At 42.9% G+C, this 63,969-nt stretch overlaps 1 protein-coding gene across 2 annotated transcripts; it reads left to right on the forward strand.

Annotated features, from left to right (window-relative positions):
* The first annotated feature begins 20,606 nt into the window (after window positions 1-20,606).
* LOC142151527 (melanin-concentrating hormone receptor 1-like) lies at window positions 20,607-53,513 on the forward strand. 2 transcript variants are annotated; one of them, XM_075207258.1, is made up of 5 exons: window positions 20,607-20,956; window positions 21,460-22,145; window positions 35,115-35,666; window positions 37,426-37,674; window positions 52,588-53,513. In XM_075207258.1, the coding sequence occupies exons 2-4, from the start codon at window positions 21,787-21,789 to the stop codon at window positions 37,640-37,642; spliced, it is 1,128 nt and encodes a 375-aa protein (XP_075063359.1). In that variant the 5' UTR covers window positions 20,607-20,956; window positions 21,460-21,786; the 3' UTR covers window positions 37,643-37,674; window positions 52,588-53,513. The 2 variants fall into 2 exon arrangements, with proteins under 2 accessions (XP_075063359.1, XP_075063360.1); XM_075207259.1 differs by having other exon boundaries at window positions 37,426-37,657.
* The last annotated feature ends 10,456 nt before the right edge of the window (window positions 53,514-63,969 follow it).

Raw genomic sequence — 63,969 nt, forward strand, 5'->3', positions numbered from 1 at the left:
AAACTAGCTACCAATGGGCTTAAGGCAGGTAAGCTAACAGTGCTGTTAATGAACTCTACAGTGGCAAGATGTTGTTGTCATCATCTTAAGCCTCATGCTCACTCTCATCAGTGTGTACATCATCCTCACACAATATTAATTCATCTCCGGTGGAATGCACCATTACAGAAGTCTGTACTTTAATGTAATTGCCGTAAAGGCCTTCCTCGTGGAATTTGTAGTTCATTTTGATAAACATCATCTTTTCCACAAATTTAGGAAGTAGCCTCCTCCGCCAATCACTGACAAAGTTCCTGGATGTGCTGAAATTTTTTTCCGAGTACACACTGGAGGGTGGGCAGCTAAGGTATTGCAAAGTGAGTTTGTACATGAGTCTCCAAATTCCATTTTTTTTACTCCCAGTATGTAAAAGGACTGTCTGATGTGTCTATTTCTATGCTGTCATTAAAATAATCCCTCACCATTCTTTGGATGTTGATAGTAGGATCAGGTGGAGTTACAGCAGAGGTGCTACGATTTTTCGGCAATTCTTTTAGACCAGATGTCAAAATGTTGTGCTGACTCATCTGCATCATCCCTGGGTCTCTTGGAAAAACCTAGTTTTTTCCTAGCAGCAGTAGCCTGAGAAACTGAAGGAGACGCCATTGTGTCACGTACCACTTGAGCTGTCAACTTGCTCACCAGGGGGTAAATGTATTAACATGCGGGTTCTTCAACACCCGCGAGTTCAGCGTCTTCGGCGATTAAATTTAAAGCGGTGCTGCATTGTAAAGGGAAGTTTCCCTTTACAATGCAGCGCCGCTTTAAATTTAATCGCCGAAGACGCTGAACTCGCGGGTGTTGAAGAACCTGCATGTTAATACATTTACCCCCAGGAGTTCATTGCATCTCTTGTGATCTGGGTCAGTTGGAAATAAAGAGAAGACATAGCTCTTAAACCTAGGATCAAGCACAGTCGCCAAAATGTAGTGATCCGATTTCAAGTTGTTGATTACTTTTGGATCCTGGTGAATAAAGTACATGATCTACAAGTCCGACATACCTAGCGTAATTGCTTTGTTTCATCTCCTCCTTCAAATTTCTAAAGTTGCTTTTCCAAATATCTAATTAAGGGAATCACTTGGCTCAAGCTAGCAGTGTCTGAACTCACTTCACAGGTGACTACTTTGAATCGTTTCAGGACCTCAATATGATTGATATGAATGAGTTCTTTGTACAGCGCTGCGTAATTAGTGGCACTATATAAATAAATGATGATGATGACCTTGTACAAGACGGAAAGTATTCTCCACTGCGCTGTACTAAAATACATTACCCCTCCTTTCCCAATGTCATGGCTTATGGAGTAAGTGTGGATGGCTTTTTGCTGTTTCTCCATCCTCACAAGCATATACAAGGTGGAATTCCACCTTGTTACCACCGCTTGCTTCAGTTGGTGGCAGCCAAATTCAATTGTTCTTGTAGCTGCTGCAATCTCCTACATGCTGTTGCAAAATGTCGGCAATGTCTAGAAATTTTTCGGCCCACAGACAGTATCTCCTGCACATCCCTGTCATTTTTCAAAAAGCTCTGTACCACCAAGATGATTGCGTGAGCAAAACAGGGAATGTGATGGAATTCACCCAGCTGTAATGCTCTCACATTATTGGTGGCGTTATCAGAAATGACATAGAAGAGCCCAAACGGGATAAGCCATGTTGCAATAAAATCCCTTAGTTTTTCTAACAGGTTGTCATTGGTATGCCTCTTAGTGAAGGAGGTGATACACAGAATAGCCTGCCTCTGAAAAATATGGCGTTGTTGGGTACATGCTGCTGAAGGCGATTCACCAACCCAGTGGGCTGTCACAGTCATATAATCTTTAGTTTGCCCAGTTCCGCTTGTCCACATATCTGTGGTTAAGTGTACAGTGGGTAGAATGGCATTTTGTATCCCAATAATTACATTTTTTCGAACCTTCTGGTAGAGGGGAGGAATTGCTTTTCTAGTAAAATGGTGTCATCATGGAATTTGGTTAGCAGGGACACAGGACCTCAATTAAGAGTCTAAAACCAGCTGCATTGATTGTAGATATTGGACGCAGATCTAATACTAGCATAGTCACCATGGCATCTATGATCCACTTTGCAACTGAGTGACAGCTTTTATACTTGCTACCTCTGGCAAAGGATTGTTTAACAGTCAATTGTTGTAAACTACTAGTAGTCTTCTCTTGGTCTGCTTCTGGGGTGAAGATCCTCCCCCAGTAGCAGCAGCAGCAGCAGCAGCGTGGCTAATGGTCAAGAATTCTTCAGAGGAATCCTGGATAGGGGAAGAAACCTCTAGCCTTAGCAACTTGGATGCAAGATTAACTACGCTCACTAGTGAGGATATTGATTAGGAAGGTGTTGTTGATGTACAGTCATGGCCAAAAGTTATGAGAATTACACAAATACTGGTTTTCACAAAGTTTGCTGCTTCAGTGTTTTTAGACCTTTTTGTAAGATGTTGCTATGTATACTGTAAGTAAAATTACAAGCATTTGATAAGTGTCAAAGGCTTTTATTGACAATTATTTGCAGTGTTGGCCCTTCTTTTTGAAGACCTCTGCAATTCGCCCAGGCATGCTGTCAATCAACTTCTGGGCTACATACTGACTGATGGCCTCCTATTCTTTCCTAATAAATGCTTTTTGTAGATACATAAAGCTTGGCTAAATCAGCAAGACAGCCACGCTAACACCGCACTAGAACAAGAATCGATACCAGACATTAATCTAATACATGTTCTACATACATAATTCTTGCTGTTTCTTAAAAAGAATGTGTTACGATTTATAGGAAAAGGACCTGTGTCAATCCCAATTGGCGCTAGCAGACCAGGGGCGCGAAGTCTAACGAGTTCCCCAGTATTCACCAAGAACCACTGCAAGGCGGGATGGACTCTGCTGCCGAGAACTCGCAGGTCGCAGCCCTCTGGGCTGCCTCAGGATGTAACACTAGGCCCTAAGAGGAGTGAGGAAGGTACCCCGGCAGTATAGCTCAGACAGCTACTAGGACTGGAATCAGGAACACTGTAGCCAACGCAGAATGGTCAAACAGGCTTGGATCTGGTACATGGGTGGTCAGGCAGAGAATAGTAGACAGGCTTGGATCTGGTACATGGGTGGTCAAGCAGAGAATAGTCAGACAAGCTAGGATCTGGTACATGGGTGGTCAGGCAGAGAATGGTCAGACAGGCTAAACACAGCATAATCCAGACACCTTTGATAGTGATCTTACATGCACAACATTACACATCTAGTTATATCAAACCATTATACAATGGATTGAGATAATTCCCTTGTAGGCACCCTAATAAACAAAAAACTTGACCTCTAAATCAATCTCCAACTTCAACAAAACCCTATGAATTCTGCATCATAACTCAAAAAAATCAACCAGCATGAATCAATGGCTCACACATTTAACCCATCTCCAAATAGAAACTGTAATAAAGGCTCTAATGTTTGCAAACCTCAGATTAAATGCATGTATGTAACAAGAGATGTACTTCAAAATATTCTATAGAGGTAACCTCTCATCCTCTGGGCCTCGATAGCGTAGGGATAAGCACATGGATGAAATGCCCCAACTGTATCCCTACTCCAACACTATACCATTGTCTGTGGGATTTCCCATAAATAAAAACTGTTTGGATCCAATCAGAAACTATATGATAACAGAATTAATTAATTTCAAATCACTAATCCCAGAATGGGCAATTTGGGGAATTTTAAGCCTGATTACAGAATATTTCACCCACCCTTAAACTCTTCAGAGAAAAAATAACCTTTCTGTTCAAAATGGACTGGTTGACTTGAACTGTGCATTGCTTATGTGCTTAACATTTTATACGCTTTTTATTGTAGGCTTGTATCCTCAAAAGAACTGTGTACTAAGCTACTTTTGTTATGTTTTAATTGTATTGTTTGAAAACTTAAATAAAAATATTTAATTAAAAAAATGGCCTGGTTGGAAACTAGAGAGAGAAGTGTGAGATTGTTCTTGGTGGTGTGGGGAATTTATATCCATACTCTTCCTAATAGGATTAAAATACAAATTAAAAACTCCTTCCAAGTAATCTCTTGGTAAGAACTCAAGAATTTATGTGAAGATCCACCTATTATAAGGAATATAGGCCAACCAACCAACGTCCCATGCAGTGAGCTAATAAAGAAAGACTCTGAGACAAGTATTTGACAAAATTAATTTGGTCACAGCTTTATTAAACACTTCCAAACTTGTATTTGGCATATTTTAAATTTTATTTTTATTTATTTATTGTTATACAAATATCTGCATGTACTGTAGGGGTGGGTGGGAGACTGAAAAACTATTTATAATAAACTTCCTTGCCCCTCTCCTTTAACTACCCTCACCTTGTCCTGCCTCCTCTCTCGCCTCCCCTTCCTTTCCCTGAGTGACTACCTGCACTGCTCAGGTGTAACAAAATTGGACGGACTTTTTTGTCTGCCCCCCCACCCCCCACTTTCTTCATGCCACTTGCATCGAGCCGCCTAGCGACCATTCTTCCTTATCCCTCTTTGGCGCCGTTGCTGCACCTGCAATTCCTTAACTCCAGACACAAAAAGTTCACCACCACTATTTAGGATGTGATTACTGAAGCTCCGCAGGAGCTCCCCAAGCAACAGATATCTGTAGCTACCTTTACGTGCAAGAACAACATAAGTTATCTAATTTGTTTAGTATTGTTTTTCTCCCACTGGTTAGTCTTATATTTCTCTCATCCCCTCTTTGGAAGAGAGGGGATGAAAGGAATTCGAGTGAATGGCATATAGGGAATAACTTGAGAAAAAGAGAAGGAATGAGACACAGAGGGATCAAAAAGAAGAAGTAAATAAATATATTGGGTGAGAAAGATAGTAATAGTAAAGACGGACAATGACCATCAAGAATAATATATTTAGAATAAAGTATACGTACACAATAAGATCTCTGTCACACGCCGGGTTCCCGCTGTGTCCCCTCGGGACCCGGCGTGCGCTTCCAATGCTCTCCTGCCCTGTTCCCCGCCAACCTGTCTTACCTGATCAGCGGCGGCAGTCCTGTCTCCTTCCAGCGCTGTCTTCCTCTGTCTTCCGGCGGTCGGCAGTTCTGCGCATGCGCAGAAACTCCAAGACTTTTTCATGCCTTCTGCTGCCCTCTATTGGCTGTCCTAGTTAGGACAGCCCTATGTCTTGTCCTCCTACTCTAGGTTCAGGGCTGGTTCTTTCAGTCAGTCCCTGACCTTAGTACTGGAAACAGCTCCTGCGTTTCTCCTATTCTCCTGAGAAGTCCTTACCCTGCATTTAGGTATTCCGGCTCCTCCTAGCTCCTACGCAGCTATCTCTCCCGGAAAATCTCCTCTAAGTGGCTACGTCGCAGAAGTTACCTGTAAACCACTTCCAAGTGGCGACGCTACTCTATCCCTGAAAACCGCCTCCCAAGTGGCAACGCTGCAGAACATCCTTGCTAAATACCGCTTCCAAGATGCAACGCTACTGTATCCCTGCAAACCGCCTCCTAAGTGGCAACGTTGCAGAACATCCCTGCTATTACCACTCCCAAGTGGCAACGCTGCAGGACATCCCTTCTGTTGTGGTTCGCTGGGAACTTCCTTAAGGGGCCGCGACCTGCAAGTGAAAGCCGCAAAGCCTTATGCCCTTGTGGAAATCACTGGTGAACACCTTTCGCTTGTTAGATTCCGCGCCCCTAGCTGAAGTCACGCCAATCCTGGCTGAACTATAAGGATCCAGTTGTCCCTCCTTGGTATTGTGACAATCTCATTTTAACTAATATCAGTTACAACTGGTCAGAAACATTGCATACATTGCAAAATGATATACCCAGCATAACAGATGCAGACATGCTATTAGAACATTTTGACAACATGATGAAAGATCAGCCTTGATACAGGAAAGACACCTCAAAGTTATCAGTAAAGCAAGTGATGAAAGTGGGCTGGTTTACGCTGATATGCCATAGAGTCACTTCTCTACAATCATTGTAAATCTATCAAATTCCATTTACTTACATTTTCCATACAGTCACTTTTAAATTTCCACTTCGATCACTGAGTAGGTGTTAGAACTCTGTCCTTATTTTGCATCAGGCCTGCAGTGCCTCTGTGCTAACAGAAGTGTTGATATTATACTCAGACATTTTCTCCTCACCTGCAGAAGTTAACCTCATTCCCCTGTTTAATCACCTGTGTCTGGCCTTTTTAAGACTGTCTGTTCCAGTAAACTGTGTCAGTTCAATTGTCTCTGCTGCTACTATCGCTCTGATACTTCTGTGATCTGGTCCTGCTTGTCCCCTGGTATCTGACTCCTGTTTGTTCCATCGTTTTACACTTTTTCCTGTGACATGGACCCTGGTTTTGTTTGACTTTGCACCTGTCTACTCCCTGGTATTGTTGTGGAACGTCCAGCTTCTGACCCTGGCTTGCCTGACCTTTCTCCTGTCTGATTCTCCAATAGATTAAGCCTGGTGATCCTGGTTTCCTGTGCTTTCACTTTACTCTGGGAACCTGGTATATCCTGATATTAGTATTTGCAGTTTACCCTTTGTATCCGGTATCCAGTGTCTCCAGCTTCCAAGCTAAACCTGGTAATACTGCTGTACAGTGCCTGCACTCCACCCTTTGTACCTGCTACTCCTCCTCCTGTACTTTTGTTTTTGTTTTGTTAAATAAAGACTCTGTTAATTTCACAAATACTCTCCATGGAATTCATACTGAGAATCAAAGCAGAAGGGTATATGTGTTACAAAGCCGATGCAAACATATGGTTGAAGGAAAAATAGGTTTATGCCCAAAATATAAACATCATGAACCTATTTTTCATCACAATTTATGGAGGCTGTCACGAACACGCTCCCAGCTGCCGTGACTTTGGGGTGTTCGCTGTATGAGGTCACACACGATTTCAGCCCACAGTCTCTCTCTACCTATCACACAGGTTATGGACCTACGGAATTGCCCCCAAACACAGCGCTCTCACACCCCCAGACACTTCAGGTTTGCCACCACCTATTGAATACGGGCAATAGGACCCCAATATACTGTCCCACACTGGCACACAGGCTTCTAGCTATTCACAGACTAGCAAGACCCACACCAGCACACAAAGGGTTACCTCTTCACACCTCCAGACTGTTACACAAATGTAAATGCAAGCACACACAGCTTGTTAATCAAATGTATCAACAAATCACACATTGGCATTCCAAGGGTTAACTTGGTCGAGCTCTCTTCTAACAGGCTAATGGAGTCGTTAAAGTATCAAGGCCGCAACATATTAAATTATAGATTTAATATACAAAAGTACATGGCATTCAGATATAAAGAAAAATAATGAATAAACAATTAATAGATTAATTAATAGCAAAACAGTTTAAAATAAAAGAGATAAAAGTACAGAGCATTACTTACTTATCATAGTCTGTATGCCTGGGGGTAGGCATAAAAGATGGACAGTCCTTGAATTAAATTGATTTCCCATGAAGATGACCCTTGCCCCTTCCCAACACAGGTTTTTTAAGCAAAATGAAATGGGATGGTCTTCACAGGGGCAGTGTTTAATGCTAATAGGGGGCAGGGATATCCCCTGGGTGTCACTATACTTTGCTCACAAATATTCCCAAAGTTTTGACCTGTGGGAAATTTTCACAGATATATCCCAGAGAAATAACTCCCCCTTCAATAAACCGGTCATAATCTCTCGCACATTTAAATGCCAGACATGATGGAATTATGACAATGTGACACACCTTTGCCAAAGATATGTGATTTTAGCTGTTCACGGATACCACCCGTACATGTCATTCACAACCTTGGTGTGATTTCTGCTCCTCAGTATGGAGTCCCACCCAGATTTCCCAAAATATGAACTATAACGACATTTTCCTTTGAAGGTCATATTTCTATATACCTGTATAGGCTTTCACATGCTGCCTACAAGGATCTCCAGCTGTGATCGGCCCCACACAGTCTATTCAAGTGTCCAAAACTCCCTCCCAGGTCAGACTGCCTCACAGTAGGAGCCCTTTGAAGCTGTCACAGGTGACACACTTATCTTTTCACACTGGAATGTGCAAAGCCAGCAAATACATTTACATCAGACTCTGTCTTTGTATTTTACACTTTAACTAACTTATCAATGGATTCATTTGATATAACATATTGTCACGGGCACTAGGAGTCTTTACCCAGGGATCACCAGGTGATAGGCTTACCAGAGCAGTATAGGTGGTAATATGGTACTCTGGTAGCAGGGTGATCACGGAACAGGAAATAGCAGATGATGAGATGCTCAGGAAAGTCTATGACTAGCAGCACTGGCAATATGGAGGTAGTAATACACGAGGAACTGTATGGACAAAGGACACGTGAAGGTAGTCAGTGGTCTGCGGTAGCAAGTTGTACCACTGCTATAGTGAGGAGGAATGTCCAACAGAAACGAGGAGGTGATGAGAGTCAGCGGTCTGCGGATAGCAAGTTGTACCGCTGTCTGAGTGAAGGAATGGAATCCAAGTGGAGGTATCCGGGGAGTCAGTGGTCTGCGTTAGCAAGTTGTACCACTGCTATGTGAGAGGATACTGGAACAGGTGAAACTGTAAACAGGAGTCAGTGGTCTGCCACTAGCAAGTTGTACTACTGAATATATATGTGAGGAGGTGCACGGGGAGAGACTGCAACACAATATATACACGGACACCTCGACTTTGATCCACAGTAATATGCACAATATAAATGTATAAACGACTGAACAACACTGCCAATACAGAAAGTCTCCTGAAGTAATCCGGCACGAGACAACACAGTCAATGATGGCAGTAGAGTCAGCAGATAGTACACTCCAGAGGAGAACCAACACAGTCAATGATGGCAATAGACTCAGCGGATAGTACACTCCAGAGGAGAACCAACACAGTCCAGCAAGGTATGCAATACACAGCACAGTCAATGGGAAGTATGCATACCGTGGTTCAGGAGAAGGCAGTCAGACAGGAGTGCAGAGATACCTGAAGGGCAGGAGGCCAGCAGGATACAAGTCCCTGGATGGGTGAAGCAGGGGTCTAGCAGGTGCAGCGCACAGGTAGGTAGACCAGCAGGGAACACAGGAAGGCGTGGAGAGCGGATCAGCAGTAGATGGATGAGTAGCGCTGAGAAGTAACAGCAGCGGGTCTCTGCGGGAACACGGAGGTAACCAATAGCAACCAGCAGGTGCAGTAACGATGGGACACCGGAGCAGAGTTGAACTGGAACAGATGATCACGGAGAGTAGCGGGTAGCAATAGTGGCAGCAGACTCAAGGAAACACGGTAGAGTAGACAAGGACTGAAGACTGAAGCGCACAGAGGCAGCGGATAGGAATCAGCTAAACAGTCACGATGAAACACAGACGGGTTGCAGGTTGAAGGCTGTAGTGCACGGAGGCAGCGGATAGGAATCAGCTAGCAGTCACGATGATGAAACACAGACGAGTTGCAGGTTGAAGCCTGTAGTGCACGGAGGCAGCGGATAGGAATCAGCTGGCAGTCACAATCATGAACAGGTGAGTGGATGTGGTTGAAGCCTGTAATGCACGGAGGCAGCGGATAGGCATCAGCTAACAGTCCCAATGATACATGGTAGAGTTGAAGTGATTAGAAGACTGTAGTGCACGGAGGCAGCGGATAGGAATCAGCTCACAGTCACGATGATATAGTAGATGGTAGAAGTGGTATGGGAACCACAGTAGCAGAAGTGGTTTGGAAACCACAGAGGTAGAAGTGGTTTGGAAACCACAGGAATCAGCAGGGCTGAATGAACAAGGAAACACAGGAACACCTTCAGAGACTCATGGGGAATGAGACTCCAAGATCAGGCAACGTGGTGTTGACCACAGGTGCTTAATATAGGGAGGTTGCCTGATCTGCCAATTAAGTTAAAGGAACATACACTGAAGGTTTGGAAAGGGCTGCGCATGCGCAGTCCCTCAGGATAGAGGACGTCCACGGTTCCTAATAGTCCGGGAAGAAGCACTCACAGTCCGGTGAGTGACAGTACCCCCCCTTTTAAAGGTGGGCACAGAACGCCTGGAACCAGGCTTGTCCGGATTTTTGGAATAAAACTTCTTCAGAAGGGCAGGAGCATTAAGATCTTCAGCTTTGATCCATGAACGCTCTTCAGGACCAAAGCCCTTCCAATGAACGAGGAAACGGAGGACTCCTCGCGAAATTTTTGCATCCAATACCTCAGTAATCTCGAAATCCTCCTCCTGATGAACTTGAACTGGCTGCGGTGCTGAGGGAGGAGTCGAGAAACGATTGATAATAAGAGGTTTGAGTAAGGACACATGGAAGGCATTGGAAATCCGAAGATTCTTAGGAAGAAGAAGTTTAACACATACTGGATTGATAACTTGAATGATCCTATATGGACCAATAAAACGAGGGGCGAATTTCATAGATGGAACCTTCAAACGAATATTTTTGGTAGATAACCAGACACGATCTCCAATTTTTAGTGGTGGAATAGCCCGCCTCTTCTTATCTGCGAAAGACTTATATTTGTTAGATGTCTTCTTTAAACAGGTTTTGACCTGAGACCAGATATTTTTGAAGGTCTGACAAGCAGTCTCCACAGCAGGAACTTGGGTGGGCGGGAGGGCAGGAAATTCCGGAAAAGACGGATGGTGACCGTAGACCACAAAGAATGGAGTTTTGGATGATGACTCATGGTACATGTTGTTATGGGCGAATTCAGCCCAAGGGAGCAATTCTACCCAGTTGTCTTGGTTGGCTGAAGAGAACATCCTAATAAAAGTCTCAAGATCTTGATTGACTCGTTCCGTTTGTCCGTTAGATTGCGGATGGTAAGACGATGAGAGTGCTAATCGTATGCCCAAGGTTTTACAAAGGGCCCGCCAGAATCTGGAAACGAATTGTACTCCTCTATCTGACACAATCTCAGACGGACATCCATGGATGCGGAAGATTTCTTTAATGAAATGTTCAGCCAGAGTAGACGAGGAAGGTAAACCGGACAGAGGGACGAAATGAGCCATCTTCGAAAATCTGTCTACCACTACCCAAATAGTATTGTGATTCTTACTTGGTGGCAAATCAGTAACGAAATCCATACTAATATGGGTCCAAGGCTTGGACGGAATGGGTAGTGGTCGCAGCAACCCTGCTGGAGTTCTGCGGGAGGATTTGAACTGAGAACATAAATCACAGGAAGCAATAAACTCTTTGACGTCTCTCCTCATTGAAGGCCACCAGTAACTACGAGAGAGAATCTCAAAGGTCTTATGTTCACCGGCGTGTCCAGAAAAACGAGAGGCATGGAACCACGAAAGGATTTTCCTCCTCAGAGTAGGAGGCACGAGGGTCTTCCCAAATGGTAGCATTTTGGTGGATGACGCAGCCAGAGAAATACATTTGGGGTCTAGAATAGCATGGTTGGGAACCTCTTCTACATCAGAGGACGTCACAAAAGCTCGAGATAGAGCGTCAGCTTTCTTGTTCTTAGCAGCTGGTTTGAAGGTTATAATTAATTCAAAACGGGAAAAGAAAAGAGACCATCTTGCTTGACGAGGGTTCAAGCATTGAGCAGATTGCAAATATGACAAGTTCTTATGATCCGTGAAGATCGTCACAGGATGGCGAGCTCCTTCCAACAAGTATCTCCATTCCTCTAATGCAGCTTTGATGGCCAGCAACTCCTTGTCCCCGATAGTATAGTTTTTCTCTGCGGGCAGAAGACCCCGAGAGTAGAAGGCACAAGGATGTAATTTTTGTTGCTCCGAGCGTTGGGAGAGAATAGCTCCTAAGCCCACATTAGAGGCATCTACTTCTAGGAAGAAGGGGAGTGTCACATCAGGTTGTCGCAGAATGGGAGCAGACGAGAAGGACTCTTTGAGGATTTGAAAGGCTTGGAGAGCCTCAGATGACCATTGCTTAGTATTAGCCCCTTTCCGAGTTAAGGCCACAATGGGAGATGCAATGGATGAGAAGTCTTGAATGAAGCGTCTATAGTAATTGGCAAAACCTAAAAAACGCTGGATGGCACGAAGAGTAGTTGGCTGAGGCCAATGTAGTACAGCATTTACTTTGTCTGGATCCATCTTCAGGCCAACTCCGGAAACTATATACCCCAAGAATGGAATCTGGGGTAACTCGAATGAACATTTTTCCAATTTACAGAACAATGAGTTTTTCCGTAGTCTGGAGAGGACCTCTGCCACATGTTGGTGATGAGAAGGCAGGTCCTGTGAGAAGATCAATATGTCGTCCAGGTAGACAACGACACATACATATAATAAGTCCCGAAAGATCTCATTGATGAAACCCTGGAAAACCGCGGGGGCATTACACAGCCCGAAGGGCATTACTAAATATTCGTAATGCCCATCTCTGGTGTTAAACGCGGTCTTCCATTCGTCACCGGAACGGATTCTAATTAAATTGTAGGCACCACGAAGATCCAACTTGGTAAATATCCGAGCTCCCTTGATGCGATCAAATAGCTCAGTGATCAGCGGAATGGGATACCGATTCTTGATAGTAATGGCGTTGAGTCCACGAAAATCTATACAAGGGCGTAATGATCCATCCTTCTTTTTGACGAAGAAGAACCCAGCTCCAGCGGGAGAGGTGGAAGGTCGAATGAACCCACGCTGGAGATTCTCCTGTATGTACTCAGATGTGGCTTGAGTTTCAGGTAACGAGAGAGGATAGACCCGACCCCTGGGAGGAGTCTTGCCAGGTAGAAGGTCGATCGGACAATCCCAAGAACGATGAGGAGGAAGACGTTCAGACTGAGCTTTATCAAACACATCGGCAAATGAAGCATACTGAGGAGGGAGTCCCGGGGAGGACGATGAGATGGAAGATTGCTGTACTTTAAGAGGAATAACTTGAGAGAGACAACGATGGTGACATTCAGGCCCCCAAGACGTAACTTGAGGGGTGCGCCAGTCAATCTGGGGAGAGTGACATTGAAGCCATGGAAGGCCTAAGACAATCGGACTTGTCGTAACAGGAAGAATTAAAAACGAAATTTCTTCATGGTGTAGTACACCAATCTGAAGGGTTACTGGAGACGTACTCTGGGTGATGAGACCATTGATGAGACGTGATCCATCTATAGCCGTCACAGTAATGGGTGTTTTTAAAGTGATCACTGGTAGGGACCATTGATTCACTAGTGATTTAGAAATGAAATTTCCTGCTGCTCCGGAATCAATCAATGCCTGTGACTCAAAGGATTTGGTAGCAAAGGAAATCGTAACATCGAAAGCGCAGACTTTAGATTTCATAGACAATGGAGAGGACTCCAGGGACCCTAACTTCACCTCTCCAGAACTAGTTAGGGCCTGGCATTTCCCGATTTCTTAGGGCAAGAACTGAGCATATGTGTGGAATCAGCACAATAGATACAGAGTCTATTCTTTACTCTTCGTTTCCTCTCTTCTAAAGATAATTTGGAACGTCCTATCTCCATGGGAATCACAGAAGGTGAAACTGGACGAAATTGAGGGTTTAAACGAAGAGGTGCTTTAGCAGAAGTTGTTTTCTCAGATTCTCTTTCACGAAATCTCATGTCTACACGATGGCAAAGAGAGATCAAATCTTCTAGTGACGAAGGAAGCTCTTGGGTAGTCAGTGCATCTTTAATTTTATCGGAGAGCCCCTGCCAGAAGGCGGCAACTAATGCTTCAGTGTTCCACTGAAGTTCAGAGGCTAAGATCCTAAATTGAATGACATACTGTCCTACTGTATGGGAGCCTTGTCGCAAACGAAGAATGCTGGAAGCAGCGGAGGTCACACGACCTGGTTCATCGAACACACTTCGGAACGTGGAAATGAATTTGGCACTATCTTGTAGAATTGGATCGTTTCTTTCCCACAGAGGGGAGGCCCAAGCCAGGGCTTGTCCAGAAAACAATGAGATAAGATAGGCCACTCTGGAACGATGGGTAGAAAAATTTTGAGGTTGGAGTTCAAAATGGACTGAACATTGGTTAAGGAAACCTCTACAAGTTTTGGGGTCCCCGTCATATTTTGACGGAGTAGGCAGGTGAAGCGTAGGAGCTGTAGACACCTGGGATGGCACTGGGGAAACGGAGGAAAGCACAGGAGCTTCAATACTAGCTGTAACAGTCTGTCCAGATGTTCCTTGGGAGGTTAACGATTGGTAACATTGAAGTAACAGCTGTTGGCGAGCATCCTGTTGCTCCACACGGCTGACCAGATGCTGCAGCATCTCCTTAGCGGTAGGTTCCGTATCTGGGTCTGTCATGGCCTGATCTTACTGTCACGGGCACTAGGAGTCTTTACCCAGGGATCACCAGGTGATAGGCTTACCAGAGCAGTATAGGTGGTAATATGGTACTCTGGTAGCAGGGTGATCACGGAACAGGAAATAGCAGATGATGAGATGCTCAGGAAAGTCTATGACTAGCAGCACTGGCAATATGGAGGTAGTAATACACGAGGAACTGTATGGACAAAGGACACGTGAAGGTAGTCAGTGGTCTGCGGTAGCAAGTTGTACCACTGCTATAGTGAGGAGGAATGTCCAACAGAAACGAGGAGGTGATGAGAGTCAGCGGTCTGCGGATAGCAAGTTGTACCGCTGTCTGAGTGAAGGAATGGAATCCAAGTGGAGGTATCCGGGGAGTCAGTGGTCTGCGTTAGCAAGTTGTACCACTGCTATGTGAGAGGATACTGGAACAGGTGAAACTGTAAACAGGAGTCAGTGGTCTGCCACTAGCAAGTTGTACTACTGAATATATATGTGAGGAGGTGCACGGGGAGAGACTGCAACACAATATATACACGGACACCTCGACTTTGATCCACAGTAATATGCACAATATAAATGTATAAACGACTGAACAACACTGCCAATACAGAAAGTCTCCTGAAGTAATCCGGCACGAGACAACACAGTCAATGATGGCAGTAGAGTCAGCAGATAGTACACTCCAGAGGAGAACCAACACAGTCAATGATGGCAATAGACTCAGCGGATAGTACACTCCAGAGGAGAACCAACACAGTCCAGCAAGGTATGCAATACACAGCACAGTCAATGGGAAGTATGCATACCGTGGTTCAGGAGAAGGCAGTCAGACAGGAGTGCAGAGATACCTGAAGGGCAGGAGGCCAGCAGGATACAAGTCCCTGGATGGGTGAAGCAGGGGTCTAGCAGGTGCAGCGCACAGGTAGGTAGACCAGCAGGGAACACAGGAAGGCGTGGAGAGCGGATCAGCAGTAGATGGATGAGTAGCGCTGAGAAGTAACAGCAGCGGGTCTCTGCGGGAACACGGAGGTAACCAATAGCAACCAGCAGGTGCAGTAACGATGGGACACCGGAGCAGAGTTGAACTGGAACACATGATCACGGAGAGTAGCGGGTAGCAATAGTGGCAGCAGACTCAAGGAAACACGGTAGAGTAGACAAGGACTGAAGACTGAAGCGCACAGAGGCAGCGGATAGGAATCAGCTAAACAGTCACGATGAAACACAGACGGGTTGCAGGTTGAAGGCTGTAGTGCACGGAGGCAGCGGATAGGAATCAGCTAGCAGTCACGATGATGAAACACAGACGAGTTGCAGGTTGAAGCCTGTAGTGCACGGAGGCAGCGGATAGGAATCAGCTGGCAGTCACAATCATGAACAGGTGAGTGGATGTGGTTGAAGCCTGTAATGCACGGAGGCAGCGGATAGGCATCAGCTAACAGTCCCAATGATACATGGTAGAGTTGAAGTGATTAGAAGACTGTAGTGCACGGAGGCAGCGGATAGGAATCAGCTCACAGTCACGATGATATAGTAGATGGTAGAAGTGGTATGGGAACCACAGTAGCAGAAGTGGTTTGGAAACCACAGAGGTAGAAGTGGTTTGGAAACCACAGGAATCAGCAGGGCTGAATGAACAAGGAAACACAGGAACACCTTCAGAGACTCATGGGGAATGAGACTCCAAGATCAGGCAACGTGGTGTTGACCACAGGTGCTTAATATAGGGAGGTTGCCTGATCTGCCAATTAAGTTAAAGGAACATACACTGAAGGTTTGGAAAGGGCTGCGCATGCGCAGTCCCTCAGGATAGAGGACGTCCACGGTTCCTAATAGTCCGGGAAGAAGCACTCACAGTCCGGTGAGTGACACATATTTACACTGCAGTTATGATTTATCCCTTATAAATAACTGCAAGCTCTCTAAGTTCACGACAGAATTTGCTAACTTTTCTGCACCTCTGTGTGTGCCTTAAAGTTTCCCTAAAGGAAGAACAAGAGATGCTTCTATTCTCGAATTTCAAAAACTGGAGTGCAGACCTGCCCACAATCAATATTAAACCGATTCTCACGGTAATAGTCATCATAGCTAAAAAAGTTATTTACGAATGTGACATTTCACCCCCCTCTTCCAGGTGATATATAATCAGAATTGTTGTTATTATCTTGATATAAATACATATTACTTGAATGAGAGAAGCAAAGGTAAGAACATAAAAAAGATACAATCTTCATGTAATTGTAGTACTCTTTATTGTATTTTATTTTTGTTGTACAGCAAAAAAAGAAAAAGACAGAAAATGAAGTGTTAGAAGAGAGAAAACATGAGAGGAACAATGATAAAATGTGAGAGGTATTAGATGAGAGCAAGGTCATAACTATGGCTGTGCAAGAGGGGCAAACGCCCAAGGAACAAAGCTAAGGGGGGCGCAGGGACATGAATATTTAAGGTTAAATGGGTTACAGAGGAGGGCTAGAGGGGGCGTAAATTTTCCTTTTTGACCCAAACACTAAAATTTCTAGTTACGTCTCTGGATGACAGGGATAAGAGACAGAATAACAGCATGGAAGTGCTAGGAGAATGAAAAAGAGAATAAAGATAAACTGAAAACAATGAGAAATACAATGCGTATGGTAATAAGAGAGGATAGTGGAGGTGCAAGTGCATGAGTACAGAGACAGGAAATCGGTGAGAGTCAGAAAAAGTGACAGTAAGGAACAATAGTGAGATAGAATGAAAGGAGGGATGAGAGGAGAAAGAGACAGATAAAGCAGAGAAAGGAAAGGAGAAAGAGAGATAGAGATAGAGAGAGAGAAGAGAAATGTATACAAAAATAGCAGAGAAAGATATAGAGAGAGTGAAGAGAAAGATATACAAAGACACAGTGTGAGAAAGAGAGAGAAGAGAAAGGTATAGAGAGAGAGAGAGCAGAGCAAGGTATACATACAGAGAGTACAGAGAGGGAAAGAGAGCAGATAAAGGTATACAAAGAGAGAAAGAGAGTTGAGAAAGGTATAGAGAGAGCAGAGAAAGCTATACAAAGAGAGAGAGCAGAGAAAGGTATACAAAGAGAGAGAGAGAGAGAGAGAGAAAGGAATACAGAGAGAGAAAGGTATACAAAGAGAGGGAGCAGAGAAAGGTAGAGAGAGATAGAGAAGAGAAAGATATACAAAGAGAGAGAGGAGAAAGGAATACAGAGAGAAGAGAAAGCTATACAATGGGAGAGAGAGCAGAGAAAGGTATATAGAGAAAGAGAAAGGTATACAGAGAGAGAGAAGATAAAGGAATACCGAGAGAGAGAAAGGAATACAGAGAGAGAGAAGGAGCAGAGAGTGGTAGAGAGAGATAGGGGTCTATTTATGACCCTTCGTTTTTTTCACTTGATACTTTTCAATCCTTATCTCCTTGATAAGGATTGAAAAGTAACGGAAATGTATTAAAAAACTTCTCAGGGACAGCAGTGCCGATAAAGTGCTGTCCCTGAGAAGTGACTCACCTGATCATCGCAGTCTTTTCTCAATTTTGAAGGCTGCGGTGATCTTCTCTTTTTTTTTTTGTTAGTGCGCATGCACCGACCGAAAACTTGGTGCGCACTAACAGCTTGGAAGGCAAAAGCTACGATATGTGTCAGGGAGGGATCACATGATCCCTCCACACATGCGCTGTCCAGCTCTGGACAGCGCGAAAGTTTTCAGATGTTAATGTACGCCAGCTTCAGGTGGCGTCAGCTTCAGGTGGCGTACATTAAGTTGTAAAAAAAGAGAAAAAATTCTCTATGAAGACTTTAATACATAGCGGTTCTGAGCACTTCCCATAGACTGTTATGGGGAGTGCTCAGAAAAACGACAGGAAATGCAAAGCAGCAGATATCTCAGATATCTGCTGCAATGCTTCAATAATACATAGTAATTTCACGTTAAACCCCCGACACAGGGGGAATGTTTAATAAATAGGCCCCATAGAGAGGAGAACTGTATATATATATATATATATATATATATATATATAGAGAGAGAGAGAAGGGAAAGGTATATAAAGAGAGAGAGAGAGAAGAGAAAGGTATACAAAGAGAGAGAGAGAGAAAGAAGGGAAAGGTATACACAGAATGAGAGAGAGAAAGCAGAGAGAGGCATACAATGAATGAGCAGAGAAATGTATATAGAGAGAGAGAGAGAGCAAAGAAATGTATAAAAAGAGCGAGATAAAACTGAGAAAGGTATATATAGAGAGAGACAGAAAGCAGAGAGAGGTATACAAAGAGAGAGAGGAGAGAAGGTATTCAGAGAGAGAGAGAGAGAGAGAGCAGAGAAAGGTATACAAAGAGGGAGAGAGAGAGAACAGAGAAAGGTATACAGAGAGAGAAAGAGAAGAGAAATAAATACAAAGAGAGAGCAGAGAAAGATATAGAGTGAGTGAAGAGAAATATATACAAAGAGAGCAGGGCAAGGTATACAGAGAGGGAGAGCAGAGAAAGGTATACAAAGAGAAAGACATGGAAAGGTATACAAAGAGAGAGAGAAGAGAAAGAAATACAGAGGGAGATAGAGAGTGGTGTATACAGAGATAAGAGAAAGGTATATATACTGTATATATATATAGAGAGAGAGAGAGAGAGAGAGAGAGAGAGAGAGGAGAAAGGTATACTGAGAATGAGAGAGGGAGGGTGAGAGAGAGAGAGAGAGAGAGAGAAAGGTGTATACAGAGATAAGAGAAAGGTATACAGAGAGAGAAAAGAAAGGTATACAAGGAGAGTGAAAGTAGAGAGAGTTATACAAAGAGAGAGAGAAATTGGAGAGATGTATAGAAAGACAGAGGAGAGAAAGGTATACAGAGAGAGAGAGAGAGAGAAGAGAGAAAGGTATACAAAGAGAGAAAAAGAGAGCTGAGAAAGGTACAGAGAGATAGAGAGAGCTGAGAAAGGTATACAGAGAGAAAGAGTGAGAAATGACAAAGAGAGAGAGAAGAGAAAGAAATACAGAGGGAGATAGAGTGGTGTATACAGAGAGAGATAAGAGAAAGGTATATATATATATAGAGAGAGAGAGAGAGAGAGAGAGAGAGAGAGGAGAAATGTATACTGAGAATGAGAGAGAGGGAGGGTGAGAGAGAGAGAGAGAGAGAGAGAGAGGTGTATACAGAGATAAGAGAAAGGTATACAGAGAGAGAAAAGAAAGGTATACAAGGAGAGTGAAAGTAGAGAGAGTTATACAAAGAGAGAGAGAAATTGGAGAGATGTATAGAAAGAGAGAGGAGAGAAAGGTATACAGAGAGAGAGAGAGAGAAGAGAGGAAGGTATACAAAGAGAAAAAGAGAGCTGAGAAAGGTACAGAGAGATAGAGAGAGCTGAGAAAGGTATACACAGAGAAAGAGAGAGAAAGAGTGAGAAATGACAAAGAGAGGGAGAAGAGAAAGAAATACAGAGGGAGATAGAGAGTGGTGTATACAGAGAGAGATAAGAGAAAGGTATATATACTGTATGTATATATATATAGAGAGAGAGAGATAGAGAGAGAGAGAGAGGAGAAAGGTATACTGAGAATGAGAGAGAGGGAGGGTGTGAGAGAGAGAGAGAGGTGTATACAGAGATAAGAGAAAGGTATACAGAGAGAGAAGAGATAGGTATACAAAGAGAGTGAGAGAAAGTAGAGAGAGTTATACAAAGAGAGAGAGAAATTGGAGAGATGTATAGAAAGAGAGAGGAGAGAAAGGTATACAGAGAGAGAGAGAGGAGAGAAAGGTATACAAAGAGAGAAAAAGAGAGCTGAGAAAGGTACAGAGAGATAGAGAGAGCTGAGAAAGGTATACAGAGAGAAAGAGTGAGAAATGACAAAGAGAGAGAAACAGAGACAGAGAGAGAGAGAAACAGAGAAGAGAAAAGAATACAGAGAGAGAAAGGTATACAAAGAGAGAGAAAGCAAAGAAAGGCATACAAAGAGAGGGGGAGCAGAGAAATGTATAGCGTAGAGAGAGAGAGAGAAAAGAAAGGAATACAGAGAGAGAGAGAAAAGAAATGTATACAAAGAGAGAGAGAAGAGAAATGTATACAAAGAGAGAGAGAGAGAGAGAGAAAGCAGACAGAGGCATACAAAGAAAGAGCAGAGAAAGGTATACAGAGAGAAAGCAGAGAGGGGTATACAAAGAGAGAGAGAGAGAGAGAAAGCAGAGAGAGGTATACAAAGAGAGAGATAAATGTATACAAAGAGAGCAAGAAGAGAAATGTATACAAAGAGAGAGAGAAAGCAGACAGAGACATACAAAGAAAGAGCAGAAAAAGGTATACAGAGAGAGAGAGAAGGGAAAGGTATACAAAGAGGGGAATGGAAGTGATCGGAGGGAGATAATAGACAAGTAGAAAGCAGGGGGAGGAGAGACAATGAACACAAACTGAATGCAAGAAAAGAGATCAGGAAAAAGCAGAAAGCAAAGATGGGTTTATTAGAAGAGGGGGAGGGAGACTCATAGAGGGATATAAGTAGATTATGATGCACATTCCTTACCTATTATCATTTTCTCCTTCCTATTTATCCAGTACTTCCAATCAACAAGTCACAGGAAATCGAAGCCAGGATCTAGTCTCGGTGTCACATACTTACACGCAGGCAGACACACACACACACGCTCACAGACACAGCTGTGGGAGGTAAGGCAGGCACTGGCACAGAAATGTGATTTCTAAATGTGGTGTGTATGGTGTATACCTGACAGGCAACAGGTCATGTATGTTTTGGAGTGTGGACCAATTTAAATGTGCTAGTGTGGTGCTATGCTTTCTGTTTCCACTGGGCTATGTGTCGATAGGGTATGGCATATATGTTATGGCGCATGAAATGTTCTGTAGTGAGTAAATGACATGCTGTGTTAATGCAGTACAACTACAGTGACTGGAGCTGCTGCATTGTATATGCAGCGTTATACAGTGTCCGCTTGTCATAGTAGAGTGTTTTGTGTATATTGGTAGGGGTAGGTTTATATATTGGCAATAAATGTATGTATTTTATGTATGTGTACGTTATTCAGAGTGTACAGAAGCTTGCGTATATCTGAGATTTCTGTAGTCACTGAAGCGGACTCATACAGGTGTCATGTCTCTGCGTGGGAGTGAGGCGATTAACTGTCTATCTAACCCTTATATTTCTGCTTTAGGTCTGGCACACTGGAGGGAAAATGAGAAGCTGAGGAAAGGAGAGATGCAACTACATCTAATCACACATATAGAACCTACTGGAAAGTAGACAGAGGTGGTTTGAGAGAATGAGGGGGTCTCTCTGTATGTATGTATCTTTATAGCACCTTGACCAAAAGGGGCTTTATAATAATAAAAAAACAGGTAACATTCACATGGGATACACTGCGAATTAACAAGATAAGAGAAGAGTACAATCTAAGACATGTGAAGGAAACCACAAAAACTTTGACCATCTTTTAAGTTGACTTCGCTCCCCATTTATCACAAACACACTTTCTGACAGCATGACACCTTCCCTACCTTGGATGTCTACAACACTGCCCCCTGTCTCAGGTGTGGTGTCACTACGTGGTCCCGGATGGGGAATGGTATATGGGATAATTTGTGGTTGTGGGGTCTTGTGCAATGGATTGGTCCTAGCAGTGCTACTCAGCTGCCGAAACACCTTGGTGTCTGATCTGTATGTGGTTAACCTGGCCTTGGCTGACCTTCTTTCTTTACTTGGGATGCCCCTCCTTATCCATCAGCTGCTCCATGATAGAGGTTGGGTCTTTGGCGATATCCTGTGCCGTGCTGTAACCGCCCTGGATCTCAACAACCAAATTACTGGTGTAGGCATCATCACTGCTCTCTGCGTTGACAGGTAACAGTGTGAGAGTTGAAGGGTGTTTGACTAGATGTGAAGTCTGAGGGTCAGCTTAGGGTCAGCAACTATTTGTGGTGCAGGCTGTATGGGCCAAAACGTCCACACGTCTTAGTCTCAACACAGATGCATCTCATAAAGGCAGCAGCTGTCAATGTCTAAAAGCCTAGATTCATTTTGATCTTCTAGTGACATGTTTGTCCAATGTGTGAAGGGTGGAGGTACTTTTTGCATATTGGAGAAATGTGCCAGACTTTAATAGCCAAGGTTCCTAAATCTATTGGTGACTGGGTGGGAGACAAAGACATGTATAAATCTATTCCTGATATTTGGAAAGTGTGGTTTAGAGATAACAGTGTCACTGGATGTCACATATGAAATTGGTGCTCTTTTCAAAAGAGAGTATAGTAAGAGCAGTAAGCTGTATATTTAGTGTCTGTACATATGTTCTTGCTACTTAGAATGAACTCCAGAAATAGATCTCTTGTGAGCAATAATTTGAAGGCTGTGGTTCCAACTGAGTCATGACGTATCTGAAATTGGGGACCTATTGGTTTTACACATTACTTGGAAAAGAGGGAGGAGAGGATGCCCTTTATGTGGAGAGCTGCAGACAAACCTTCTTTAATGCAAGGTATTTAGGAAAGACAGCGATACTCTGAGTTGCCCTGAGAAACTAAAGGAACAATGGAGAGGGTGTACTTAATAATGGGGTGATTTACATAACTGCATCATACAATGAGGAAAAAAAACAACCAGAATGGCACTTAGTGACGGTCATGAATTCTCAGGTTCAGGTTTTAAAGGGATAGCACAATCAGTATAGTAGAAGTGTTTATTTTCAATTTATTTTTCAAGAACTGTTCAGATACACAATTGGTGTAGGTATGGCTACAATAAGCTTGTTAATTATGAAAACCAGGCAAATGTATTGTTGAGCAGCTCGCATAACCAAGTCTTTTCTCATATGATAGAAAGATGGTATTTCAACAGGGTGTTTAAATGAAATCAACAAAACACTTTAAAAATAAATGCACTTTGTTTACTATATGGAAGAGGACTTGAGAGGCTTGCAAACAAGCCTAATGCCTGAGAGCTTGGGTGTGGATATAATTATCATGCCTATCAACAGAAGGATAGCAGCACCTATTAGATTGCATGTCATAGTACCTACCTGAGATGAGTGAGTCAGGATAACTAGGGTTAAAGCTAAGCTAAGACTAAGGGCCTAATATTGGAACATGCCAGTTTGCACATTGGCAAAGCCATGTTGCACTGCAGGCCGGGGCAAATTTAAAATGTGCAGACAGATTTAGAGCTGGGAGAGGATGTGTCCTTGTATTTGTGTGCTACAAGCAAAAGCAGGCAGTATTCTCAAGTTTTGAGGAGCCCTCCTGCATTCGAAGAACAAGCACCCTCATGGAGGTGGAGCATGATACATTCATTAAGCCCCACCTCGCGTGATGTGCAATGCAGCAAATCATCGCGAATAGTGTCTTCACGATCCCTCTCGCATTTGCCCCCTGACTTATCTAAGTGTAAATTTAAAAGTAGGCAAGTATGATATAATTAGATTATAAATAGATAAATATATACTCACTTCTCAAGTAACAGTAAATTAAACTTAGGGTATTGTTATGTTTTCTATGAAGATTTATACCCAGTGGACACTAGTAAATTGGTGATCAAAAAATAAATGGGCATCACAACATTGATATGTAATTGGGCTCTTTCCTATATATTTGACATACACTATATTGACAAAAGTATTCAGACGCTTGACCATTACACCACAGGGACTGTAATGACATTGTATTCAAATACCTATACTTTAATATGGAGTTGGGAACAGTCATGTTGGAACAGAAAAGGGCCTTCCTCAAACTGTTTTACACAAATTTGGAAACATTGCATTGTCCAAAATGACTTGGTATGCTAAAGCATTAAGATTGCCCTTCACTGGAGATAAGGGGCCTAGCCCACACCCTGAAAAACAGCCCCATACCATTATCCCTCTTCCACGAAACTTCACAGTTGGCATAAAGCAGTCAGGCAGTTAACGTTCTCCCGGCATCCGTTGAACCCAGACTTGTCCATCTGACTGCCAGAAAAGCGTGAGTTGTCACTCCACAGAACACGTTTCCACTGCTCAACAGTCCAGGGTTGGTGTGCTTTACACCATTCCATCCGACGCTTGGTGATGTGAGGCTTGCATGTAGCTGCTCGATCATGGAAACCCATTCCATTAACCTCCCGCCACACAGTTTTTGTGCTTACATTAATAAAAGTGGAAGTTCAGAACTCTTCAGCTATGGAATCAGCAGAGAATTGGCGACTTTTAGGCACCATGCACCTTAGCAGTCGTTGACCCCACTCTGTGATTTTATGTGGTCTTTCACTTCGTAACTGAGTTGCTGTTGTTCCTAAATGCTTCCACTTTTTAATAATATCACTTACAGTTGCGTGTGGAATATCCAGCAGGGATGACATTTCACATACTGTCTTATTGCAAAGGTTGCATCTATCTCAGTACCACGCTTGAAGTCACTGAGCTCTTAGAAGGATACATTTTGTATCACAAATGTTTGCAAATGGAGACTGCATGGGCAGGTGCTTGATTTTATACACTTCTGACAACAAGTCTGATTAAAACACCTCAATTCAATAATTAACAGGTGTGGCCAAATACTTTTGTCCATATAGTGTATGTCCCACAGGAATACAGTATATTGTGTAGGGATAGGTTTTAAACGTAATTTATAATTTGCTTACGGTAGTAGAATTTATGGTCATTTACGCTTAATGGAGTTTAGCACCTTCAGACAACTTCCATTTATTTGTCTGTATAGTCGTCCCAGCACCTTTTACTAAACTTCTATTTGTTTTTTACACCAAGGCCTTTATGTTTGCCGAGCAGAACTGTTTACTTTTGTTGTTCTTGGACAACAGACACATAAGTTCTCTGTAAATACAGACAGAAAAAGCTATGCATTTATTGAAAGGTGCATGAGGGCATTTACAAATACATACATTCAAGTTGTTTGAAGGTGGAAACCTGAATTTAAACCAATTATCTGTATGTGCTGTATTAATATATATTAACATAACATTAAATAGGTACTGATATATATGTAATAGTGCTGAATTATAATGAGTTACATACAGATACTAAGTTATCGTAAGGACTGGCAAAATAATACTTAGCATGCAATAACCTTTGGATTTTAATTAAGCCTATTTTAGACACTGTACTACAAGTTTATTTATTTAAAAAAGTAATATTACAATATAAAGCTCATTTATCCCTTTCTTACAGTTTGCTGCAATTGTAGAAAGTTTGTGGAAGACATGTCCTACTCTGCATAGTCAGCATATTTGTATAGTTCACATTTGCACAATGCAAAAAGGTGAAATTCATATCACTTGAAGGAATTCATGCTAGGAATATTATTAGGAGTTAGAGCGTAAGGCAGACAGTTAAGAGTATAAAAATTTAGACCACAAGGCACTCTGTAGCTGGCTACACACTGCAATTTATCCAGAAATCACCAGGAAGCACATGGAGCCCCACCCTGATGGAGACAGAAAGCTACTAAATAGACATTCCCAATCTAATAAGCAGTCGGACAGAGACTGTTGTTGCTCTGAGCATGAGACAAGCAGCCAACCGTACCAATAATGTCCCACACGGATATTATAGCCAAAACCAAACTTATTGTCTCTCTCCCTCAAAAGTTTCCTCCCCACCTCTCCATCATTGTTGACAATACCACCATCGTCTCTCTTCCCCAAGTCCGATTCCTAGGTGTCATCCTTGACTCCTTCCCTCCCCACATCCAATGTCTTGCCCAATCCTGTTACTTCCATCTCCGCAGCATTGCATCAGAACCTTCCTCTTCCATAATACCACCAAAACTCTCATCCTTTCTCTGACCTTTTCTCATATTGATTACAACAACTTTCTCTTGATTTCTCTGCCCCACACTCATCTCAGTCATTGAAAATCTATACCCAACGTTGCGGTAAGACCTATTTTCCTCTTTTGCTGCTCCACTTCTGCCTTCCCTCCCTGACAAGACTTACACTGCTCCCTCTCACCTACTGTATCCTCTTCAAACTCCTCACCCTCACCTACAAAGCCCTCTCCTAGTCCTCTGCTCCTTACATCTCCATAAGTACTCTGATCGCCCAATGACATCACCTCACCACCCCTCTGTTAACCTCGTCTCACTCCATCCTACAGAAATTCTCCTGTGCTGCCAACCACTTCTGGAATGATCCCCATCATATATCATACTATTCCCTAGCCTGCAAAGCTTCAAACATTACCTTAAAACCTACCTGTTTATTAAAGCCTACCATCCCACTGGTTAAGCACTCCTCTGCCCACTTTATATCCCCTCTGTGTATGCCTTTTTACAGACATGAAGTATGCCTCACCCTCATTGTGTCACCCACTCGTTTCTACTTCTCCCATCTGATTTTTAGTTCCCCATACACCGACTGACCCTTATGTGTCAGCCTAGTTGTCTACCCCTTCAACTCTGGATTGTAAGTTCCTGCAAGTAGAGCCCTCTTAGCTCCTGTCCCCTTCCTCTCATTATCATTGCCCTCAGCACACCAGCTATATGTTACACCTCCTTCTTGGGCTCTATGCACTTGGTCTCTCCATCACCCTGGTCTTCGCACCTCATTCCTCCAGTGCTCCTGGGCTCTGATCCTGTTAGTTGCTCCATGCTTCTGGGTACAAGTTAAGTTGTTCTGATTCATTCCCTACCTTACCCCCTCCCTTTTCTACTTATAGTGGTTTTGGGACACCTCTTGCACCTTATTGCCCTGTATGGCTATTCACAGTTGTGTTGTGAATTGTACTGCAATATGTTTATTGTATTATCCTGCAAAGCTGTGTACTGTTTTGTTGTATGCTCTCTGTACAGCCCTGCGGACCCTTTCTGGTGTCCTATAAAGGATAATAATAATAATAATAATAATAATAATAATAATAATAATATACTGATCAGCACAACATTAAACCACTTGTCTAATATTGTGTAGGTCCCCTTCATGTCATCAATTCAGCTTTGACCCGTTGAGGCATGGGCTCCACAAGACCTCTGAAGGTGTCGGGTGTTATATGGCACAAAGACGATAGCAGCAGATCCTTTAAGTCCTGTAAGTTGCGAGGTGGCGCCTCCATGGCTCGGACTTGTTTTTCCAGCATCTCCCACAAATGCTCAATTGGATTGAGATTTGAGGAACTGGGAGTCAACACCTTGAACTCTTAGTCATGTTCCTCAAATCATTCCTGAACCCTTTTTGAAATGTGGCCAGGGGCAGGCTGGGCTGGGTGGCACCCCGGTCCGGTCCCATAATGGGCTACATTGGGCTGGGTCACCTGCGTTTTTTTCCCTTAAAATAGGCTGCTGAGTTGAGTCTTGCCCCCCAAGCTGAAGTTTGCCAGCCCTCCCCTGAATGTGGCAGCATTATCTTTTGAGAGAGGCCACTGCCATTAGGGAATACCGTTGCTATGAAAGGATATACTTGGTCTGCAACAATGTTAGGTAAGTGGAATGTGTCAAAGTAACATGCACATGAATGTCAGGACTAAAGATTTCCCAGAAGAACATTGTCAATGAACTTTGGGTGTCCATGACCCTGTCCCCAGTTCACTGGTTGTTCTTCCTTGGACCACTTTTGGTAGGTACTAACCACTTCATCCTGGGACCCACAAGACAGGTCCCTCATAGTGCTGCTCAATCCGAGTTGTGTGCCTAGTCCAGGCCTTCGGAGGTGTGTGCCCAGTTCGGGCCTTCCTAGTTATGTGCCCAGTCCGGACCTTCATAGTTGTTTGCTCATCTCAGGCCTTGTGACTTATGTGCTCAATCCCAGACTTCCAAGTGATGTGCCCAGTCCCAGGTAATAGCTGCTACCCACAGCCAAAGTACCTAGCCATGGATTTCTGCGCTAAAAATTCCTAAGCAAACCGCCTGTAACATTCCCATGTTTCAGCCTCTTCTTTTTGATGCGAACATGGAGCAATTTATTTCTCTTACACGGCAGTGTTTCAATCAGTTCCTTTCAACCCCACATACTGTGTTGTGGCTGATCGGCGTAAATAATGTGTGAGACCATTATGGACACAGATCTGCACATTAGGGAATCAAGCTACTTATACCTATTTTAATGTGAATGACCAGCTTAACATGTATCAAGTTAATAGGACTAAGCTTTGGAGTGGATTAGAATCAGTTACACAGCAATAAGGTCAGATGTCTGTTAGCAGACGATTTATGGCAGGGTTGCTGATGATAACACTGTGACATTTTGGTGCAGTGTGAAATACAGGAGCTCAGGGACATGTCGCTTAACCATAAGGTTGATTTATTACACAGAGGAAGAAAGGAACTTCGCACATGCTCAGAAGAAATCCGTAGTCAGTAATAAACATCATAGGAGTCAGACCTACGTATAGCACACTGATTCCTAAAACTCCCCCTTGTTTGAAACTGTCTCTAGCTATAACAAACTTTACAAATTCATATTTAAAGTTTTAACTAGACATAACAATTTAAACATATATATTAAATGCATACCTTTTGTCTAGCAGTAAAATACATATGACATGCATTGCCAGTTTAAGCATATTCCAGTCCATATTTCTGCAAGAAAATATTTAGACTAGGTGATGCAAGTGGATAGCATGTCTGCAAGATTTTCTCCACTTGTCAGGAACTTTACATTAATCAGGTTGTTGTCAACTAAGTTCCTTATAAAATTGTGTGGGTTTGCTATATGTTTAGACCGTCCATGGTGTTTGGTGCTTTAGGATAAAGTGATTGCACCCTTGTTGTTACAAACTTTACCACATCATTATTGTTGACTAAACCCAACTCGTGCAAGATCTTTTGGATCCATATGGCCTCTTTTGCGCCTTTAATTAGGGCAATATATTGTGCCTCAGTCATAGGTAAGGCTACAGTGAGCTGTTTCTGACTTGCCCAGCTGTGTCTGCTATTATAAACATACTGTATACCCAGTATAGGACCGCCAGACGTCCTCATTGGCTCCCCAGCCAGTATCACAGAATGCCATCATTTTAGTATTGCGGTCCCTTTCAGGTATCTTAGTATGTGTTTGACAGCAATCCAATGGAGCTTCCCTGGATTTGTTGCAAAGTGGCTGACACAGCATACCGCATGCATATTATCCAGGCGTGTGCCAATAGCCGCATACATTAATGTCCCACCAGCACTTTCATAAGGAATTCTTTTAATTTCCTCTATCTTTGCTTCAGTAGTTGGACACATAACTGTACTGATTTTTATACTAGTGTCTACAGGTGTACTGACTGGTTAGGCATCTGCCATTCCAAACTTTGTGGGCATACTTCCAATATACCCTGCTTGCCGGTTCTGTATTATCCTTAGACCTAACAGTTGATGCGTTGGTCCTAAGTCTTTGAGCTTGAACCTCTCACTTAAAGATTCTTTCAGTTGTTTTATTTGGTCTTCCTGACCTGTAAGTAACAAATCATCCACATTGTAATCATATACCATTGTGATGAATAACTTCTGGTTTACCCATTCGTGATATAAGCAACAGTCTCTAATAGATCAGTCTCTGACCTAACAAAATCCATTTCCATCAGAGCAGCTTCCGGTTTAAGGTACCAGCAGTGCCCATTTAGTTTAAGTATAGTGAATTCTTCAGAAAACATACATTCTCCTCTAGGAATTCCTTGCTGCTATAATGCTGTGGAAATTCCTTAAATATCTCTTGTTGTAATTCCCCATTCACAAATGCAGAATCAAAATCTAATTGGTGCAATTTTTAATCATACAGTGCTGGCAATGTTATTACAAGGCGGAGGGTACTATACTATGCAACTGGCTAGAAGATACCAGACTCTTTATTGTCGATTTCAGATCTTTGGGTGCAGCCAATCAGGCTTTATAGTGAGCGAGGAACCCATGAGTGTTGAGTTTCTTGAAGAACACCCATTTATTTTTAATGGCTTATCGGTCACTTGGTTTGTCCACAATTATTTATTTGTTCTTATCCTTTAAAGCCATCAGCTCTTTATCAATTGCAGATTTCCATTCACTCCAATCACGACTGTCAGTTGCTTCCTGCAAATTTTTAGGTTCACTGTAAAAAAGGTTTGCAAATTCCCCGTAGTACCTGTGTGGCGGTTTGTCTTTATTTTTAATAAACTTCTATTCTACTTTGTGTATCATCTCGTTGATCCCTTTTTCAGTAGCAGATTTACACATATCCATGTTTTAGGTCATTTGCATATCCAGCATGACAAATTTTGATGATGTAGTGTTGGGTGTCTCAACTTTTAATGTTTGGACTTTAGACTCTGTTTCGTTAAAAATTACGTCTCAGACTTTGATGAGTTCTCTATCCTCAATATCCCACAGACGATAGCTCTTATTCTCATTGCAATACCCCATGACATCCGAACACCTTTAAGTGTGTGACATTTCGCTTTACTTTAGACCAAGGGGTAAATTTATCTAGCTGATAGTTTTCGGCGGGATTGAAAAATGGACATGTTGCCTGTAGCAACAAATCAGTGATCAATTATTTAGTAAATTCTTCAAAATTATAGCTAGAATCTGATTGGTTGCTATAGGCAACATCTCCACTTTTCAAACCTGCAGGAAACTTGCAGCTTGATAAATTTACCCTGAAGCCTCTTCTGGCACATTCAAACGCACTGCAACAGTTGGTTCGCAATTCCTTGGGTAAACAGCAGTATTTACTGTCTCCGCCCAGTATATTTTATCTAAAGCTGCGTCATGGAGCATTTTTTGTGCTTTCTCAACAATTGTCATGTTGGCCCCATCGCTGGCGCCATTTTGCTCAGGAGTGTGGTCAATTGATGCCGCGTTTCTTTAAATTAGACCCTTGTTTTCAATTTAACTTGATACTTTTCAGTTTCTCAAATGGACAGAAATTCTTTTATTTATAAAAATAATATTCTGTTAAATACTCCTTTATTGATTCATTGTTAAAACATTCCATTAGCGAAATATAAAACTTGTATTTGAATAACACCATGAATAAAAATAACTGTTAAAAAGACAAATGCTAATTTGTCTGACGGCGACACTGCTCTGATTAGAAATCTAATTTGATAGTTTATCGTGTAACATGTGTGATAAATGTTCTATTCATACCACATCTCTCTGGGAAAACTTTGTGTAACATAAAATCGTCTTTATTCTTACATCTTATCAACCAGAAACAAAGGTGAAATGGACTGATAAGGATTGTAAAGGAACTACTGGTATTTCCACACTTATATATGTTAAATATATTTCTTCTTATATCCACTGTGTGCCAGCTTATTTCCCTTTAAACAGCTAGTGGTCATATATATATTGATCCCTTGTGTTCGCCTAAATACCGGGTTGGCTATTCCTTAGATATTATTTCTATTAAATTGAGGTAGAGTGATAGTAACTGGAACCATCCCGCTAAATAGGCTGTATATACCAGGGTTTTCACTGCTAGCTATTGCTATCCTTCCATCTAGCTGTCTCGCTTCTATCAACTTCTCACTCAGCGAGCAGCATATGGTAGATTCCTAACTATATGAACTCTATATCGCTAAATAGCCTAAGTTAAATTAAACAGAGCAGCGAGCACAGCGTCCGCCAACGCGCGTTTCGCTAAGACTTTTACTTGCCTTAGTAAAAACCTTAGCGAAACGCGCGTCGGCGGACGCCGCGCTCGCTGCTCTGTTTAATTTAACTTAGGCTATTTAGCGATATAGAGTTCATATAGTTCGGAATCTACCATATGCTGCTCGCTGAGTGAGAAGTTGATAGAAGCGAGACAGCTAGATGGAAGGATAGCAATAGCTACCAGTGAAAACCCTGGTATATACAGCCTATTTAGCGGGATGGTTCCAGTTACTATCACTCTACCTCAATTTAATAGAAATAATATCTAAGGAATAGCCAACCCGGTATTTAGGCGAACACAAGGGATCAATATATATATGACCACTAGCTGTTTAAAGGGAAATAAGCTGGCACACAGTGGATATAAGAAGAAATATATTTAACATATATAAGTGTGGAAATACCAGTAGTTCCTTTACAATCCTTATCAGTCCATTTCACCTTTGTTTCTGGTTGATAAGATGTAAGAATAAAGACGATTTTATGTTACACAAAGTTTTCCCAGAGAGATGTGGTATGAATAGAACATTTATCACACATGTTACACGATAAACTATCAAATTAGATTTCTAATCAGAGCAGTGTCGCCGTCAGACAAATTAGCATTTGTCTTTTTAACAGTTATTTTTATTCATGGTGTTATTCAAATACAAGTTTTATATTTCGCTAATGGAATGTTTTAACAATGAATCAATAAAGGAGTATTTAACAGAATATTATTTTTATAAATAAAAGAATTTTTGTCCATTTGAGTGCCCCACTTAGATCATTTCTCTTTCCTTCATGTATATGTTTCTAGTAAGCCTATGATCGGGTGCACCTAACCTCAGGTGGTATAGTCAATGCTATGTAGCCAGACTGATATATACACTTGGAGGAATTATATGGACCACCTGGTGCGGTCTTTTTTCTAGTTGTAAACTTTTCAGTTTCTGCCAATTTTTTAGATTTGATAATTTTGCTAGTCACTTCACTTTTATTCTTAATAAAGTATACATGCATTTTCCGCGTTGCATCATCAATCAGGGTGACCAAATATTTGAACCACACTTCCATTGGCCTGCACATGTCTGTATGTACTAATGCCAGTGACTGGTCAGCTCAGCTCGCTGTTTCGGGACTGGACAGCGTGTCTTATTTCCCCATTATGCAACTTTCACACACTGGTCTCCCATTATATTTCAGTTATTCCCATCACTATGCCATCCAGTAACTTCTGTTTGTTATATCCCAGGTGACCTAATCTTCTGTGCTATTGCTCGGAGGCAGCCAATGCACAACACGCTTATGACACCATAAATTTGCACTTGGTCCATTCCGAGGCTTTGTGTCCTGGTTTGTGACACTTGAATTTTATTTTCTTGGGTTTTACACCCTTGGTGAGAAGGCAGAACTATCCACAACTGTCTCTATAGGCATGCGCTCCTGAAACTGTAGTAATTTGGTTCGGACAATTTCTGTTAAAACTTTGGGCGCACATGACTCTAAAGCAACCACCAGGAAATCAGATTCCAGAGTCATATTTTTCAGCATTGCCACAGCTACCTCCTCCTCTTCTATTTCAACTATGATTGTAATCAGTTATTGTGATATACACATCATTTTGTCAATGTTCCATATAACATCCTCCTTAGATTTATTCGCCTCATTAGTCCTCTGTCCTCATAATCCTTTTGCAGAGCAATCCCCATTTAATACTCTGATGCCTTTCCGCTAATGACAGAACATACATGTTGCTGCCCAACTAACCCGATGGTGCCCATTGCTCTGTCCGCATCATCCGCATTGGGAGCGGCTTCAGGGTCGTTAGTGACCTTCCAAAGCTTTGCCCTCTTAAGCTGCATTTCCATGTGGCATACTTTTCAGAGCCTGCTAATTTTACAAAACTCAGGCTTATGCTGTTGCTTGCAGCTTATTCACACACACTCTGTGAAAAACGTTTTCAACTTTCAAGTTTTCTTCCACTCTGATCACTTATGATCTCTCAAAGTACTGTCAGCTTTCAGTGTCTTGGATGTGTTTTGACAGGATAGCGTGGTTCAATTTCAGCTATCTTATCAACAAGTACAGTCTGGTTCCATAACCTGTTACCCATACTTGCCAACTCTCCCGGAATGTCCGGGAGACTCCCGCATTTTGTGAGAGTCTCCCGGACTCCCGGGCGAGTGTGGCAATCTCCCGAATTCTGCCCACTTCACTAGGAAGTGCCCCACTTCCTAGTGAAGTGGGCAGAATTAGATCCCAAACGCCGCGATTCCCGGTGAATCGCGGCGTTTGGCCCCGCCCCCGCTGTCAAATGACGCAATTTGCGTCATGACGTCACAGGGGGCGGGGCCGAAATGACGCGATTTCGGCCACCCCGCCCCTTCACGCCCCCCTCCACTGGCTGGCTCCCGGAAAGGGAGCTGAAGAAAGTAGGTAAGTATGCTGTTACCAGAGTATTTATGGCAGGGATACTGATTATAATAACACTGTGCCCTTTGGTGAGTGTTGCAGTGTGAAATAAAGGAGCTCAGGGACATGTAGTGTAACCATGAGGGTAATTTATTACACGCAGGAAGAGACCTTCACACATGCTCAGAAGATATCAGTAGTCAGACAGCAATAAACATCATAGGAACTAGACCTACACAAAGAGAGATAACAGAGCACACTGATTCTTGCAGGGTTATCAGAGATCCCTAAGTGGTTGTAGCTGGAGCTGTGACATCATAATAGCAGCAGCAACCAAGATCCATTCTGCTTTCTATGGCTACAATTTGTGTAACTCCTTAGACATACCAGTATTATTATTAAACACTAAGGTAAAGGCTGGTCAACTGGTGGCCTCCTGGCTGTCATAAGAAACTGCATAAACTGTATTGTGTGGCATTTTTGTAATATGAGCATCCACGTCTAAAATAAATGCAGTGTTTCGCATAAAATTTTGGGCGACGCAGCTGCTAGTAAATGCAGCATCACAATTCTGTACAATAATTTTCCATCTAAAGCACCAACTGAGGTGACGTAGAACGTTTGGTAATCCTGAAGTGTAGAGTTCTACATTACTTCAACATCACAGATGGTATGGACACTGAGAATATTCCACGCCGTGGGGCTGCAATTATTTTGTACATGGGTAATGAACACTTATATTCTGTTTAACTTATAAATGCCTTTTTTTTAGTAAATTAAATGATTATGTTATCCATTTTTAGATGAAGTTTCTTGATAGAAGAACAGTGACTGCATGACATAATAATACTGTGTGCTTTCCCCTTTCTCTTGGCAGATATGTGGCAGTCGTGCACTCATCCACCATGGGTCAGCGACGCAGTGTGCGTTGTACGTGGATAGTAACAGGCTGTGTGTGGCTATGCTCACTCCTCCTCAGTACACCTGCTCTTCTCTACTCCGGAGTGCGATGGGGAGAAGGTGTGGCTCTGTGTGTACTGGATCTTCCTGGAGCACCGGCATCCCTCTACTGGTACACACTGATGCACAGTCTTCTGACATTCCTCCTGCCTTTATCAGTTATAGTGGTGTTGTACTCCCTCACCCTTCACCACCTTTCTCGGGTTATGAGAAGAGTCCAAAGGGCTCCATCGCAGCGTAGCCGCAGGGTCACCCGAATGGCTCTGGCTATCGTTGCTGCTTTCTTATTTTGCTGGGCTCCCTTCCATGCAGTGCAGCTTGTCAATCTGTTCTCCACTGGGCCTCCGTCTAGCTCAACTTTCTACCTCAATCAAGCTGCTATTTGTATGGGATATGCTCACAGCTGTGTCAGCCCTCTGCTGGTCATCTGCTGTACTGAGGGCTTCCGGGAGCGGCTGCCACATGCACGGTGAGCACATCTCAGTCAGCTATTTGTGCAACTACAGTTATTTAGTATAATGTATTAATAATGCAGTTTCTGAAGTTATTCATCATCCTCTTTATAAGTCAATTATAGGTAAGCCTCTATATGGAGCTCCCAGTAACTTTCTAATATTCTTGTTATTTTATAACAAGGAGTACAGTATCCTTTATAATGCACAAGTTTCAATTGAAAACAAAGAAAGCTGCTTAGATGATTATGGCTATTCTCATATATAAGTGTGTCTTACCGTGACTACTACTTTCCAAATATAGGTTATATTGTATTGGAATGACATCACTACTCTCTAAAGTAAGAATGTGGCTGGTTTTTCCATTGAACTGTGGCCCGCTTGAGTGTTTCTATTCTGACATTAAGTTTCCACACAGATTTGTTCATTGTCTTCAGAGCTGAAGGAGACATTTGAAACTGATTTAAGCCCTTTATGACCACAATAGAGTTTGTAATAATGATGTTTTTATTAATGTTGAATACCCTGTGAAATATTAACTATGCACCGTTGTATCAGACATTTGCATTTTTGATTGACACTGTCTCAGGAAGACACTAAGAGCTTCATTTAGAGTTAAAAGGAAATAGAAAAAGTGGCAGCGCTGATGTATAAAATATATCCAATTTATTAAAACATATATTAAAATATTGTATTAAACATAAATATGTATACAATATCCATGAATCGAGCTGGATAATTATTATTATTATTATTATTATTATTAATTTTTATTTATAGGGCGCCACAAGGTGTCCGTGGCGCCATACAGGGACAAAAACGAATTACAATACAAGGTGAGACAGCACAGTACAGTAAACATAAAGCACAGTAACTCAGTAAGCTCAATGCACAGCTAGTGAGGGCGGGGGAGTATCCGCAAATGACGGGGCCCAAAAGGAGGGCGCGGAAGAGAGGGCTAACAAAAGCTCTGTCTAACAGAGCTCTATAGGCATATAGCATATACAGAAACAAGCATACATGAAATATAATAGCGATAAACAGGTATTCCCTAAAAGAAATCCGACCGATGAAGCTCATATGCTCCTGGCACATAAAGTGCAGCTGAAAGTCACGTACATCCACAATATACTTGTAAGGTACCTTGCTGGAACTTAGTTTTCCTTTAGCGCTCTCTTATATATGGTTCTCCTGTGTCGCTGTAGAGAGATCGATAGTCTCAATAAGATGTAATAGCTCTATGGCTCCATATAAAAAACTAGGACTGCAAAAAACATGTGTATACACGGAAGTCCAAAACAATGGGAAACACCCATTGTTTTGGACTTCCGTGTATACACGTGTTTTTTGCAGTCTATTAGTCAGTCTATTAGATTATGGGGTCCTGGCAAAACAATGTTGCACTGCAGGGTAGGGGTGCAATTTAAAATGACAGATTTAGAGTTGGTAGGGGGTGTGATCTAGCTGACCTCTAAACTGCAGTGTAAAAAATAGACTTGTCCAGTATGTGTATACTGTACAGAAAAGTAGTCAGTATTTCCCCTGCATTGCTACATGGTTTGTCCAGGAGCAGCTTTCGTCTTTGATTTGCTCCTAACAGTAAATGAGGCTCTCATTTTTTTTATTGTTGTTTTAATGACACGATAGTTTGTCTGAAAGATAACAAACTGATTTGTTGCTGTAGAAAAACAATAGACAGGGATTTGTTCTAACATCAAGTATGTGAAATATTAGTGCACTGTGCAGCCTTATTAACTGTCCCATTTATATTTACAGTTGTTGCCGTTTTTTCTTCCGTCGCTGGGCTGGGTTTTGGCCAATTTCGGCCATACCCCACCATGGCCCAAGCTCTGCCATTAACAGCCCCCCTATTGATGGAATTTGTGCCCCTCAGCAACGAAGAAGGACTATCCACCTGGAGACCCCACCATGTTCTATCACCGAAAACACCAGGATCTGCCTTGGAATGAGGGACGAGAGCAGCATTCTGTGATTTCCATAGTGACAGGTGTTGCTGTAGTTGTTGTAAGCCATATCAACCAATCAGATTCTGCCATTTTCCTAGTACAGTTTAGAAAGTGAATGCAAATGTCTGATTAGTTGCTATAGATGAAAGAAACTTTCCTGGACAGTTACTTGTACACCTGCTTTCATAAGTGTTTAAATTTAAAGCATATATATTTGTAACATCTACAAGCACAGTGTATTTTACACCCATTACAGTATCATGCAATTTGGGGTGTAGTATAAAGGGGAAGTCTTCCCACAGAGAATTCTATTGCCCAGGCTGAACCGTTTATTTTCTATGCTCCTGTATTTTGGAAGCAGCGTTTTATATGTCAGTAAAACGCAAAAAGCAGCAAATATCTGCTGTTAATTCATCTCCTTAAAGTCTATGGTACTAAAATTTTAGGAGCATTTGTAAGCAACGCTTTTAATTAAAATGCCAGTGTGACACCAGCTTTGATACGACAACATATCTACTGTGTTTTCACAACTGCATTCAGGGCTGAACTAGTCTCATATTTAGAGCTTTGTGCTCAAGTTCACTTTCCTAGGAGGAGATAAAAGCAGTGACGTCAAGTTTGTCTCAGTTAGTGTGGTGTCAGTGCCTGTCTTGATCTCATTAAAAAATACCTTTAAAATGATAATTTCAAGTTCCAGTGAAAACCCATTTTAGACACCTGTTTTAGTAGACAATGAATAGTTCACTGGTTGCAGACCACAAAACAAAGGCAACTTCTGTCAGACACAGCAAGTCTGTAGAAGACACTGTACGTTCATACAAGCTAGTAAAAATATGAAAGATGTAACTCTTTTTAGAACCTATAAGATGTCATTTTCAGAAATATAAATACAAGTGGAAGATATCTCTTCTGAGCTTTTTTTATTGTAATGATTTTTTTTTTATTTTTGTAACGCATTTAAGTGACATCAGCACAGTGGCTATCATTGCTGTATCACAACGCTGAGGTCATAGTTCAATTCCTGACCATGGACCTATATGTGTGGAGATTGTATATTCTCCCCATGTTTGTGTGGGTTTCCTCTCACTGTCCAAAGACATACCGGTAGATTAATTGGCAGCTGACTAAAATGGACGTGTGTGTGTGTGTGTGTTAGGGAATTTAGATTGTAAGCTCCAATGAGGCAGGGACTGATGAAAATGACAAATATTCTCTGTACAGTGCTGCGGAATATGGTGGCTGTAAATAATAAGTTGTTATTAAGTCAATAATTAACATTCCTATGCTATATTGCAAAAAGACAAAGACAGCACCTACCTAACATGTAGCTCATCCCAAGAGATTGAAAATACTTATTTTAAGTTTATATATAAGTGACATCTATGCATATCTTTGAAAGAGATAAATGGGAAAATGCACTATCATGTAAATCCTATACATAGTCACAGAAGAAAACCGAGATGACTTCTAACATTTTAATCATTTACAGTAGGTGATAAACAATCCGTTATACTATACACATTTTCCTAGTGCACACTGAAATAATGACATCGGAACTCAAAGCTTATGCATACATTATTTCCAAGAGTATATACATATAATACAAAATGCATAATTTACACTTACACCAATCCTATACTGAGGTCACTATGATTTCATTCAGAGCGGGCAGTACGATGCTGTATATATCGAGAACAACATTTTAAAAAAGTGGTAATGGAAATATTCTGAAATGTGACATGCAACATTTAAAGGTTGGCAGAACAAGTCTGTTGTAGCATACATTGCTGCTAATAGGGCAGTTTAGTTATTGATCAAAGTCTGTGAAAACGAAAAGAAGGTGCTAGATACACTAAGATAGGTAGGTAGGTGCTAGATACACTAAGATAGGTAGGTAGGTGCTAGATACACTAAGATAGGTAGGTAGGTGCTAGATATACTAAGATAGGTAGGTGCTAGATATACTAAGATAGGTAGGTAGGTGCTAGATACACTAAGATAGGTAGGTAGGTGCTAGATACACTAAGATAGGTAGGTAGGTGCTAGATACACTAAGATAGGTAGGTGCTAGATACACTAAGATAGGTAGGTGCTAGATACACTAAGATAGGTAGGTAGGTGCTAGATACACTAAGATAGGTAGGTGCTAGATACACTAAGATAGGTAGGTAGGTGCTAGATACACTAAGATAGGTAGGTGCTAGATACACTAAGATAGGGATAATATTTGCGAAAAACAGACCTTTTGGGGCACACTATCGTCCTAGAAATACAAATATACACAACAAAAACTTATCATAAGAATGTATCTGTAATGGCTAATGTACTTAGTGATTTCATGTTAGAAATACCTGCCTTACCAATCCCCTCACTCTTATCCTGCACATTATCTTGGAGATTGTTCCTCAATTTTCTGAGTGGAAATAAAGAAGTCAATATTTTTTTTTAAATTCTTAAAGTCAATCACCCCAATATTTTCTCATACTACAAGACCACTAAGAAACAGAAAACGGCTGCCTAAAGTCACTTGCAGAGCAGTGGTGAACAGATAGTGTTTGGAGGGGAAAGAGAAAACGGGTACAGGTTAGCGCATATCACTAGGCCCATCTTAACATTATGGGCCCTGGGCAAAGCAGTGCACTTGGGCCCCTACCTACACAACCACTCACAGGAATAAAAATGTAAATTATCAATAAAATTAAGTTTATATTTATTGGTACTTGCAACAAAAATCAGTGTTTAAACATTAAAAAACATGCTGTACAGCTGTGCCTTGATACATTGGTGAATAGAGTTGCCCGGGGGCAACTGCCCAGTGCCCAGGGGGAAAGACAGCCCTGCATATCACACCCCACTGTGATATACTAGGCCCTACACATCCCATCGGACTTGACCAAGCCCCCATCTGGTCATACAGGGTCACATGGCTAGGTTTTATAAAATATATTAGTAAATGAAGAGAACAAAAAAGAAAAGTGGAGTTGATGGGGGGTTATTTTACCTGCAAATGTGCTTCATTGCTGCATATGTGGAGGTGACTCAGTAATGCCACTGCTTTAGTGTAGTAAATTAATAGACTGCATTCTCACAGATGTCACTGGCTCTTAGTAAATTGATAGGCTGCATTCTCATGAATATTGATTCAAAAAGGCTGCCACCACTGTGTGAAAGTGACTGGTGCCATTTAATTCATAAAAACACAACGGAGTCTGTGCCCATCAATGCCAAAGTAATTGGCCTGTTCCAAACCATAATTCCTAGTTACAGGACTTTCCTGTATCATTTGGCTGTGGGTGAAAATAACTTATGGGTTAATAACATATGAATGTCTTTCTCTAAAGGTTCTCACTGTATTCTATATAGAGGAGAACCTACACTGATAAGCATGCAAAATAAATCGTCAGATTTGTACAGTTAAAACATTTCTTAATGTAAAACTGAAAACATATTACAATTGTGTGTGTGTGGGGGTGTGGCTGGACGCCATCACAGCCAGACATGTGCTGCATAAACTCCGGACTCCATGTCCTTAAAACTGCCTATTAGGACCCCCCTGCTCTCTATAATTAATCTCCGGTCACTGAGGGAGAAGCTAGAGTCTTACTGTGGCATTTGTCAATTTTTATCTGGACCCCCTGCAGCGTACTGACCTCTGCAGGGACTGCTTGGCCAAGAATCCGGGCCCGTGATCTCCTGCCTCACTACCTTGTGCAAAGGTTACATTCTCTACGAACCGATCAATTATGTCACAAAAACATAAGAAACCGCCTCAAGCCGCTCTCTACAATTTCTTCAGTGCAAAAGGCAAACCTGCTTCCCAGACATCCGACCAACCCGAGACTTCAGGTCCTTCATCATCTGCAGATATGGAACTTGATCCGCAGATACAAGTAATCATGACTAATTTAATTGAAGGTGTCAAAGCCACCTTTCAGCAGGAGCTTGCTAAAGCGGTCAACGACTTCAAGCCCGAAATTGTGTCTCTAGGTAATAGAACAGACACCCTTGAATCCAAAACAGACGACCTATATTGCTCTCACGATGCCATCAGCAGAGAAGTATCCCGCTTTCACGACGATCTAGAGGCCATAAAAGAAAAGCAAGAGGACTCCGAAAATCGCTCTAGGCGGAACAATATCCGCATATGTAATGTTTCAGAAGTCATTTCCTCGTCTGAGCTCCCTACATTTCTAAAAGACTTATTTGTCCATATACTCCCGGACCTCTCAGATGCGGACTGCCTCATGGACCGAGCTCACAGAGCTCGACCGGCCTCTGATCTGCCCCTGCGCGACATCATCGTCCACCTTCATTACTTCCGTACTAGGAAGCGGATTCTCATGGCTACCACCGTCTTTCGTGAAATGGATATACAACTGTTCCAAGACTTGGTACCCTCCACCATTCAGAAGCGTAGAAACCTACAACCAGTCACTAAACTCCTTTGCCAACACAACGTTAGATACCGTTGGGGCTTCCCTTTCCAGTTACAAATCTCTGCTGCTAATAGTTCACATTACTTCAAAACTTTGGCCCAGGGCCAAGATCTACTAGCAAAATTGGATATCCATCCTACTGCACCTTCTTCCCAATCTGGCTCTCCAAAGCCTCAACACTCTGCCCCTCCAAATCCTGAATGGTCCAGGGTCTCCCGTTGACGAGCCAGAGATGCTACCTCTCCCCCATGACTTAATTGGTGCTCTCCCTGAGAGTATCTTTTCTAGACCCTCTGGGAGGGGTGGACTTCTTCTGTCTCTCTCTTTACAGGTTGATGCCCATCACGGATGACGTATATCCTCAGAAGAGCTTCCTGACTCTATTGGACTCACCTACTGTTCGGTTTTATATTATCTTTGATATACTTCGTTCTTTTACCAAAATTTCATAACTTACTGTTGCAATATATTGATGTTTGTACACCGCAGCACACTCTGTTCTAGTAAGCGGTTGGTGTATATTTTCTCTTACTTTTCTTTTCTCTTTCGTAAGCTTCATCTTACACTTTTCTCCTTTCATTCCCTATTTCCTCTCTACTACCCTACTCCCTCCATCTCCATTCCCTTTCTCCCTTTGCTCCTTTCCTTCTGTCTTTTCCTTTCCTCCCTGCTCCATTTCTTAGTATGCCACTTATATTGGTTATTTATCCTAGTGCCGATTGGTCACATGTTGTCCATAGTAACTTTTGCTGGTCATTTTATGCTGCCACTTTTTTATCATAACATGTTGAAGTTTATATGCTGTTGTTTCTACGTTCCAATATGCGGTTTGCTCAAATTTGCTCTCACCTCTTTTCTCTTCTTCCTTGCTTCTGGAAGACAGCCCGCTATCCCATTCTTCTTTCTTCCCCTTCCTCCCCTCCCCAATCTTCTCCCCCCTTTCCTTCCCCCTATACTCTCCCTTTGTTCCCTCCCTCCTGCTTCCTCATTCTCTGCTTGTTCCATATTAACACTTAAATGTGTCAGTTATATTTGTTATGCTTTTCATTATTATTATATAGTTGCACATTGTCCATGGTAATTTATGTTACTTATCCAATACTGTTAAACCTGGCCACCGGTCCTGACTCCCCTCTAAGTCAGTCCCCAGGCCTAACCAAAAGCACCTTCTTAGTTTGTGATTTTATAATGAGTATCTTCTGTGGCGCACTTCTGAACCCCTCCTGGGTTCCTATGTTTTAAGGGTTTTTGCCCAATTGGGCTTACCTTTCCATCTTTCCTTCCCTTCTCCCAACATGACTATCTCTATCCCTCTCTCCCCACTACCACCCTATTTTGCTGGAAAGGCTAACCACCTCTATTATTATCTCTTTGTCCTTATTTTGCCTCTTGAGACCGAAATCATCCTGTTCATATGGCAATGAAACTTCTCTCCATCTATGTGAATGGGCTTAACTCCCCCCGCAAACGTACTATAGTCCTGGGAGCCTGTAGCAGAGAAAAGTCGGACATCGCCTTCTTACAAGAAACCCTACTCACACTCAACGCCAAGGTAAACAGTTCTCACAGACTTGTTTTGCTCTCTGCCGACTGCAAAAAAAGAGGGATAGGAATACTCATTCATAGCAAGGTACCTTTCTTCCACTTTTTCACATATACGGACCCAGAGGGCTGCTTTTTGATTGTAACTGACACTCTCCGTTCTAACCCAATCACCCTGGTATCAGTCTATGCCACTAATCAAGGACAAAGTCCTTTTTTCACTACTCTATTTAAACATATGGAGAGACTACCACAAGGACTCCTGATAATAGCTGGAGACTTTAATGTAGTTCTTGACCCTTCCCTAGACAAATCTTCTCCTCCCTCTTCAAAAATGAACCTTCCTCCCTCGAAGCCTCACTGACTCTAGCTTCCTTGCTTAAACAATACAATCTTTATAACTCCTGGCGCCTCAAAAATTCAACGGCTAGGGACTAAACTCATTTCTCGGTCCCTCACCAGGTATACTCTCGTATTGATATGTTTCATGTTTCTCAATCTTTCACGTCCCATATAACCTAAGCGAGTATTACTCCATTTTCATGGACTGATCATGCGGGAGTATACATCTTACTGCATCTTGTCTACCAACCTCCTCACTCTCAGCGATTGCGCTTGGACGATTCGATTCTTCTGAATGACTCTGCAGCATTAACCATCTGCACGTCTATCACTTATTACTTCTTAGAGCACTCCCCCCCTTCCATGGTGCCAGGAGTCATCTTGGAAGCTCACAAGGCCACTATTCGTGGACAACTGATTAGTACAGCCTCTGCAACTAGAAAAAAATCGACAGCAGAGATCTCCTCGCTGGAACAGCGAATTTCCACCTTACTCACCCAGCACCAACTTCGTCCTGATTCTAGTCTATTGACACAAATAGATTCTCTGAAAGGCCAATTAAACACCCATCTCTCTCTGAAGGCTGCTCGTATAATGCAAAAACTCCAGCAATGGTACTACGATAAGGCCAATAAAGCAGACTCTGTGCTGGCTGGGAAACTATGGAAAAAACGGGCTTCAGGTTTTATCAAAAGGCTTCGCAAAACAGCCCAGGACTCTATTACATATAACTCCTCCACTATTGTTCGCATTTTTCGAGAATATTATTCTTCCCTCTATAACCTTCCTGATCCTCTGCCATGTGGCGACCTTCCTGAACAGAACTCGAGCGCATACATAGCCAACACTCCCCTCCCCAAGTCACTACAGCCCAGCTTACTCTCCTGAACTCTGTTATTACTCAAGATGAAGTCCTGGCAACCATTAACTCTCTTAAATCTTCCTCAGCCCCAGGACCAGATGGTTTTACCGCATAATATTATAAAAAGTTTGTGCGGGCCCTTGAACCCCACTTGACCACCTTTTTTAATCACATTTTAGAAGGTGCTTCCTTTGACCCTTTCACCATGCAAGCTAACATCGTAGTGATCCCAAAACCAGGAAAGGACCACACCTTATGCACCATTTACAGACCTATATCGCTTCTTAATGTCGATCTGAAGCTTTACGCAAAAATACTGCCCAACAGATTAAACCCGCTCCTGCCGTCCCTCATTTATCTCGACCAGGTCAGTTTCATCTCGGGAGACAGGCTCTGGACAATACCAGGGGGACCACTGACTTGATCCACTCTATCCACGCTGGTAAAATTTCCTCCCTGATTATGGCTTTAGATGCTGAAAAAGCATTTGACCGCGTTTCCTGGTCATTTATGGGTGGAGTCCTCGAGTCGATGGGCTTCTCTAGTAGTTTTCTGAGAGGCATATTGGCCTTATATAGATCCCCTTCGGCCACTGTTTTAGCTAATGGCATCACTTCAATGCCGTTTGGGATTTCAAATGGCACACAACAGGGGTACCCCATCTTATCGCTCATTTTTGCCCTCATGATAGAACCATTGGCTGCCAGGATTCAAGCTAATCAACAGATCTCTGGTATTAAAGTGGGTTCTACGGAGCACAAGATGGCGCTCTACACTGACGATGTTCTACTCACTGTGGCCAACCCGACCTCCTCTCTCCCCTCCCTTTTTTCCGAACTTGATTTATATGGCTTTTTTTCTGGATATAAGATCAACCCAGACAAAACTGAAGTCTTGGACTTTTACAAATCTGGATCCGATAAGTCTCGCCTAGAACAAATCTTTCCCTTCAAATGGTATCTCCAAATACTAAAATACCTTGGAATTTATAATACTAAGCGATACCATCAACATTCCAAGCTAATTTCCCCCGCCTGCTTTCTGAAGTGAAATCCGACCTAAACACATGGTCCCGTTGTCTTATCTCCTGGATAGGTCGCATTAACACAATCAAAATGAACATTCACCCTTGGTTCCTCTACCTATTTCAAACCCTCCCTGTCTTTGTCCCTTTCTATGTGGTTAAATTTCTCCAATTCACAACCTCAAGGAGGTAAACGTCCTCAAGTTCACCTGAAAGTGCTGCAGAGGTCCTCACGGGGCGACGGCCTAGGCATTCCCAACTTTAGACGTTACTACCTTTCTGCTCACCTTGCTGTGAAAGGACCTCTAGGGTCCTCAGCATTAATGGCAATAATGATATGTGAATGAGTTAAAAATGTTGGTATTGCCTTAAAAATACATTCAGCATAATCAGCAGAAAAAACAGCTCCAGCCTTGAACTATCTCAAAGACCCCGGAGGAAGGCCTAGGACAGGGGATAATGGATGATGGCATTGGGAGTACTGGCGCCAGCGAAAGGTGATAAGAAGAACCCATAAAAGCGACATGAAGAAAACTATCTAGCTTTGTCAGAAGATTTATATTTACTCAGAAAAATATCAATTATGTGCTTCTATCTTATAACCAGATCAAACACTTTTTCATGTATAAATGTAACCCACTAATAAACAAGCACAGCTCAGTATACATCTTGACATTAGCATGTCTGTGTCTTGATTACTGATCTCCTGGTTAACCAGCATCTTATCTAACTGATATCTGAAGGGACTTGATAAAGGAGAACTAAATTACCCTAACATTGCTCAGTGTGTCCAATGGTGTTGCTCAAATTCCCCTAGAATGTGGATCCGCATTGAGGTCGAGGCTCTGGGTTTATTGTCTCCTGCATAACTCGTCAGGCACCGTCCCCGCACGCTGCCTAGGTGCCGAGGACGGACGCCTGTGTTCTTACTCAGCTCCCGTCCCATTGCCTAGCAACGGGACGTACTTCTGGTCGGCATGGCGCGCATGCGCAGTAGGGCTTACGTCCCGTTGCTAGGCAACGGGACGCTTCTTACTTCATGTTTGCTGACAGTCAGGTGTTCCTGAATGCCTCTGCGTCCTCCTCTTATCAGGGGCTTGGTTAGGGTACTTAAGGCACTGCCTCCCACACACCTGTGCCAGTGTATTGGTTTCACCTCTTCAGTGTGCCTTCTCCTGTTCCCTGTTTCCATTATTTGTCCTTTGGTTCCTGACTCCTGCCGTCTTCCTGACCACTCTATTTGTCCTGCGATTTGGCTCCATTGACTATCTGGTTACCGAACCCTGCCAAGCTCCTGACCTTCCTTTTGGATCATCCTCGTGTACTGCGTTATCAATTGGCACCCGACCCAGACTGTACTATCATTCCTGCGCACTTCCACTGCACTGTTAACAAGCTGGAAGTACCGCAACCTGCGCACATCACGCAGCCAAGCCCAAACCTCCATGCAGGGGTCTCTGGTGAATACCGGGGGTGCGTTAGACTCCGTATCTCCCTGTCTAGTAGCGCCAATATCAGTCAGCGGCACCCTCAAAGTCATTATCATGACAGTATACTCTGGCCATGAGTAACCAGGATGAACCGTCGGCCCGGGACCTTCTGTTGCATCTGGCCCAACGTGTGGACCAGCAGGACACCAATCAGGCACAGCTATTACAGTGTATTCAGGGCATGGTTACCCGTCTCGACGCCCTTCAAAGGTCATTACCCACACGCCCCGTGGTACCTTCTGGAATAGTGACCTTTACCCCTGCCTCAACTTCTGCCAGCTCTGCTAGTCCTGCAAGCTCCCGAGGGTTGCGGATACCCTCACCGGAGAAATATGATGGAGATCCAAAGAATTGTTGCGGGTTCCTTAACCAATGCGCTACATAGTTCAAACCCGCTCCTGAAAACTTTTCTTCAGACAGAATCTCGCTCCTTTCTGGCCAAGCCCTTGCCAGAGCATCTCCATTATGGGAACGTGACGATCCATTGCTTCAGAATTCCGTGACCTTTATTGAAAGCTTTTGCAGGGTGTTTGACGAACCGGGTCGTGTGTCCTCTGCATCCACGGGTCTCCTAAATCTCCATCAGGGTACTCTCTCTGCGGGTCAATACGCTGTCCAATTCCGGACACTAGCATCGGAGCTGGAATGAGGCTTTTCTTGCTACATTCTGGCAAGGTTTGAATGACAGGATTAAGGATGATCTAGTTTCACGGGATCTACCTCCCAAATTAGGTGATTTAATTTCCTTATGTATCAAGGTGGATATTCGCCACCAAGAATGGACACAGGAGCGAGAATGAGGTCGCCGATCTTTTCCGCGCCTTGCACCTCAATTTCAATCTCCTGTACTCCCCATGGAAGAACCTATGCAAATTGGTCGTTCACGATTATCTCCTGAAGAAAGGGATAGACGCCTGAAAAATTGGTTATGTCTCTACTGTGGGGATCCTGGACTCCGTCTATCTGTATGTCCTAAGAGACCGGGAAACGCCACCTCCTAGGTGATTGCAGGGAGGTCAGCCTAGGATCCCAGTCCTCTTCTCTCTGTTGGGTGCATGCGCTCTGTCTCGTCCTGTTGCTAGGCACGGGACGCTCTTCTGTTCTGGCGGTCAGCTTGTCTGACCACCCCTGTTCTCCTCCAATCACCCAGTAGCAACCTCTATTTAAATCTTGGTCTGGCAGGAGGGGTGCCAGAGTATCAGGTCTTCTGTCATCCAGCATTGTTCTATTTCTGCTTGTATATTGGTTTTGACCTGGCTTCCTCTGACCCCTCTCCTGGTTTGTGCCACTGCCTCCGTTGTGACCCCTGCTTGCTGATTATTCTCCTAGATTTCTCGTGACCCTTGACCTCAGCCTGCTTGACTTCTCTGTGGATTTCCCTTCTGCCTCCATTTGGTTTGACCCGGACCGTCCTGACCATTCTCTATAACTACTCTGGTAACTGTCTAGGTGGACCGTGACCTGCGTACGTCTTGCAGCCAAGCCCAAACCTCCTTGCGGGGGTCCCTGGTGAACCAGGGGTATGCTAGACTCCGCACCTCCTAGTTCAGTGGCGCTAATTCCAGTTGGTGGTCTGAGCATCCTGAGTCCAGCGGCTCTTCAAGCCTGACAATGGCCAAATTGAATGAAACCACATTAAATGATACTGAACACACATCCTGACTAATTCCAATCAATCACTAAATTCTCTTTAGGACAGGACAAATAATGTATCACCCAAAACTTCCTGGTTTCTTCTTTGGAACAATCCCTGCAGAAGCCTTCCAGAGGTGGCTGCTCTCAAAAGGGCTCAACCTAGTTTTCTTCTTTCAGTAACTTCACCTCAGGGTGTTGCTGATTTTATCCCATTAGGTTCCCTGAAGGGAATTCTGACATCCACCACAAAGCCTTTTTCCAGTAATAATGACACCCCTCTGGATACCTACTAAGGCATGGGTGCATTGCAAACCCGGTTTATGGGTCTTAAAGCACCTGCTAAGCGTGTGCCACCCCTCCTTCACCAACCAGAGCAGTTGTTCCTAAATCTACACAATGAACCCCACTTATGCTCTCCGACGTTAAATTGCCAACAAGGCCCCTCTGCTTTCCCCCAAAGCACTGGGTAGCCCTGCAAAATGGCTGATGCAAACATTTTGCCGGATACCACATTAAATGTCCAGGCTATTCCAGCCATGACTTGGATGAGACCCGTGACATGATCCCCGAAAGCCCTGTAGGTCATCTCTATGATAGTCATATATATTTGAAAACAGCAGAGCAACTTTCCTTTTATCCATGAACACACTATCCAGAATAACAAAAGCTTGGAATCAATGTCCAAATGTTCTGAGGATTTGTAGCATCTTCTCCCATTGTCCTCACTCCTGCTCTAGTTCCTACCCACACTGTCCAAACTGAATAATTATAATTGCTTTGCAAACCATAGATAGAGCCCCCACATCAAAGACCTTTGCAGCAGTGTGAGGATTAACATTACTAGCTCCAGATGACAGCTGTCAGAAAACAATTACTGTAAGGATTCAAAACACAACTTCCAGATAACAGCAGTCAAAAAACAATTCACAATAATAGCTACAAACACCTTCTCTCAATTCCTGTAATCAGCACTCTGTTAAGAATAGCAATTCTCCACTTGGTCTACTGTAATACTTTCCTTACTCTGCAATCAGCCATTCAGTGAAAAGGTGAAGTCAATCAGAACAATTTATCTCACCTGTTTATAGTCTTTATAAAGTCCCTCAGTTCTACCAAAACTATGCAGGTGTAAAGTTTTGTTTTGGATTTCTCTGCTTGAAGACTTGTTTTGTTGAGTGTACATCATGATTTCAACTTCTCCAGTCCTTTGACCTCAACTCCATCCCCCACTATTCTACCTTCACCAGTCTCTTAACTTGACTTTGCCCATCAATATTCTACCTTCTACAATCCTGTGACTTCAGCATATACCTCCCGACCTGTCCTCTCAGAACTAAGCAGCTTGGCCGGACGTGGTTTGTCTCTGATAGGTGCCCCAGCCAAGTGGTTCTTTCCTCTGAGCTGCCAGCACTGTGACAAGCAGCAGTGGGGATGCAGATAATATCTCACATCCTCAGGCTTAATGAAGCCCCCTCTAGTGATCAGGCTGTGGCTGCTTTCATACTAATCGCAATCCATCAACAGAGTTCAAGGTGCAGCCCTCCTATTCAAACATCATACCCCATAGGATAACTGGTGTAGGCTTATTGCAGGACATTGTTATAGGACTACAATATTACCAATTATACCAGTGGTCGAAGTGTGCCGGTATATAACGGTATACCAAACCGCCACTTCTACCACTGCTGTCATTTTAGCTCCCGATGTGCAGCCACGCATCCCCCCTTCTCCCCCAGCAGTGTGGCCACACATTACATAGATGAGACATGCTGCACATGCACGTATATAGCTTTGAACTTTTGAACCCTTTTGTACCTCTGCAGATCCCGTATTTAATTGCAGAGGAAAGTGAAAGCATGAGTTCCACCTGCATTCTATTCACTCTCACCAAGATAACAGAAAAGTCAGCAGAAGAAAAGTGGTGAAGCAGAAATAAGAAAATAAATGAGAGAGAGAGAGGAGCATAGGTAAGAAGAACAGAGGAGAATATTGTGCAGCTGGATGTGTGACAGTGACAAGTTAGAAGATAGTGCAGGGGGATGTGTAACAAGGACAGGGGAGAAGATGGTGCAGGGGGATGTGTAACAAGGACAGGGGAGAAGATGGTGCAGGTGGATGTGTAACAAGGACAGGGGAGAAGATGGTGCAGGGGGATGTGTAACAAGGACAGGGGAGAAGATGGTGCAGGGGGATGTGTGACAGGGGAAAATATGTTGCAGGGGGATGTGTGACAGGGACAGGGAAGAAGATGTTACAGGGGGATATATGACAGGGACAGGAGAGAAGATGGTGCAGGGGGATATATGACAGGGACAGGGGAGAAGATGGTTCAGGGGGATGTGTAACAAGGACCGGGGAGAAGATGGTGCAGGGGGATGTGTAACAAGGACAGGGGAGAAGATGGTGCAGGGGAATGTGTAACACGGACAGGGGAGAAGATGGTGCAGGGGGATGTGTGACAGGAGAAAATATGTTGCAGGGGGATGTGTGACAGGGACAGGGGAGAAGATGTTACAGGGGGATATATGACAGGGACAGGAGAGAAGATGGTGCAGGGGGATATATGACAGGGACAGGGGAGAAGATGGTGCAGGGGGATGTGTGACACGGACAGGGGAGAAGATGGTGGAGGGGAATATGTGAGAGGGACAGGGAAGAAGATGGTGCAGGGGGATATGTGAGAGGGACAGGGAAGAAGATGGTGCAGTGGCATAGGTAAAAGGTAAAGTGTGAAGGGAGAGACAGGTTAAAAATGGGAACATCAGGAATGCAGCCACCATAAAACACAAGTAGTAATGAAGGATGGGAATGCACAGATCATCATAATAATAATCATTCGGGCACAAAAGGGACAAGTGTTAAAAAAAAATTTAAGCTATCATACTCCATTCACTTATTTTTTCCATACCCCCACTTCAAAATTTCCAGTTCCACCACTGAATTATGCACAGAAATTACCAAGAAGCTGCAATTAGAAGAGGGAACAATTAGCTTTATTCCAGAACAGCCAAAGTGTACTGTGATGATACCATGACGTTAGGGTAGGAACCGTTTGACTGTGTGACCTACCCTAAGAGAGAAGATGTATACAGCAGTACCTTTATTACAAAAAATGAACATCTAATGCAAATAATAGACACTCAACATTATATATACTTTAAATCACCACACTCAAAAAAAACTTCCAGTTATATTAACAGAAGAACAATGATAAAAATGAAACAGTCCTTTGTTTTTAGACAGGCCAGAAAGGGTTTGTATAGTTCTGAGGTCCTGCAGTGGTTTTAAATCTCCTTACGTAACGTTCCAAAGTCGCAAGGGAAATATGTCAGCGGTAAAGTTTCATAATTGCCCACATTGTGAGTTGTATATCCCCATGGATAGTTCTACACTCTGGCCATGCGGTAAACAAATGAACTAGTCATGTGGCAGCTGCTGAGGTAACAGAGCCTTTGGACTTACAGATCCCTCCGAACAACGAATTTCCAATTTGTCTTACAATTATCGCATTGCTAAATACAAACTCCCGGGCAAGTTGTTTTGTCAATATCTCTGTGGTAATTCCCAACAGCTTAATGATCGGCCAATGCTTTCTATCAGCATGATATAGATCTAAACTCCAGTCTCTCTGCTTCAACAGGCCCACCTAGTGAAAAGACCAACAATCAACTCCGGATGGAGCAGAGTTCCTAGGCAGCAAGATGGATGAAGTAGTTGCAGAATCAGACGCAGGAATCACGATGGAGCTGGCAAGAGATAAAACTCAACACAGAGTTCTGGAAATCCTCAAACACACAGAAATCTTCCCTGCAGGCCTTTTAAGGGGTCCAAATTTCCCACGCTGGGAATCCCACCCTGCAGAACTAAGTTGGTTGCAGTAAGGGAGGATGCGAGGGTAGGACGGGGGACAAAGGAGTGTATTGAAAGTGTCAAAAAAATGACGGAGGATTGGAGCACTGTGAAGAGATGAGACTTGAAGAAGGATTGTTTAGCAAGTAAGAGGGTGGAACTGCAAGATGAGAGGATGAACTTGAAATGAAGGAATTATGCGAAGGAACAAGATTTCCTCCAGTGGCGCCCGGCAGTACGTGTGCATTTTTTTATGAACCGGGTAAATTTGGAGTGGCATTTAGACCGGTGAAGGTGGACAGAAGAGGCAAGGGCAGCAGAGTCAAAATCGGTGAGGGTGTGGTTGTAGAAGTAGGCCGCCTGGTTGGGGCAGGCCAGGGTGGATAGAGGGATAGCAGGATCAAGTCTGCGTCTAGTAAGGGTAGATTTAGGCAAATGCGTGTATATAAATATATATAATACCACTAGAGGTTTAGAGGAAAATAGGCTAGGTCCATCAGATACAAAGTATTTTCTGCTTCAGACATATATGTGACAACTGTCTGTTTGTGGATCTCTACTTCCCACCTGATATTTCTCCACCATGTAGATGTATTCTGCCTTTTCAAATGTGTCTCTCTGTCTGTGCCAGTTAGTTCTATTTCATATACTATTACATCTGTATCCACGCACATTTAAATACTGTAATAAACATTTACATATTTGAATTTTAAAACTGTATATCCAGAGTAACTTTTTGTTAATTTCAAACAAATGTGTGTATCTTTATACTGCGCCAGATTCAATCATTGCGTGTAAGAAAAGTTAGGCTTCTGAGCTGGCACCACAATCTCTGAGATATTGCATTGAATGTTTACCATCAGGATGTAATATATTCTCTAATCTTGCATTTAATGCAATTTAACTTAGCAAAATTCACATCAATTTGTGATTTCCTAAATTACTCGCTGGTTGCATTGTTTATGTAGTTCATCTAACAAGACAGGTAACGACTTTCCGCTATACTTTCACACTAAATTGGTTACTCACAATGAAAAGACTTAATTAACTTAATTAGAATTTCCTTTCTAACAAAAACACATTTCATCCAACATATGGCTGTTGCATCAGAAATCAGTACATTTGCAATAGAAAAATGCAACAAAATATCAAAAATCAGTACATTTGCAATGGTATACAGCGGTGCACTGTGCTACTAATTAATATAACAATGTAATTAAGTGTTCAATCAGCTGGAGGGGACAATATGCTGTTCATAGTCATCAACCTCAGAAACATAGGCCTAATGGATAGTAGCAGTAATCTATCTGGCTATCGTCTGTTTCGCGGCTGGCCAGTTACGCTTACGAGCATCATACAACACCAGAAAACTGACTGTTTTCCATACTGAAGAGGTACGGTCCACATAGATACGCAAAGCTCTAATCACATCCAACAGTGTACCAGAACCCTGACTGTCGAAGTGCAAATTTCAAGGCACCATGATGCCACCAGAGGAAGAAATGGTGACTAGACGCCTCTGAAAGTACACAGACAGTATCGATACCTGGAACTTAAGGGACACCGCATGCAGACCCTTAACCAAATCATCTTGTAAGAACATTAACAGTCGAGCCACAAGTAAAGAAGAAGTCAAAACCTCTTTCTGTTCACACCATCCAACATAAGACTTCCAGATACGATGGTAGTTACTAGAAGATGATGGTTTTCTGGCTTTGGTCAAAGTATGAATAACTCTATCCCTGACTGAGAAGATCCTGAGAGGTAGTCGCCAAGGAGCATCTGTGAACATGGCAAGAAAATACGCGCACCAGGGCCAATCCAGGGCCAGTAGGATCACTGGCATCTTACCTTTTTTAAAAAAAATCAGAATTGGGGGAAAGATGTATACCAACCTGAACTTCCAAGGAACCATCATGGCATCTATCATAAAAGCCTGAGTGTCTCGGTCCTGGTTCAATACTTGTTCACCTTGTGGTTCAGCCGTGAAGCCATCAGGTCACACTCCGGCTGACCCCTACCGGTGAACACTTTTGGGTGAAGAGACCAATCCCCTGGATGGATGGCATGCCGACTCAAACAGTCGGCCTCCCAATTGTTCACCCCGGGTATGAAGACCGCAGATATGGCCAGAACCTGCAGTTCCGTCCACTTCATAATTTTTGAGACCTCTGACATTGCCAAGGAGCTTCTGGTACCTCCCTGGAGGTTGTTGTAAGCCACAGCAATAGCATTGTCTGACTGGAACCGAATTGGTCTGTTCCAAAGCCAGGACTGTGCTTGTACCACCTGTCTGAGCTCTCAGCCACCACAGCAGAGACAAGCGGGTCTCAGACGATAATCAGAAGAATTGCACAGCCAGCCTGGCTTTTGACTTTGCCCAATGAACAAGGATTGCCTGCTGAAAAGGCTGAAAGAAGAACCGCGGCCACTGAACTGCCTCAAGACAGGACACCATGCGGCCCATCAGTTTCATACATTGAAGGACTGACATTCATCTGAGAGCTAATAAGGTCTTCACCTGACGCTGAAGTGTTTGAATTTTGTCCTTAGGCAAGAATACCCTTACAACTGGTGTCGAACAACAGTTCCAGGAATATCATACGCTGAGTGGGAACCAAACTGAACTTTGTGAAGTTGATGATCCAGCCGTGAGATTGCAACGTGTTCGCCGTGAAACGCAGATGAAACTGCATGCGATCGGCTGACTCTGCTTTGATCAGAAGGTCTTCTAAATAGGGTAGAACCTGTAGCAGCAATAGTGCTGCCATGATCACCGTCACCTTGGTGAACACTCAAAGTGCCGTAGCCAGTCCGAAAAGGACTTGAACTGAATATGGTCCTCGTCCACTGAATACCCCACGAGATGTTGATGGCCAGTCCAGATGAGTGTTAGGAACTCCCAAGCCAGTACAGTGAAACTCGGGGACTACTCTGAAGGCCCGGTGTTCGCTGGAGCCCCTAGTGGTGGGGACAGACTTGGCTGCGGGCCGACCGAGGGGCGAGTAACGTATACTGACTTAAAGGAGCACCCAGGAGTGGAGTGATTGGCGGGCTGTAGTGAAGAGGGGATCCAAGGTCAAAGGTCACTAGCACAGGTACAAAATCCGGGGGCAAGCGAAAGGTCAGACACACAGGAAAAAGAATTAAAATATGAATCCAGGCAAAAAGGTCAAGGTCAGAAGCGAAGGTTCAATGGTCCAGGAACAAGCAAAGGTCAAAACACGGGTAGTCAATCCCAGGTAATAATAACCAACAGAGAGAACAAGCAGGTAGCAGAACTGAGGACAGAACGCTATAACCGGCAGTGAGGCTGCAGACCTCACTGCCTTAAATGTACAGGTGAGCCAATCAGAGTCTAGCTCTGCAAATTACTCCCAGGAGCTGACTGATGAAATAATTACAGCCTAATAGCCAGCAGGCTATTAGGTCCCTCTGCGCACGCGCCCGGCTGTCCCCTGTTGCCGGGACGCGGCGCTACACTGCTGGGCGTCCGGCCGTTGACTCAGGGAGTTAGAGGGAAGTGATGTCCCGGTCGTCATGGTGACGGCCAGGACGCTGGGGCAGGCAGGAAGCGAGCCGCGGCGGCTGTGAGAACCGCCGCGGCTTGTGACAATGAGCACATGAAGGTAAGCATCCTTGATATCGCCCTTCTCCATGGAGTTTATTACTGAAAGGATGGCCTCCATCTGAAACTTTTAAATGGGTGTTTAGAGTTTTTACATTTAGAATAGCCCAGAAAGACAAATCTGGTTTCTCTACAAGTGTGAGTAATAACCCAGAGCCTGCTGTGGAACCAGAACAATCAATCCCCATGCCCCCAGGGACCGAATGGCCCCTTGAAGACCTTCCTGTCTGATTGTGTCTCTGGGACGGGTAGTATTCAGGAAATGCTTCAGAGGCAACCCTGCCAGATCCAAGATGTAACCCCTGGTAACTAGACCCCGTACCTAGGCGTCTGTGGTGGAATTTTCCCGCAGCCACTAAAATTCCAGTAAGCGAGCTCCCACCACCGCAAGCACTAGTAGTGGAAGAAGAGAGTCATGCAGATAGTTTCTCGGTTGGCTTGGGTGTAGGATGGTGACATTTAGAATAGCCCAGAAAGACAAATCTGGTTTCTCTACAAGTGTGAGTAATAACCCAGAGCCTGCTGTGGAACCAGAACAATCAATCCCCATGCCCCCAGGGACCGAATGGCCCCTTGAAGACCTTCCTGTCTGATTGTGTCTCTGGGACGGGTAGTATTCAGGAAATGCTTCAGAGGCAACCCTGCCAGATCCAAGATGTAACCCCTGGTAACTAGACCCCGTACCTAGGCGTCTGTGGTGGAATTTTCCCGCAGACACTAAAATTCCAGTAAGCGAGCTCCCACCACCGCAAGTGCTAGTAGTGGAAGAAGAGAGTCATGCAGATAGTTTCTCGGTTGGCTTGGGTGTAGGATGGTGACCCGTCCAAGCTTGCCTGCCTCTCTGGGCCACCCCACACTGTGTAGCGGGATGACCTCTATAGGAAGTACCCCTGGAGCTCCCGATATAGCGAAAGGAGTGAAAACAGTTCCCTTTGGCTTTGTGAGCTGCCACCAGAAAAAAATAAATCTCCCCCCCTTTGGCCTGAGCAATGAACTTGTCCAAAATTGGTCCAAACAACACCAACCATCAAAAGGCAAGGCCTCCAAAGCTCTCTTGAGTTTGGCATCCGCCTCCCAAGATCTGAGCCAAAAAGTGTACGTATAGCTGCCACAGCTAAAAAGGAAGTTCGAGACAACCCTTGCCCAGTGTCTAGGAATGCATCTCCTAGAAACTCCTAGACACTCGGTAGCCTCTTTAATATGGTCTCCCAAGGGGAATAAGTCAGCTCTAGCCTTGCTTGTTTGGATGCCATCACTCAAGGCAAGGGCCTATTTTTCCACGGCCTAAATGACCCAAGCCACCGCCATTATGGGGAGCAGGAGGGCCGCAAACGCTAAATAAATGTATTTTAGAATCCCTTCGCATTAACTGTCAGTGCTTTCAGATTAGCAGCACTCGGCAGGTGAATAATGGTAGATTTTGACAAATGCGCAATGGGAGCATCTACACTCTACATGATCCCACCTCAACTCAGGAAACGTGTTATAAAGCCGATACCCTCTGGGTATCTGCAACCTACTCTCTGGTTTTAGTCTGGCTTCTCCCCTGGGGAAAGGAGGAAAGAACACTGTTTTCATCCTCTTAAACATGGACACATGTGGGGGCACTTGTTCAACTTCAGAAATATCGAGGACCTGCCTCACCGCCAAGTTCAGGTCCTCTATTCCTTGTCTAATGGAGGGCTCCTCCTCCCAGCCTGACAAATTCTCATAATCAGATTTGTGTTGAACTTCACCATCCTTGTTTGATTGGATCCCTATCAGAGTCCAGGCGTTTGCACTGTCTACCCGTGGAAGAGATGTGTAATATCTTCTCTAGGGAAGAAGACACCCTTACCAATCCAGAGAAGTTCCCAGGGAGACCACTGAGGCATCTGACAGTAACTGAGATGCCTGTCCCAAAGGAAGGGCATCCGAGGACTGTGTTTCTACAGAAGAGAAAGTAAAGGTATCAGCGTCTACCATCCCCAAACGTAAGTTATCTCTTTTAAGTGCTGCAATGGACCTTGCTAATTACTTGTCCCAAGCCGATTCCACAGTGTCAGTCGCGTACCCAGACGAACACTGACACAGGTCCTTAGACTCACAGGCAGTGCAAAGGCCATCCGGGTCTGACCGTCCACCAGGCAATTTAGATTGGCACCTGGAGCAGGTGAAATACATCACTGCAGCAGCTTTGGATTTAGAACCTGTTCCTCTTACTGACAAGATGTACGAGAAGAGTAACAATTATGAGAGACACATTGTTGAATAGTCTATAACAAGAAAGGTCTAACAGCATATACACCCCCACTTACTGTATGTAAGCGGGTGAATCAATATGCTCAATTTATCAGGGGCCTAAATAATTAAGGAAAGTTAAGCAAAAAAACCTTGTACCTTGGCAAAACCATGTTGCATTGGAAGGGGATGTGAAGGGTGTGGAGCGTGAATAGCCCAGGAAAACAGGGGTGTTACTTAGCCCTGATGCTCCTCCTTCCATATGGCTCCGGCTTAATACAAAAATGGTGCCCAAATACAGAGTGAAAAAAGAACCTGGTGGGGGCTGCGATATGGCGACAGCCCCTCACCACTGACATGACTCCGCTACCTGTTCCTTCATCGGTGATGTCTTCATCTGTCCCCGGTAACGGATCACAGAGCGGGCGTGGACCGCTGGCAGCTCCATCTCCCCTCTGTATTGGGAGACTGGAGCATGCAGCCGCGGCCCCCAGAGAGGTCCGCCTCACTGTCCTGGTCAGGGACCAGGCAATGAGGGTCACTAACCAGGGCAGTGAGGTGGCACTTTCCAAGTGCCAGGTGACCCTTTTTCCGGAAGCCTACAGTAGACCAGGGGGGGCGGCACTAAAGCCCCATAGGCACTCTTCCTAACTGCAATGTGCCCACGAACCTAAACTATAAATGAAAATAAAAAGGCTAAACTAAAAATGTGACCTACTCTTAACGGCTGGAGGGAGCATAGAGGGGAGGGGAGCAGGCTAAACAAGTTTTAGTGCCATTACTCCCACAGCACCCTCTATACCCTATGGTGAGCAGTGTCCCCCAACTGTTTGTGCAAGTGAAATGTACATTTTACGCAAAAGAACAGACGTAAATGAGCCCCTATGTGTGTACACAAACACTTTATGTTTGTGCATACAAGTGCTTTCTTAAATCACACCAGAAGACAAATGCACAAAAGCAATTCAATTACAAACATGCAGATCTGACTAGAGCTGGATCTGCTGGTCCAACAGAAGAACAAAACAAAACAGCAGCACCACCTACAGGTTGGACACAGCATAATAAAAATGCAGTTTTTTGTGAATCACTGCAGAGTTCAATGTTTTATTTTATTTCAAAATAGCAAACTGAACAAATTCATTTTTTAAATTTTCTTTTTGTAAAAATTGTCTTAATTTGAGTATTATAGATGATACTTGTACACATACTTGCTGTTAAATGTTAACCACTGTTTTTGACTGTTCAACTGGGAATGCCTTGAAGAGAGATGGTGTTTAATGCAGCATTTGATGCCACCATCGATGGGAGTGTTACCAGATTCTGAGAAATAGGACACATCACTCTGTATTTTGGCCACAATCTATTTAAGCCACTCTCGCATGCGAGGGGTACAACAAAGTATGCAATTTAAACTCCAAATGTAAAATGAATGTGATAAATTATGGCACTGCACAAAGTCCACTGCCAAGCTTTGACATTAGCATTATAGCCAAAAAATCGAATTTGAGATTAACAAATATACTTTGGTTTGGAAAATAAAAAAAAATATTGTTGCATGAAAGTGAATATTTACCATGCCCCTTTTGGTAAAAATTATATTCCTTTATAGCTATAATTTAGGCTAAAATAACAAGTTTCATTCTCTAATTAACTTTAGCAATGTATCCGCCACCCATACACTACACAGGAACATCCCCCCCTCCCAAACACTGCCAACAACATACTGTACAAAGATACTGCCATTACCATTCATATATAGCACACCCACGATCTCCATTACCATTCATATATAGCACCCCTACAATCTCCATTACCATTCATATATAGCATACCTACGATCTCCATTACCATTCATATATAGCACCCCTACGATCTCCATTACCATTCATATATAGCACCCCTACAATCTCCATTACCATTCATATATAGCACACCCACAATCTCCATTACCATTCATATATAGCACCCCTACGATCTCCATTACCATTCATATATAGCACACCTACAATCTCCATTACCATTCATATATAGCATACCTACGATCTCCATTACCATTCATATATAGCACCCCTACAATCTCCATTACCATTCATATATAGCACCCCTACGATCTCCATTACCATTCATATATAGCACACCTACAATCTCCATTACCATTCATATATAGCACCCCTACAATCTCCATTACCATTCATATATAGCACACCTACAATCTCCATTACCATTCATATATAGCACACCTACAATCTCTATTACCATTCATATATAGCACCCCTACAATCTCCATTACCATTCATATATAGCACACCTACAATCTCCATTACCATTCATATATAGCACACCTACGATCTCCATTACCATTCATATATAGCACCCCTACAATCTCCATTACCATTCATATATAGCACACCTACAATCTCCATTACCATTCATATATAGCACCCCTACAATCTCCATTACCATTCATATATAGCACCCCTACAATCTCCATTACCATTCATATATAGCACCCCTACAATCTCCATTACCATTCATATATAGCACACCTACAATCTCCATTACCATTCATATATAGCACCCCTACAATCTCCATTACCATTCATATATAGCACCCCTACAATCTCCATTACCATTCATATATAGCACCCCTACGATCTCCATTACCATTCATATATAGCACCCCTACAATCTCCATTACCATTCATATATAGCACACCTACGATCTCCATTACCATTCATATATAGCACCCCTACAATCTCCATTACCATTCATATATAGCACCCCTACGATCTCCATTACCATTCATATATAGCACCCCTACAATCTCCATTACCATTCATATATAGCACCCCTACAATCTCCATTACCATTCATATATAGCACCCCTACAATCTCCATTACCATTCATATATAGCACACCTACGATCTCCATTACCATTCATATATAGCACCCCTACGATCTCCATTACCATTCATATATAGCACCCCTACGATCTCCATTACCATTCATATATAGCACACCTACGATCTCCATTACCATTCATATATAGCACACCTACAATCTCCATTACCATTCATATATAGCATACCTACGATCTCCATTACCATTCATATATAGCACCCCTACGATCTCCATTACCATTCATATATAGCACCCCTACGATCTCCATTACCATTCATATATAGCACACCTACAATCTCCATTACCATTCATATATAGCACCCCTACAATCTCCATTACCATTCATATATAGCACACCTACAATCTCCATTACCATTCATATATAGCACACCTACAATCTCCATTACCATTCATATATAGCACCCCTACAATCTCCATTACCATTCATATATAGCACCCCTACGATCTCCATTACCATTCATATATAGCACACCTACGATCTCCATTACCATTCATATATAGCACACCTACGATCTCCATTACCATTCATATATAGCACACCTACGATCTCCATTACCATTCATATATAGCACCCCTACAATCTCCATTACCATTCATATATAGCACCCCTACAATCTCCATTACCATTCATATATAGCACACCTACAATCTCCATTACCATTCATATATAGCACCCCTACAATCTCCATTACCATTCATATATAGCACACCTACAATCTCCATTACCATTCATATATAGCACCCCTACAATCTCCATTACCATTCATATATAGCACCCCTACAATCTCCATTACCATTCATATATAGCACCCCTACAATCTCCATTACCATTCATATATAGCATACCTACGATCTCCATTACCATTCATATATAGCACACCTACAATCTCCATTACCATTCATATATAGCACCCCTACGATCTCCATTACCATTCATATATAGCACACCTACAATCTCCATTACCATTCATAGATAGCACCCCTACAATCTCCATTACCATTCATATATAGCACCCCTACAATCTCCATTACCATTCATATATAGCACCCCTACAATCTCCATTACCATTCATATATAGCACACCTACAATCTCCATTACCATTCATATATAGCACCCCTACAATCTCCATTACCATTCATATATAGCACACCTACAATCTCCATTACCATTCATATATAGCACACCTACAATCTCCATTACCATTCATATATAGCACCCCTACGATCTCCATTACCATTCATATATAGCACACCTACGATCTCCATTACCATTCATATATAGCACACCTACGCTCTCCATTACCATTCATATATAGCACACCTACGATCTCCATTACCATTCATATATAGCACCCCTACAATCTCCATTACCATTCATATATAGCACCCCTACAATCTCCATTACCATTCATATATAGCACACCTACAATCTCCATTACCATTCATATATAGCACACCTACAATCTCCATTACCATTCATATATAGCACCCCTACAATCTCCATTACCATTCATATATAGCACACCTACAATCTCCATTACCATTCATATATAGCACCCCTACAATCTCCATTACCATTCATATATAGCACCCCTACAATCTCCATTACCATTCATATATAGCACCCCTACGATCTCCATTACCATTCATATATAGCACCCCTACGATCTCCATTACCATTCATATATAGCACACCTACGATCTCCATTACCATTCATATATAGCACACCTACAATCTCCATTACCATTCATATATAGCACACCTACAATCTCCATTACCATTCATATATAGCACACCTACGATCTCCATTACCATTCATATATAGCACCCCTACAATCTCCATTACCATTCATATATAGCACACCTACGATCTCCATTACCATTCATATATAGCACACCTACGATCTCCATTACCATTCATATATAGCACACCTACAATCTCCATTAGCATTCATATATAGCACCCCTACGATCTCCATTACCATTCATATATAGCACACCTACGATCTCCATTACCATTCATATATAGCACACCTACGATCTCCATTACCATTCATATATAGCACACCTACGATCTCCATTACCACTCATATATAGCACCCCTACAATCTCCATTACCATTCATATATAGCACCCCTACAATCTCCATTACCATTCATATATAGCACACCTACAATCTCCATTACCATTCATATATAGCACCCCTACAATCTCCATTACCATTCATATATAGCACACCTACAATCTCCATTACCATTCATATATAGCACCCCTACAATCTCCATTACCATTCATATATAGCACCCCTACAATCTCCATTACCATTCATATATAGCACCCCTACAATCTCCATTACCATTCATATATAGCATACCTACGATCTCCATTACCATTCA

The sequence above is a fragment of the Mixophyes fleayi genome, chromosome 4, assembly GCF_038048845.1.
Source record: "Mixophyes fleayi isolate aMixFle1 chromosome 4, aMixFle1.hap1, whole genome shotgun sequence".
Lineage (NCBI taxonomy): Eukaryota > Metazoa > Chordata > Amphibia > Anura > Limnodynastidae > Mixophyes > Mixophyes fleayi.

What these genes read in the sequence shown, in the direction of transcription:
- LOC142151527 (XM_075207258.1), top strand. Translation starts at nt 21,787, where the DNA reads ATGACACCTTCCCTACCTTGGATGTCTACAACACTGCCCCCTGTCTCA. An exon ending in ACTGCTCTCTGCGTTGACAG is followed by an intron (nt 22,146 to 35,114) that starts GTAACAGTGTGA and finishes TTCTCTTGGCAG; the next exon opens with ATATGTGGCAGTCGTGCACT. An exon ending in GAGCGGCTGCCACATGCACG is followed by an intron (nt 35,667 to 37,425) that starts GTGAGCACATCT and finishes TTATATTTACAG; the next exon opens with TTGTTGCCGTTTTTTCTTCC.